We start from the raw sequence: 72,089 nt of genomic DNA on the forward strand, positions 1-72,089 counted from the left end.
CTTAATCTTTGATAATTTCACATTCCAAGTCAAAATAAGACTCTTGAGACTAATTTATAGGAGTATATGAAAATAAATGACATAAATTCAGCCTCACACCTTACTGCCTTAGCACATACCTTATAAATGTGTAAGTATTAATATGAGTGTAAATACTCATACAAATGAGTACTGTATAGCATTATTAAAATATATAAACTCATAAACCTGATTAATGTGGAAGCAATGTGAGTTCACTTTAGCAACTTGACAAACCTTTGCCCCATGCATTTTTTTGTACTGTGCTGTTCTAAGAAACATGGTTTTCAAAAAATAATTGCCCTAAGAAGTGTGAATTGCTACCCTGAAAATAATCACAGAGACCCTCAGTAGATCCTTGGTGCCTTCATTTTCATTAGGAACTTTCACATTTATCTCTTTGTTTTATGCCTGTTACAAAGAATTATAGTCCCCCTGGAGACATTGGATTAGGGATTATAAAATCAATGTGGTGTAAAACTGTTGTTCCAGCACTTTCAAGCCATCCCCACAGAATGGGAAAAGGCCAGCTGGACCCTGACCCACTGGGTGGGACAACATTGCCCAGCTGAATGATCTCTTCAGAAACAGCTATCTTGACAGCCTGTGTAAAGCTAGATAAGCAGAGATATTAGTGTTCACTGAGATATAAATAATTATTCAGCTCACCAAGCAAGGTAGTACTGCACCCTGCAGGACCTAAATCAGATGTGAGCCTAAATCAGTATGAGCCAAAATGCACTGGATTCACTGCCAGCTTATTCAGCTTAATTAACACTCCAGACTTGGTCAAGATAGTTGACTTTCCTTAAAACAAATAATTATAACTGGCAGCATCTGGAAGGATTTCATTCTTACGAGGTCTTATATTCATATATACGCAAATATACTGTTTTTCTGTGATGTAACCATTAATTTTAAATCTAGTGACTACCTCTGTATGTATGGTGTTTAGGAGATGACTTGAAAGACTGGTTCAAAACATACTTCTCACTTACAAAATAAAGTGTCAGATAAAATCTTTATTAGGGCAAAAAATAGCATTGCTTTAAATTAACCAGATTATACAGCATAGTGCACCTTTTCTATTCAGCTCTAAAAAGGGACAAACATGGTAAACTACCCCATGGAAAACCACACTTTTATAGTCTTTGTCTTAGTGTTCATAACAAAGATGTTCAGTTAATTTGGATGTTTAAATTAACATATGTTTATCCAAACCAATAAAAACTTCCAGTTTCTCTGAAAACCCTTCAATATGTCTGTGAATCTTTACTGACCTTTACTTAAATACAAAAAAATGTTGATTCCAGTAACATGGATTAATTCTATTACTAATGACTAAAATCAACATAAACCCAGGAGCAAAATGAAAATTGTTTTTCAAAACATTCAGCAGTTTCCTGACTTCATCAGCCTCTGCCTTACACACGGCATGGGAAGAAAGCAGTGCAGTGCATGCATTCATGTTGTCACCACTGCATGTTGTATTAAATGTGAAAGACAAAAAGTGAAGAATATGCTGTTTCAATGTCGAGATAATTTTCTTGTGAAGATGGTTTGCTATTGTTTACATAGTGAATTTGTTTTAATTACAAATTTGTTTTAATTACAAATATTTAATTACGTAGATGTCAATTTACTAACCAGTAGAGTTCTCAAAAAAACAGACATGGATGTTATTGTTTAAGGTAACATTACATTTGAGAGGTGATGCAGTAAGAGTCTAAACATTGCATGTGTTTCTTGATGAAAATTCTTCAGTAAGAATAACAAGAAAGTAGCACTGACATGATACCTCTCCTACAATTAACAGCTCATTTTTCATTCTTTCCAGTCTAGTTTATACCAAAAGGGAACTCCTGCAAAAATAACATATTTTTCTATTATTTTATGTTGGCAAATTTTCCTTCAAAATGTTGTAGGTTCAGAACAGACATGAAAAGGAACATTCTGACTTTAAACTTAGACTGCAAAAGGGGAACCCAAGCAGGACAGAAGACTGTCAATGCTCCTGTTGTTAGTGACCAGCCAAAGCCTGGCCACAGCTTGTGATGGCTTTCTCATATAAATGTTTTCACTTCAAAAATGATTGTATTTAAAACAAAGTGATTAGGTAGCTGGCATGAGAAATGACTCATCTAATTCTGTCACTCCTGTCCTCTGCCTAAATCGCAGGCACATGCTTCCATCACACTCATTAGAGGGGGGAAAGTGACCTGGTCCCTTGCCTGTCCTGGAGGCAGCTGCTAATCTCTGGGGAAGGACTTGAAAGTCACAAGTGACAGTGAAGTACCGAGCTTCTAACTGAGCCTTTGAAAATACCCTGAACATTTTTCTTTCACAAAGCAGTGATGCACATGTTTTCTGCTTCCCACAGCCTGCTTTTCTTCACAGTGATTTATAAGTCCAGTGAAGCATATTTCTTTTACACAATGTATCTTAAAATTAATGAATCCAAATATGTTCTCTTTATGAAGAAAATATAATTTTTCTCTACTAGCCTAAAATAGGCCTGGATTTCCCTAAGAACTTTATGCCTGACTGTAATAAATTAGAGTATATCAGCTGGTTATTACCATAAAATAATTGAGGTGTCCTTTGTGTTGAATTCAAATTTCATACTCTAAATTCAGACTTCCATCTTCAAATCTCTAACTCTGTTAACACTTTATTGTGACCCTGGAGTAGATCTGTAGTGTACATTAGGAGATAGCCTGAGCAGAATGAAAGCCTTGGATGAGGTACCATGTGTGCAGATTGCAGAAGTATAGGATAGTTGTACAAAGGTCATCATAAGGTTTAGACCTGAAACTACCTAATTCTGTTAAGAAACCTCATTTCTGAGCAAGGCAGATAGTGTGGCGTTAAGGGCTTGGGTTTATGTTTCAGAAGTATCATTGGTATCCTTTACTTTCCCCAGAGAGTTTCTTCAGGTACCAAACATACAGCATGTCCCCAGCTGGTGAGGAAAGTTGAACTCACATGTCCTACTTTCCAGGAGGAAATCTTAAGCATTAAGGATAATTAGGGCCTAAGGTATTTTACAGTGAAGCATCACCTTCTCTTCTGGAATGATTCAGCTCCAGAGGAACACAAAACTGAAAAAGTGTGCTGACCAATATAATCTCTCTTTTAGCACATTAACACAGAGAATGTGTCATCTCTGCATGGCTTTACAATTTCCAGCCTGAGTCCTTACCCGTTCCAGCAGCTTGGAGTAAGGACAAGAGCTCAATCCAGTCTTAACCTTCCATATGAACATACCCCATCTTTCACAAAACCCACTTATTTTAGTGATTGTAATGCTTAGATTCTTAGTTTGAAAAACAACACCTCTATATTGCACCTTTTTTACAATAAGATCTGAAGGCTAGGTGGGTAAGAACCTGTATTTAAGGAAGGACACAGAAGAGAAGCTATTAGTTCTGCTAAACTTGAATCTCGCCCGTGAACATGCTGGGTGTTGAAATCCCTTGTACAACTCTTTAATATTTTAGGTAAAGGAAAATATTTCTAAAGGAGTTTTGGTTAAAGAACATAATGGGTTTTGAATGGAGACCTTGTCCAATACTTACTGTAGGGACGGAGTCTCATAGAGAACTTGTTTTCCACATACACATACACAGCATGCAGCTTGCATTTCTCTCTATTTTCATTTTTCTTTTATTTTTTATTCTCTTGGGATTTTTTAACTTGAAACTAACAATCTTTAAAGGGAAGAGATAAAGAAATATTTGGGATGAGACATCAAGAAAGAAGAAAAAGAAGCCACTAAAATAAAAATGTCCCAGAAGTTAACTCTAAACTAGACTCTTTTCTGTCCTGCAATTCTCTTTTTTCTAGCCTATAGTGTTAAGTTACCAATGTTCGATTAAAAAAATATGTGCATCCTCTAATAATGAGCTTATGTAAAGTTCATATACTGTACCAACATGTCCCATGGCTGACACTGTAAGCCAATGTCCATGTGCAATGGAAAATTTGGATGTCTGATTTGTTAGTGTATTTTTAAATAAGGGAAAAAATAATGTTGGGGACTCCTATTATTAGCTATTAGCTCCTATATTATTATTAGCTCCTATAAAGCTATTATTTATAGCTTTACTAATATTAGCTATACAGTGTGTTGAAAAAGAATATGAAGAGTGGCTCACAGTGAAAAATTTTCTTATCCAAATCCCTCAGTTCTGAGGTTCTACAAAAAACAAATATTGGGTAACACATTGAGTTTGTGATGCAGTCTACCCTTTGAAAGGGAAGACAAACAGCTGCTGAGAAAGAAAAAAAAAAAAGTTAATTGATAAACAGAAGGACACCAATATAAAATGCAGCTAACAAAAACTGGTCTTGATTTCTGAAAGTCACACACAGACTACATAATTGTCAATATGTACCTAATTTAAGACCTTCACCAGACAGTTATCATAATGCTAAGCATTGCTAAATTGTATAGAAAATACCACCTTGAATGTCAGAAATTCAGTCTGCAAAATAGAAAAATTGTTGATGAAGGGTGTACGGGGCTGCAGTCCCTGAAACTTCTTTTGATTGCCAGGCAGAAATGAATGACAAGAATATACCTCAAGTGCAAAGAGCTAACAAGTGAAATTTTAGAGGAAAAAGAGGAATATAAACTAATTCATGAAGTGTAGCATAGCTTAATCAAAAGAACCATTTTAAATTAAATAGCCAGACATAACCAAAAAAGCCATTACATCTTTTAGCAAAAACCCCCCATCTATTAACAACCTTGCTGTTCATAAGAGGACTGCATTGGTGTGCAGTTGCTAAGAGCAGCATAGGCACTGAAATAACCTTGCTTGCCTTTGGCTAGGGAGTTACAGCATCCTGAAGATGGGCAAGATCAGGAATGGGCATGAGTTGTGGTCAAGCCAGAAGACCTGTTATATTTGTCAGACCCCAGGCCACAGCAGCCAGGCTGCCCTCCTGCCCCTGACCTTTGATTTCCACTGACCACATGGTCGTGGGGAAGGAAAGCCTGGTGACAGGAGGGGAATGTAAGTGTTCATCTCTCATTTTTGCAATAGTACAGGGAGTTGCAGAGAGGATTCCTTTCCATTTGACATCTTCTGAAAAAATAAAATGGTTGTGAAGCTCTGTGAGGTTTGTATGGGGCACCAGCAGGCAGTCACTAACACTGTATAAGAAGATTTTCCCTGGGGCAACCCGTATTAATGTCATACATGCTGGTGGGCACATGGCAGCCCATCCCATGGAAAGGTCAAGCTACGCCATTCCCCTGCTGTGGCAGCCTCTGTGGCAGCTGTAGTGCCTTCAGCTGCATCCTACATACAGCAATACCACCTGATGGAATGCAATCCTCAAAAAATGGAAACGTTTACATTCTTGGCATGGTGGTGATCAAGGAAAACCTCACCTTTGTCTGAAAGTGAAAGCCAAAGAAGGCCTTACCAGCCTACGTTTTTGAATGGAAGGATGAGTACACAACTTCACTTCTACCAGTAATATGATTATTCCCAGCAGGGGACAGTATGTGCTAAAATACAGCAGCATGTGCCTAATTATACAATTACACCCACACATCCCTGTCACCCACTCTTTGCAATTTTCATCTGAGAAGACAAGCAGAGTTTAAATACAGCATTTTTTGGTTCTGGGTGTAAAACCTCTCGAACAGTCCATATCCTTAGGAACCAAGTTTGTACATGTGCAAATGCAGCCCAAAACCTCAGCTGAACCCTAATATACACTAAATATTGAATGCATACTTCTCTTAATGCATCAATAGGGCATGCAGTGATCACGTGAATCCTTGAAGTTGGACATTGCTGCCAGAGATGAAATATCACCGACAAAAGAAGTTTTGTTAGTGAAGGATACACCCTTCATAAGTGGATCAAAAAAAGAGCTGTGGAAATTGCCTGAAAGAAGTTGGTGTTAGGATGTAACTGTAAAACATCAGGCAGGAAAAAAAAAAAGCAAAGGAAAAAAAAAATGTATGACTAATACAAAATGTAAATATGTATAAGTGGTGAGATAAAATTATATTTTCTTTTTATTCACTGTTCCACTATGGAAGCATATCTTACTAATTTGAGAAGAACTAATATTTATTAAAATGGGAAGACTATTTATATATACTTACATTGCTTCAGTCATACCACTATACCGGCTTCTTAGCTTGTACCTGTGTTCTAGGTCATATTGTAGACTTTAATATAATCTGCCTGTTCTGGACAGTCAGATGTCATATTCTACAGGGTCTCTTTGGATCATGCCTGTTTCTGAATTAATGTGAACCACAACTTCACTGAATATGTTGAAAATATTTAGCCATGCAAAGCTACACAGGGAAGTTACACGCTGGTAAACCTATTAGGTTTGGACCAAACTGGATCCAAGCCCATATCAATTGTGAAAACACGAAAATATAATTTACTGACTATGTAAAACTAATGTTGTAAGTGTCACAGAAGATGTATTTAGTGAAGTAGCTATGAGATAGATTTTGCATTTCCTTATGAGGCAGATTGTAAGTGCTGTTGGTGCTGCTTCTGGACAAGTAAATCTTCTACACCTCTTTCTTTTCAGGTCCAAGACTGTTGGACTGTGAAGGGCAGTCAGATTACTCTTGGTTTTCTCCTGCTGATAATTTAAACCTGATACCTGTAACCCTCTCTTCAAAGGTGAGTGTATATGCTAGGGAATGTTAAGAATATTTGGTTTATCTATGCTTCTGAACCCAGATTGCTATGCATGAAAAAGGTTAGAGCCTACCAAAATTACTATTTCAAGGACATTGAACACAGGTTGTCTACTTCACAAGTAAGGCAGCAAAAGCATTTTGACATTAGGTTCAAATGCCAGCAACAGCAAGCTTCAGATTTCAAATTTCTTTGCATGATTTATAAGGAGCAACAGAGAGGATAAAATAGAATCCTCGCCAATGAAAACTAAAAATGAAAACACTTCCATATCCCAGCCCACAGGCTGAATCTCTCTCTCTCTCTCTCTAATCCAAAGTATGCTACTTATTTCTTCATAGCTGGACACAATAAGGGTAATGGGGTCCTTGCATCCACCAGAACAAAAGATCCAAGATCAGGATCCTGCTGTACACATCTGGACATAAAAAGAAAGATGAAAATGGTCCCATATATTTCCATAGCTGCTAAATGCGATATTCTCTCTTGAAATGCGGTAGCTTATTTGAAATGTGGTGGCTGACTGCATATGTGTGTTCCAAGAGGTCTACAAAGCAAAACTAATTTCCTTGAAACATATTTTTAAGCCTCCATGAAAGAGTTATTCTGAGGAAAAAGTGCTTTTCTCACCAGGGAAACTTAGCAGGCCTGTGCCGAGGGCCTCAGCTGCTTGGCTATTTGGGTCTCATTTCATTTTGGAGATGTACCTTGTAGATATTCTAGGCCTAGATATGGGCCAGAGGCCAAGGAAAAGAACAATCCTATATGGCTGACCTAAGCAAAAGGAGCTAAAAAGCATTCAAGCAAGCACATGGATTCAAACTCAAAAGTCGAATAAATGCTTGGTGGGGCAGCTCTGGAAAACAAGCCAGCCTGTTAATTTCTAAAGGTTAATCACCACAGAAATTTTGTGACTGTTTTTTTTTTGGAAAATATTTCATTATTTCTTTTCAAAGAAATTCAGGATATTCTTCTTACTTAATATATTCAGAAAATCCTAGTTGAATACATGCAGATCATGTATTTTCAGTTGAATATAGTAATTTTTTTTTAATCTTGGTTTTCTAGAAAAATCATTTTGTAGACCTGTAATCTAAGCACACTTTTCCCGAACACCATACATTTGTCATAAATATTCTGATTCTGTACAGTTGAAATCAGTGGGAACTTCTGCACAAACTCAGGCAAGTAGTGGGTAATCCTACTGCCAACAAGACCTAGAGTCACCTTTTCATTTCGTATCTGAAAGGTAATAACCAAAATGAGCACTTCAGGAATATCAGTTTGACACATCAAAATTGTGTTAGTCACTATTTTTTTGAGACTGAAGTAATGCAAAAGAGCAAAGTAAGTACAACCTTCTTTTCTTGCTACACCCTCACCACATGCACACAGTTGCTTGGGTATGAAACTCCGGCAAATAATCTGACAACACAAACATGAACTCTTTGAATGTTCAAAATATCCTGATTACAACAGTATTAAATGTATCTCTTTACTTGGGAACTCTGGTCTTGACAGCAACTAAAATTACTTTAAACCTCATCTCTTTTTCAGGCAGAATTTCCTAGCTCCTGCTGGGTGGCATCTACCACTAATCTGACATGCCAGAACAGTGGCAGAACAAAGAGGAAACCATTGTAAATGTATTTACTTTTTAAATCTGCATAAAATGACTATTTCAGGGATGCACTATTCAACCTCTGACTGCAAAGTTTAGTCACCCCTAATCAGTCTTCAGTGTAGAATTTTATCAGCAAATGCAGAAAGAATTGGTATAATTTTGTAACTGCATCAGGAGGCAATAAAGTGTGGGTCTGTCTGTATGGGGAAGTTACAACAAAATATGTCAAGGCATGATTTTCAAGCACAATAACTGCTATGCTCTAAGTCTCTCTGTAGATGCTCTGCAACACTAAGACTTCGGGGGTTTATTCCAGTTTAGCTTAATCCATTTTCACAGTGGACTCCTACAGAGGAATTAGTGTCCACAGGGAGAACTACTTCTTAAAGGTATTCTGAGATATTTTCCAACTAGACAAGCACTAATTGTTAATATATTTTAAAATATATATTTCCCTATAGTAATAAAATAACAAACCTGAGTACTTTTTCAGAGGAAATTAGAGATCCTCAGAGACTAAATCACCCCCATCTGCTGTTTTGCAACCCATGTTGTATGGCAGCCTCTCCTACTTACACATGCTAAAACAGTGCACGAACAAAGAGAAACTCTGGCACATGCATACATTTTCCAAATTTGCATAAAATTAGAATTTCCAGAATGCATAATGTGCCAGCCATCTCGAAGTATTGTTAGTCTGACTTGTCTTTGAACTGGGTTGGTACAGTATTGATTACATATGAAATAGGGTGTTACTTTCCCTGTAGTACAGGCTGTGTTGCAGCAAATGCCACTGAAATATAAAAAAAAATGTGCCAGACTGCTCATATAAAGTGGCATGCAGAAAGCATGCATATTCTTTTTTTTCTTTTTTTTTTCTTTTCTTTTTTTTTTTTTTTACTTAGTAATTCATTTCTTCATCAAGGTTTTGGCTTTCCATGCCTGAAAATAGTAAAATGTAAGCAACCAGACACATTTCCTGAAACTGAGTTACCTGTTTCACTGATCAGAAAGTCTTATGTGTTGTCCATCAAGATGGGCATTAGCCAGTGAATCACATCACTTCTAGCTGGGACCTTTCTGATACAAATATTATGATGCTAATGTGAGTGTTACTTAGTGTCAGAATTTTAGATTGATTTTCAATATCTAGAAATTTAATCCACAGTCTGAATTGCTTCAGGTCTGCCCTAATGAATGTTACTGGCACATCACATCTTTATTGATGTTATTTTTGAGACAGATATGTGAGAAGAGGGACTACACAGAGACAGCATTTCCCTCCATTAAGAGTGCAGCAAGCCAGCCCAAACAATATCCTGTCTGCTGAGGGTATGATGTGAGATTTATTATGAAAGTTTTCTCTACCTTTCAAGCTTAAACATTATCAAACTACCATAGTGGGTTTTTTTTTAGGACCCACTCTGAGGGAAAACAACGTATTAATGCAGTGAAATTTTTTTGAAAATATTAATTTTACTGATATTATTAGTAAAAGGAAAAATTAGTTGTGGAAAAATTGCTCCACCATGTATTAAAAGGGTACCCAAATATTTTTTAGAATGCTTAGAACAATGAAATATGGCACATCAGCAGTATTTAAAACTGTGTTTCCCAAAATAATCTCACTGTTTGTTGAATATTTTCTTGCTCAAATTTGTGCCAAAAATTCTAATTCATCTCTTGATATTCCACTTTATTCTATTTAAAAAGTATGAATATGAGTAATAGTTGCTTCATGTAACAGTTTTCAGGGTACAAAACTGCCATGGCATAGGAATGAATAGAAAAAAAAAATCAAGATTTCCTGAGGTTTATTTAAATATTCCCACTACACTTATTGGGAGAGAATAAATTTCAGATGCTAGGTTTTAATCAGATGAGAGTAAGTAACGGAGGGTTTCACAGCATCTCCTTATTTATGAACTGAACATTTGTGTTACTGATATTTAGCAGCCCCTACTAAGCAGAGTTTGAGGATGGTTGAGAGGGGTTTCAACAGCCTCCAACTCTTTTAAGGAACTTCTTTGCCTTTATCTTGTTCTTCAGTTCCATAGTAATAGTAAAACTAACCATTTGTTGGGTTTTACTGATTGCAAAGTGGTTCTTAGATACTGTTCCTAGATAAAGTAGATGTTTAATTCAGTTTTGTCCACATAATGATACTGTAGTTTCACACCCTGGTCATACTGCCATAAATGCCTGTCTTTGAAAAGAAAAGACTGGAAAAACTTGCAGACACTATGCAGACATGTTGCTTTTGTCCTTACCAAGTGATTTCTAAAATCAGCATACTCTCACTATATTTATCTTTCAAACATGAAAAGAGTTTGAGGTTTAAGGAATTTTTCGCTTTTGATTGGTTTTCTTACTTTTGCATTGACACACTTTCATTTTAGTGAAAAGCACTCATGCAATCAAACCAGCTTAAGTGAAAATACACATTTTTCTCAGATGCTCTATGAATAAACAGCATATGTAATGAGCAGCCATTAGACAGGATTTCCTCCATCATGCAGAAACCTCCATATCTCACTAAGGAAATAACTACTTGTGAGTCTTTCCTTGAAATTGGGTTTGTCATATTTTGTGGCAATTTTCATGTCCCCTCTCTTCATGTATATTACTGTTTCACCTGTACCTACTGCATTTACATTTTGTGGTACAGTTTCTATTTTGCATATTCTGAAGGCCTTCTGGACATAGAAAATATGCCAAGGTAAAGCTCCTAATAGCTTAATTAAGACAATCATCTAATGTGAAGAAGCCTATCAAAAAGGAAAAAAAAAAACAAAACCAGCACCATACATCTACTTTTATTTGCCTTTTCTAAAATACCCTGGAGACATAATACAAACTCCAGCTTGGTTGACGGTATCTAAAATGTGTCGTGGCAACTACTTAAATGCTGATGGAACAATACACTGTGTAGTTGTAAACTGGTTTTAGACAAGTAGTTTTCTATAACATAAAATTCTATTTTATTTTTGGTACACCATTCTTCATTAAGTTCTAGCTACGGTGATCCAGATATTTGATAAGGAATAATTTCAGTATTTTTATTCAATCTAAAGCAGCACAATTTTCATCCAAACCTGCTGGAATAATGTAACATTTTGGCATGAGCTTCAGATGGTGTTTCCACACATAAAATAGCAACCATAAAGGATCTGTGAGTTACCTGCTTCAAGAAATTTTTTCTGTCTTTTAACCCACTGCTGTTTCAAAGGCAGAAAATAGGTCTGAGTACAAATATTGCACTTGAAACTGTATTTCTCCTTATCTTGGGAACAGTGATGTACTTTCCCACCATATCTGAATTTGTTTTACACAGTACTATATTAAATTTTCCTTACAGAGAGCAACACAGTGCTAAACTAAACATCTGACTTGATAAAAGCTGGAATTACCTTCGAAGTCACACCCCATGAGCTGTATTTCCCATTTAAAGATCATGTTTTAAGTGCCTTGATGCCTGGGTGCAATGTTCCTGAAATGGGTGAAATCTGTGTTAGAGAATCCAAGGCTACTTGAACACACCATGAGCACAGTACTACAGACCTGTCTTTAGAGTCTTGCAAACTCTGAGGTTGCTGCCTGAGTGGCCACAACAAGGAGCACTTACTGCAGCAACCAAAGACGAGCTTTCTGAAAGGTCACAGCAAGTCACATTCCTGAAGAAGAGGCACCTCTATTTACACAGGGAAAATTCTAAAGAGATATGAAATTGTGCTCTCTGTCACACACACAGCACCTAAAACTAAAAAACACAAGATTGAGACAGACAGACCATGCAACCATACCTGAAGTACTTTGGACTTATCAGGATACAAAAGATAAGGGAGAACTTAATAAATTATTATTATTATTATTATTTTAATTGTTTTGAGGTTTTTTTATCCATGATGATAAATTTTGGCTGTGGATTGTCTGTGCCCCAGATGTGGGTGACAGTTTTGGTCCAGCAGACATGAGACAGCATCCCTTTCCAGTGCTGGCATGTGGCTTTGGGAAGGTTTTGATTACTCTCCATATGGCTTGGAGATGGAATAAAAAAGTCTAGTTGGCTCCATGGAGAATAAGCTCATGCAAACCTGCAGGGCAATTTCAGAGCTGGAAATACTCACATTACAACAACACTCAGCTGATCCCCCTGGAATCAAGCTGGCTCCTAACAAAATGACTTGCTCTGGACATGTAGGATTGGAACAGGTTCCATGTTGCTCCCCTAATTTTCTTATACTCCACAGTACTTTCTAATTGCCCTGCAACGACACTTTTAATTTGCGCCCAGTACTATTAGGTCACACAAACCATCTCAGGCCCAAAAGATTGCCCAGTCTGGCAGGTTTTGGCAGATGTAGAGAGCTCCTTCCTAGCTCTGTGGGAGCCAGAGAAAATCCAGAAACATGAAGAAAACCAGTAAACCCAGCTGGACTCATCTGTCTTGGACAGATAACACAATGCCTGTAGTCTCTTCAGCTATTTTATCTAAGTTTTCATACAACCTCAAGCGCTGGTTGCCCATTATTTCAGAGATGGGAAATCATTACTTCTCCAGTATGCTTTTGTGTGGAATTAATGATACTGTGGTTTTAAAAGACTGGCAAATGGCTAAACTGCCCTGTAATGCCTTCAAGGAGAGAAGGATTCAAGTGCAGAAACAGATTATTAGTTTGCTTAGGTGAATGGAGTGAATTGGTGCCAGAAGTATTAGACTGGAAGATGAAAATTTCAGAGGTTCCACAAAATCAAAAGGCTGGTTGAAGCCTGAGGGGTGAAGAAATGAAGCACTGCAGTTGTGACAAAGCTTTCATGTATTTGTTGTTTCTAAAATGGGTGCTGGGCTGTCTGAGTAAGAGCTGAAATACAGAATTGGACATCAGACATGTCCTCAGCCAGCAGCCACCATCTGCCTGCAGCAGTGCTGTGTCATCATGCTGTGATAGCTCGTGACTGCAAAATTAGTGGGTCTGCAAAGAGTTTAACGTATAAATAGAACCCATGCCAAAGAACAGTAGTCCCAGAATAACTCTCAGGATGTCAAAACCATCAAGGTACCTGAGATCTGTGAGATCCTCTCCTCCCAACCACCACAACTGACCCTGTTCCATGCTATTTCAAAATGCTGACTGTGTAGCACTTCCTAGTTCTCCAACCTGATTGCAATTTTTTTTTTTTTTTTTTTTTTTTTTTTTTTTTTTTTTTTTTTTTTGTCTCAACTGGAACAAGAGCTGCAATCTCTCTTGGTCTCTTGTACGGATAAGGAATATGGGTACCTCCTAGGGCATTAATAGGTCACATCCCACATGGAGACAGGGTAGGGAGGCCCCAGACATGCTATTCAGAGTTGATTTTCAGGCATGTATATAACCATTCTTTCAACACACACTGGATTAGACCAGCTCATTGTATTACCATATATAAACATTTTTTACTCTTACTCTACAATAAATGTAGGGTTGGTTGTAATATCGACTTGAAATAAGGAATTATCATCTTTAAAAGACTGAGGAAGACTGACCTAGAACACAAAGAGTTTATTAATGCTTTTGAAAATATACCACCTGGGCTTGAGTCAATAGGTAGTGAGGCAATTAATAAAGAGTGAGACTAACAATATATTTGTATTCTCTTTGTGCACAAAATGTAACTGAATAGACATAAAATCCATCCTGTTATTGTCTCTCTCTTCTTGTGGTTGTGATGGAAAGGAGATGAATGTATTTAAGAGTGGCTTCCTATACACTGTAGTCTTGTACAGTATCCCATTAACATTACAGAATAGGATTGGCACTGCAATGAATTATTGAGACAAGAAGCTCTATACATACTTCTCTATCACTCGGTAGGGTATGTGACTTGACTTTCATACAAATTCAGCAACTTTCCACAGAAATAAAACGCAAATTATGACAACTCTGGCAAATTCTCTAGGAAAGCTGGAATCCTAAATGTTTTTAAAATACCAATTTCAGGGAAATTAAAATACTTTTTCATTAAGACCTTCTATGCATTTATTTTTAAATGCTTAGTTTATAATGTTACATTGCACTAAACCTTTCACTTTATATGAGATTGTAAAGTGCATGCCGACAGCTGGTTTTAGAGTGAATTGCTGCTGGAAAGGCAGGTTGCCTTTTCCCCACAGTCTCAGCTTCATGTTGCTCTCCTCTCTTCATAATGGAGTATCTTTCTGTGCAGTTGGTTGAGTTCAGTTAGCAAATTACTTATTCTTCTGGCATTCCTGGTATGAGTGACAATTGATTTTGCATCTGAGTAGATGGGTGCAAACCAAATCAAATTTGTAAAATCAATTTGTCTTCCAAGGTAGGTTATAAGCTCAGGCACATTTAGTTACCCTGTTCCAAGCCAGAGCTGTATTCCAGCCCGGCTCTGTATATGTTTGTACATACCTTGAATGGTCTACTCCCAAGCAAGTTTTAAAGTTGTTTTAGAGTACCAAACATTCACTCTAGAGATTTTTGCCAAAATAAACACTAAATCAAACAGAAGCAGACCTTCCTGATAGCCAGTCTGTGCAGTACTGTTCAAACAGCTATAATATCTACTGCTGTGAGTCCCAATACTGAAAGCCTGGGTGGGAAATCATAAATGAATTGCAATGTGTTTCACAAGGTTATAAGTGATGAAAGTTGCCACAGTTGCTCAGTGCTTTGATGCTTAGAGGATCTTAGTGCTCTGAAAGGGTTTATTGAATTTGGTCTGATGCACTGAGCAGTCCTTTGTCTATAATCAAAGTTTATTATTTCAAAAATGTTGTTAAATGCTATATACATTCAAGTATGCACTTTTTTTTGTTGTTTATTTGTTTGTCCCTGAGCAAAAAAAATTTCCAAGCTACAAGTGCTACAAGTGACCCAACCACAGATTATATAAAGACTTGCTCAATGAGCTCTCAATTTTCTGCATATAAATGCTCACCTAATCTTCCATCAACCTCTTTTTGGTATAATTCCCACTTTCCATAAACCACATTTTGCATGCTTATAGGTGATGACAAAGAAAAGAAAATAATATTTTAGACTCTCTGTGAGGCAGGATTAATGAGTGGGTTAAACTCAGTCCCTTTGAATGGGAATTTATTGATTCGCAGTGTAATGTAAAGAAGAGAATGATGGATAATTCACTTACTTTGTCTAACTCTCTTTGGTGTGGTGAACTAAAAAGAACTGGAGGTAATGGTTGTGAGATTGTGAAAGGAATATATTAGACCTCAGAAACTTGCATCATTTACCATTCCACCAATTCTTAGTTTCCTCTTGCATTCTTACTTTTATTGTTGGCAGCTTTAGGTGCACATATGCTATTTTAAATTCAGAATTTGAATAAATTCACAAAAGAAAATTATGTGCTCACTTTACAAAAACAATTCAAAAACATTTTTTTTTTCACTGACAACTCAGTCTTACTGTATTGGACATTTAAAATTCAATTTGTGTTATTTCTGCCAAATCTAGTACATAAGCATTAGGAATAATGATTTGGAAGCCACATTTAGCTGGTTTAGCTGTTATTCCTAATGTGACCATAACTATAGCATCTAAGTGGAGTACTGATAGCCTTGTTAAAGATTCATGCAGTGCCTGGGACACAGCTCTATTCTATAGCTACATCAGTGCTGCTGGACTGACAAATATAGCATTGTTTTTCTCACTGTAGTGTGACTCACAAAAACCTCTCACCATAACAAGATAATACTTTTATAAAATGGAAAATGCAGTTTTATGAGCACAGCAGCACGGGACAGTAATTTGTGGAATAAAAATAACAATAAATGAAAAATTAGCATTTAAAAACCTATCTGTAAATCTCATTCTCATTTAGCTTCTTTTGGACTTAGCAAATGTGATATCTAATATCAAACCGCTTTTAAAACAGTGATGCAAACTTCAATTTATGCTGTCATGTCAGTGCAAACTGTAATAACTCACGAATTTTGCAATTACTATTCACTACATGAACTTAATTGTTTCTAATTTTATACAAGTCAACATCTTAAATCTTGGAAAAGCTATTGATATACATAGGTGTGAGAATAGCACATCTGTGGATCCTTCTGTGTAGACACTGTAGGTGCAAATTCTGTGCCACGTCATGACCCACGGTGCCCTGTTGGCTATGACATGACTTCAGCACATATGAGACATTGCAGCTACTATTTCTAAAAGCAGCTCCTGTGTCCATCAAAGATATCTGGCCCATATTCTGCTTCAGATGAGCACCCCAAATCACAAGGCACATTCACAAATGTGCCAAATGTTATGCGTCTTTCCTGACATTTCACTTGTGAGCTGCCCTATCACTGCTTCCCACTGGGCAGCTTAAAGTCACATCTTGACAGCTTGCTGGAAGACCTTGTGCTTCAGCAGACCAAAGCTGCCACAGAAGTTTAAGCAACTAAGGAAATAGTTCTAAACAAGTAAATTTTGGCTTCCTGTTCTGCTTTTTTTTTTTCTCTGCTACTTCTTGTACAACAGTAAGGAAAGAGGTGAGCAGTACGAATTACATTTAGTCCAAACTACATGTCCTATATATCCAAAACTCTTTTTAACCCTGAGAGGCAGATTCTGCTACATTCAAATCTCTGCTGTCTTGTCAGATGCTTCAAGCTCTCGTTGCTAATAATGCATGTGAAAACCAGAGGAAATACACAGTGAGATATGCTAGGAAATACACTTGAGGACGTAAGGCTGGCCTTTGGTGAGAGAAGTCATAATAATAAAGACATCAAACAGCATACCAAACTTCATCATCTCCCCAGCTGCAGCTGTAGAAGGCGGAGCCTGAGGTCACAGTGCTGTCCTTTCATGCCATGCCACTGCCACCAGATGTGCATCCCATCACATGGGCCTGTGCTACTCCAGCTGTGTGCAGGCTCTAGTCTGTACCACCACCGCCATCACAGCCACCCCTGGCTGATCTTCATGCCTCCTTCTGGGCCTTCAGCACCAGCCTGTTCTGCTGCTGCCTTTCCCCTGGAGCTGGTGCCAGGGGCTGTGTGTGGTGTGCACCAGCTGGCAGCAGCGGCACTGCCAAGAACTCGCAGAGCACACTCCCACACGGCCAAAGAAGTGCTGTAAGATCATGAATGAGGGGAAAGGGCTTCATGGGCCCTGGAGAGGTGGATCAGGCACATACTCTGTATCTACTGTAGCAACAGCACGTGGGTCTCAATCGTTATAACTTAATTTTTCATTTTTATTCTTTGACAAGTGAGACTCTGAAACTAGCTTCATATTTGGGGTTGGTTCAGAATGGTTTATCTCACACAGTGCAGTCCCATTTGGATTGAAAAAAACATAGCCTCATAGCAGTTAAGCTGGTAATAAACTACTACCTTAAAGTATTTTTCCCAATTAAAAATAATATCTATATTTTTTATACAAATAAAAATGTCTTACAACTTTACATCCTAATTATAGTTTAAAAGTGACAAATTCTTTGAAAAATCATTACAAGCCAGCTAAAGGGAGAGTGGAAAACAGTTTTATCATAATTATACAATTGTGAAGTTTTGCAATAAAGAAGATTTTTAGAATTTCTGTTTGTCTGAAGTGCCTTGTAGATTTCTTTACAGTGTTTTAATTGCACAATCAAAAGAAAACACCTGTTTGAAATTAGCATACATCCAAATAAAGAACAAAGACATGCATTTTTGACAATGAGAATAATTAACCACTGGAAGAGACTATCAAAGGATACAAAGCATTCTCATTCACTCTCCTTAAATCAAGAGTAAGTCTGTTTTTAAAAGACACTGTCTCTTATTCTGGGATCATTTATTTGAAGTTCCATGGTCCATGCTATGCAAGAGATTGTAATAATGATCATAATTTTTTGCTAGAAATGTCAGAGAATATTTTGGCTCCTGGGACAGTCACATAGCACATCTCTGAGCTCTGGCTCCTGTCAGCTGCCATCAGCCTGCAGATGAAACAGTCAGCAAGTTCTAGAGATACTTATCCCTGTTTGGTATGTAGCTTTCACACTGCCTCTAGTACAACCTTCTACCTTGAAACCTCTTTACTTATAGAATTATATAGCAGTTGCTCTAAAAGTATTTTGCAAAAGGAAAAAAAAGATGCATATATTTAATTGAACTCTAAGAGCCCAATTCAGAGGTGTTTTAAGCATCTTTCATTGATTTCACTATCCCTACCTTTAAAATGGGTGAGCAACTGGCTCATGAGTCAGGCACAAAGGGTTGCAGTGAATGCATGACATCAGACTGGGGACCTGTCACTAGTGGGGTTCCACAGGGCTCCATCCTTGGCCCTGTGCCCTTCAACATCCTCATGAATGACTTGGACATTGTACAGAAGGGGATACTGAGCAAGTTCACAGACCATACAAAACTGGGAGGAACTGCTGACTCTTTTGAGGACAGGGAGGCCCTGCAGAGAGACCCTGACAAAATAGAGAATGGGGCAATCACCAAACGTATGAAGTTCAGCATTGGAAACTGCTAAATTCTGCACCTGGGATGGGGCAGCTCTGGATGTATGGACATGTTGCTGTTGAGGCAGGGACAGGAATGAAATGACTCCATGTTCAGAAGGCAAAGAATGAACCGTTTATTCAAAGTACATCTCTCTTTTATAGAGAACATCGTGAAGACTAATTTCATTGGTCTTAGAGTAAAAACATTTCACCTGATTGGTACACTGACTTAGGTTAGTGTGGCAGAACATATCTATAAACAATATCAACAGAAAACAAGATAACAGATGGTTTACATTCCTCCCAGACTTCTTCCCAGGCGTAGCCTGGTAGAAATCTTTCTTTTTCTCTCTGACTGAACTCAGAATATCCATATGGACAGACTGGGGAATGGGATACTGGAAAGCTGTTTCACAGAAAGAGACCTAGGGCTCCTGGTCCATGGCCAGTTGAACATGAGTCAGCAGTACCCTGGCAGCCAGGAAGATCACCCATGTCCTGAGGTGCATCAGGCACAGCATCTCCAGCCAGGCAAGGGAGGGGATTGTCCCCTCTGCTTTGCACTGGGGCAGCCTCCCCTCAAGTGCTGGGGGCAGCGTTGGGTGTCACAATATAAGAAAGATAGAAAGCTATGAGAGAATGTCCAAAGGAGGGCAACCGAGATGGTGAAGGGCCTTGAGGGGAAGCCTCCTTTTGAGGAGTGGCTGAGGTCACTTGGTTTATTCAGCCTGGAGAAGAGGAGACTGAGGGGAGATTTCATTGCGCTCTGCAACTTCCTCATGAGGGGAAGAGGAAGGGCAGGTAGTGATCTCTTCCCTGTGATGACCAGTGACAGGACCTAAGGGAATGGCCTGAAGTTCTGTCAGGGAGGTTTAGGTTGGGTATTAGAAAAGGGTGTTTGGGCAACAGATTCCCCAGGGAAGTGGTCACAGCACCAAACCTGTCAGAGTGCTAGATACATTTGTACAGCACTCTCAGGCATGTGGTGTGACTCTTGGGCAGAGCTGAGAGTTGGACTCAATGATCCTCAGGGGTCTCTCCAAACTTAGTTTATTCTGTGATTCTGTGAAATCATAGCTCAGTGGGGGTTTCTGCTGCACCTAGGCAGCAGGCAGGCACCTCAGAAAATATTCTTGTTGTATCTGTCATTTTATTCAGTGTTTTTAATTTCCACTCATTTACAAGAGATTATTACATAGTTGCAGCCATAAGAATTTTGATAATGGGAAAATATTCAGCCCAAAACATACAGTCTTCATAATATAGAGCACAAGAAATAATAGCAAGGAGAGGCTGTTAGTAAGGTAGAACAAAATGGTTTATCACTGTAGCATATAACAAAAACTGTAGCCAAACTTACCAAAAGCCTCCTACAGTGCAATTTGTTAGACCTTCCATTCACTCTCAGGTAACATAAACCAACTCCACAGGTTGTGTCCTAGGCATGTGGTTTTTAAATAAGATTTTTTTTTTATCACTTCTGTCCAATCCCCAAATTTTTACTGAAAGAATTTATCACTATGAATTTGAGTGAATCAATTGTAAGCATCGCTATGAAATTTTCATCAATTTCTTGAAACTGCATTTGTGATATTGCAAAATGACACAATGAAATTTAAATCATGTACATTTTTTAAAATTTATATGAAATCATTAAGGTTTTATGAACAAATCTATGTGAAGAATTTGTCTAAAGTTTATGTATTTCAGACTCAGATTTGTGGAATAATTTGGCTGGCTTGACTTTATCCATCCACCTTCAGCACTTCAGCACCTTCACCATTGGCCAGTTTATGTATGTTTTATGTCTTTGTTTCCTCCAAGCAGATGTGGGCTCATTGTGCCATCCTTTGTGCAAACCAAAGACTGCTTTCCCATCTCAGTAGTTCATCCCAGAGAGGGATTAACTACTCTGTTCTCCTGATCAAACTTGGCAGTGTGGTCAGCCACCTCTGCTCATAAGGAGAGCAGCCTCCTGTAGACCCAGATTATGAGCAGACCAAGCCTCCACTTGCCTGCAAAGCACTGATTAGACACACCTGCATCTCTGCATAGATGCAGGAGATTTTATGTCAGGAGGGTCAATTACAGAGTGATTAATAAACAGCTTTGTCTGTGATGCTGGGCATGAGGAAAAGTACTGTGAACACAGTAAGGTAGGTTTTTGAAGGGGAGTTAAATGTTGTAGTTAGAGAGGCTTTCCCTGAAAACTTCAGCAACTGTAGGACTGTATCTTTAGAAGACAAACCATTCTGTAGGTGTTCCAGGGTCAGGAGTTTGAATTCTCTGCCTTTGTACTCCTGTCTAGACTCACCATAGCAGAGCTCTATCTGCCTGACTGCCAACACCAGTTTATTTTGCAGCTCTCCACTTTCAACCATGATTTGCTTACCACTAATGTAATGGTAATTTGTACTATGGTATGGTTTTATTTGTATATAAGTAAATGATCTGCCATATATTTGCATAAATATGTCTTTGTATTAAGTTGAAGTAAAAAAACCCAAATGCAGTCTTCATAACGTCAAATTGAATGGGAGTGCTTTTGGAATATGAACATAGGCACATAGGTATTAAAGAATGGGTAACATGCAAAAAGGGGAGATTTTCCTGGACCCTTTGTTTGGGGAGGTTTACTTGAACCTTAGTATTCATCTGTCAAGAAGGGCAAGACCTTTGTGTCCGACGAGGTTGTCAGCATTCTGACTGAGCAGTCCTGCTGGATCAGAGGGTGGTTTGACTGACTTAGTCAGGGAAACACAACAACAGCATAAGGGAGACCCTGCAGCAGGTCTTTCCACTTTATGACCCCTCAGTGGATCTTCCTCTTTATTTGAGTATAACCCACTGCCAGCAGCTCCCAGTGCTCATGAAGGACTCACACTACCAGAGTAACACTCTTTATTAATATAAAATTGTGACAGCTTAAGGTTGAAGGATTGTCAATGATAGTATCTGACTGCAAAAATGCATTCAAAGAAATACACAGACAAGCTCCAATAAAATTATTTAGCACAGACAGGGATGCCAATAGGCATCCCGACAGGGAAGAAGACAGGCCCATTGACTGACCTCAGCAGTTGCAATGGAGTCTTCCCTAATTTTCCCCCTATTCTCAACTTTTATACTATTTCTTTGTGTTTACATGGCGCTTGAGTGACTTTATTAATAAATTTTTGTTTACTGATGGGTGTAAAATTCTCTCACTTCACTTTTAAAGATATAGTCAAAAATAATATAGAGTGCATGCCCAGTAAGGGGTGGTCATACCTTGGAGATGGGTAATTTTGGGATGCAGTGTGTGTTAAGATTAAAATTAGGGTATAATCTGAGGAGAGTGATTTTGCCATAATTGTTGGGCCAACAGCAAGACATCTCCTATCTCCCCTGGTTGACAGGTGTTATGCAGCTTCTCAGCTGCAAAGCACCTCCCTGCAAGGATTCCAACAGAGCCTGGCCACAGTCTCTCCATTCTGCTCCATCCTCTATTTCATCCCCCTTATCAGGTGCTACAGTTGCAGATTGTGGTGGGGAATCATCATGGAACAGGTTTTGAGTGTGCCAACTTCATTCCATCCAGGGACCAGCAACTGTATTTTATAATTTCTATACCATTATAATTTACATTAGGATGTGAATAAAACTTATTGGTTTCCTCTAATTGTATCCCCAGCCACCTTTCACCAACTGGACATCTGAAAAGGAAGTTGTTTTAATTATAGCTGTAATGCCAGACAGGAGGCAAATAAGGTCAAGAACGAGACAAGATAGGTATTGAAAGGAGATGAAAGTTTTTGTTACTAATTTAATTTAGACTACCATTATTTTTTCTTTCAAAATACTTACTCCTCATGAACTTAGGCCAAATAGTGTTTATTTAAATATAATTAAGACCTCAAATGCTTAAAACAAGAACCAAGTGGGTCTGAGTAATGTAAAGCCAAGGTCATAATCCAGTGAATCATGTAAGGCAGAGTCCACAGAGTGCCCCAGGTTATGGTCTTCTGGTCACTCTAATTAGGAGACCTGGCATATACTGATGTCATTTTCTCTTAATGACCCTAGAGAAGGAAATGCAGATGTGCAGAGGAGTGATGGGACAGTGCAGTCATCCCCAGCCTGGAGTTTGGGGCAGGAAGCTCTCTAGGGCTAAGACTCCCCAGAGTATTGACACATCAACCCCACTGTGTACACTGGACTGCAGCTTCTACCTAATTCTTAATTTATTTAAATTCACTGAGTACCTTTCTGTTCAAAAGTGGGATGAGTCTACATCCAGTGGGTTTCTGAGTCATTTTCAATTGCATTGGATAGTGAACACAGAAACATTGTTCAGGGCTCTGGGTTGCATTTACAGCTGATGGGCACCTGAGCTGTCCATTGCATCAAGCCTTGTGGACTATGAATAAAACTTGCCCACAACAATATGGCTGGTTTAAATATCTCACGGAACAAACAAATGTGAAAATTGTCATGCCTAGTGCATAGCAGAAAATGTAGCTTTGTATCCACGCAATTGAACATAGTTTAGCATTGGTTTATTAAAAATATAATTAATGAGATTACAGTTGTCATTAATCTAATTTATAATCAATTTTTATTGAATGTATAAATTCTTGACTTTTGCAGAATTAAAAGGAAAGCACATGGCAAGTCATGCTATTGCCTTATGCAATATCAGACAACACACTATAAAAAACACCATGTTTGCTTCTCACTTGATACTTCTACATTAAAGGATGATGTACAGCTACAGGTGTAAGTCTGTTCAGATTAGTTAGTCTAAAAGGTCACAACTGCAGTTGATAGAGTTGAGTTTCTTACACTGTATGTCTTCCAATGCTTGATAATTTCAAGTTAATAACAGTTTATTTAAACATTTCTTTATACCAAATTATATAGCATGTAATGAATAACACGACGAATTGCTGTACATGCAGTTTACCATGCACACCAGAATAAGACTGAAGGCAAGGACACAGGTAGCTGTGTCCACATGAGTGGGTGTACATGAGACACAGAGCCGAGCCCCAGCAAAGCAGACTGTGAGCACGTCCCGGACACACCATCCAGACACTGCATTTACAGCAGCCTGCCCACCTCACCTGCAAGGTTAACAGAGGCATTGCCTCTGCCCCCAGGAACAAAGCCTTTATTAAATGGCTTTCTAATACTGACGATTTTTTTGTTACTAACATACAAGGAGGGAAATGTTTGTACCCTTTTCTGGAGTGCAGCATGGCTTAAAGAACTGTGATGTGGTGATCACAAGTTCAATCTGAACTTAGAAAAAGATAATTTTCCCATTTATAAATCTCTTGTCTACTATGGAACGGTGCAGGCACATGCTTGCTTGCTTGCTTTCTTACTTTCTCCCTCTCTTTTCCAGCTATTTTTATCTTCCATTCTTTCCTCTATTCTATAAGTTCTATTGGTAATTCTGCCATAATTCTACAAAAACGCTGCATTATATAGAGGGATTATACACTAAAATTATATCACAAAATTGAATAAAAGTGCTAGATAAACCAGTAGTTTATCAAGCAGTATTTGTCTTTCATACCTAATCTTATAAAAGCCTGATTTCTGTCTCCCAAAACATGAAATTAAATGGGTACAAGCCAAGACCCTTTGTGACTGCTGAGACATTTCCTATAGGCATTGCTAAGTGTGCCTAACTGCCTCAAGCCATTCAACAGCCTAGACCATTCAAGGAGGTATGAAACCTGCACAAGAGGCCTTCTACTCTTGTCCTTTATCAGTCATGGATCTTGGCTCATTCATGGCAGAGAGGGACAGACACGCATGTAGCTTGTATGAATAAATGAGGAGTTTCTGAGGAGCTTAATCAGGACTTTCCCCCAAGCCAGTCATTGTTTTATGTCTTTAAAGAGTTTAGGCCACTCCTAATTGTCCATGTTTGCCCTAAAAGCAGATAGGATTCCTTCCTAATAAAGGGGACTTAATAAGGTAGCTTTTGTCTTTTCCTCAGCAGTTCTCATTTCCCCTTCAGAGACCATGGAAAATTTGCAGTATGGAGCTGCCTTCTGTCCTCCACTGGAGAAGGTAGTGCCAGGAGCACAAGCAGCTGGCAGCCCCAGAAAGATCACTGGTCTTCTGAGAGGATCAGAAATTTCCACATAGATTCAACTTGTACAGTGGCTTAAATGAGCCTGTATGCTCTATGATCTCCCAATCATCACATATACACAAGACGTGCTCATGCCCTGTGGTCCTTAGGAATCTAAATGTCCTCCTGCAGCCATGTATACTACTAGAAAATCAAAGAACTCTACCAGACACCACAGGGATTGTGGGAGCTTAACTATTTACTGACAGTTTTATATTTCTACACTAATAAACACAGGCTGACACATACTCTTGTTTTCTCCTGACACACATAGCTTCATGTCATTGGGGACTGACCTGCATAAACACCCATGAGGCAGGTTTGTGGCTCCAGCCTGTGGCTGTCCCCCCCTAGAGGATTATAACATCCTGAGAAGGAGTCTGTCTTTCTAGTCCTCAGAGCAATGCTCTAATCTTGAATCATTGAATATTAAGGTCAAGGGCAAGATATTCTTCACTATAATTCCATTAAGTGGTAGTTGATAAGTTGCAAAAAGAAGTTAGTGTGTAATTCAATTTTTATACTTTATATAGCTCATAATGTATTTGTGCTATCTGTCCAACCTACTCAGAACTTATTAAACTTTCACGTCTCTAGAGAAAGCTGTTCAGAAACTTTCCAATTAGACGTTCTGTTTACTATTTCTTTTCCATTCTCCTATGGAATCTAGTTGTCACCTTTCCATTCCCTTTTCCTAGAGCCACCCATAACACACATGAACACACATGTATCATATGTACCACCAAATCACATATATCACGCTTGTTGGATATATCAGCTCACCTAGTTCATGCCTACTCTGAATGCAGAAATTATCTGTTCCCTTCAATCTCCCCATGTTTTTGACAAATACTGTCCTCACTTAGGCATGTGTAGTTTTGGTCAAAAAATCTCCCGTGACATCTACCTGAATTCTGAATCCTCAGCAGCATCAAGACCTCCTAGATCAGAAAAACATCCTGAGTCCTGTCATTATCCATATAGCTCTAAGGTTTCCTTTGCAGACAGTGTTCTCAGAAGAGCTGTGAGTCTTAGAAAGCTCAGCTGGGAGTCACAAAAGGGCACGATTGCATGAAGTGGAACTGTGCTGCGATTTAAGCACCTTTGTAGGTCTAAGAGAGAAATTAGCAGTTCATGGCTAGAACAATTCTCCAGTCCTGGTTCATGAAGCATTGATGTAGGCCTGGAAAAGTAAATTTATAGTCTAAGGAAGAAGTAAACCTCACTGAAGATATGTAAAGGTCTTGGTATTGGTTTTGTACTTTATCTAAATAAAATTTCACATAAAATGCTTGAATTATTCTTGGAACAAAGTTTATATCCAAATATCCCTCCAATCTATGGCTTAAGGAGTTAAACTTTCTCCAGTCCCAGAACTCTGGGTTTGTTTTCTGCAAAGTTCCCTGTTTCTGAAGGCAGCTGTTTAGGTACCTAAACCTAAAGCTGTTTAGGTGCACGAGAGAGCTGCAGAATATGGAACCTGACCTGAAAAAAGCATGTCCTGCCATCCAGCAACTAAATCCCACTGGCACAGCAAGGGAGTAAGACCTAACTCTGCCATCAGGGGTTTTTATTAGAAAGTTTTGGTGGTTCCATATTTAACACATTGTCTGTTTTGATTCTCATTCATATGTTCAATGACTAGAGAGTTTAGGTGTTTTATTCAGGGATGTAGATACCACTGGGCATATAAAATTTAGTAGAGCGCCTCAGAACATTTTCATATTAACCTTCCTTTATGGATCTAGTTCATACTCTGTCCTCTTTATTTTTTCATTTCCAATATTAACTAGGCCTTTAAAGGCTGTAGCTTGTTTCAGAGCCTATCCTCTATTGAGCCAAAAGTCTGATTGATAGGAACCAGCAAGCAATTAGTAACAACAAGTGCTTAGGTCATTAATGATGTAGCTTGTTCTGACTACCTCCTAGCAAGATATCTGAATGTAGAAATTCTTCTCTCTCCTTTCTCTTCTGCCCTGAGTTTATATTTAACCCAATTCAAAGATTAGACAGGCTGCAATATGGAAATTAATTTATTTGTTACATGTGCAGTTTAGATAATAGCCATGGGACATACCTCCCATGATATGGAATGTAGATACACCTCATATACCTTGCAATAATGCAAGGAAGTCTTTTGCAATTATACTATTTTTGTTCACTATATTGTACCAGAATCGAACCCTTTGTGAGCACGGGATTACCCTACCATATAAGATCACACCTATCTATTGCATAGCTTGAAGAAATAACTAGAATCTACTAGAAATTAAAGTATTAACTGGAAATATGTTACTGCTGCCTTGTAGGCAAGCTAATTATGAATCATTGCAAGAGCACAACACACCACTTATTCCCTGAAGTAAGTAAAACCCAATATTTTGCCAATGTTATAAAGGTGTTTCTTCCATACTAGAAACAAAAGTAAGAGGATTTTTAAAAGATAGCTTATCAAATGATAAATAAAAGAAGATAAAATTACTTGCTTTGTTGTTTTAAGCACACACATACTTTAAAGTTTGGGCACCTGTGCTCACAGATCAGTCTAGAGTCCTGTTTTGCAATCATAAGGTATGATATGCTGATAAAATATTTTAAATATAGAACGTAAAATCCCAATCCAAATCTGAGAAATGCTAACAGTATTCCACTTGTGTGTAGATGAAATATGCTTACTCTAACACTCAAATATTTACCCTAAATTCCAGCTCTGAATAAGTGTACGTGTTAAAATGGCAAACCCTAATGTTTAACCTGTTGCATACAGCAATACAACTGTTTAAAGCACACTTTCTGTAGATATTGAAGTAATTTAGCCAAATGTTAGCTGATATTTAGGAATTGTTTAAAATATATTGTGACACATATTAAAAGCCCACTAATTTTTAATTAATGTCTGTATTAATAGATCCTCTCTATTTATCCCTTGCAATTTTTTTCAGGTCATATTGTCTCTCCTGAGCTCTCTGTAACATTTTTCTGCCACTGTCCAGAGACTGATTCAATTCATTGACTTTCCCCGACCCATGCTTCTGGGCCCATCAATCATCCATAACCCCTTTCCTTGCTCTCCAATCAGGTGAACTGAGCCTTTGACAATGAACCTAATATTTTGGGTTGAAATGCATGAGAAACAAAATTTTCACCTTGCAGATTACATAAAGAAAACTACCACACAAATGTGTATGGTTCTACTATGGTTCAAGGATATCTATGCTTCCATGTGAAGGAGCAAAAGGATCCTTAAAATTCACACTTCTTAGAATCCCCAAGATTCAATAAAAAAACACAACCAGGCTTTTCTACCTCCATGCTGACTGAATTGTTCAGATCTGTTTAAAATAAGGCATGTGTCCAAGGCATTTAAAGTTCTTTAGCTATGTCAGTGCTTAGGGATTTAGACTGTGTCAGATTAAGACCTCTCTAAAAAATGGACATTACAAGTTCTGGGAAAAGAAAACTCCTCTGTGATGGATGAGTCTCTAGCCTCAAATGGAAAAAAAAAAAAATCTATTGTTCTGTTCAGTTTAAGTCAGTTGAGAAAGTAGGAACCTATCTATGCACAGTGGTACCAAACCCTGGTGACAACAGTCCTCCTCACAATAATACTCCTCCAATGGCTAAACTAAATTCTGCTTGATGAAAAGCCCAGGTTTGGTAAAACTGAAGATATTCAAACATGAGTTTGAATTCTGTGACTTTGTGTGTAGAGCTTTTACGTAACTGGTCAGGAACCTGGACTTTGGTCCTTGCTCTGAAGTTTATGAATTTTGCTTTAAAGAGCTATGTGGTAAATTAGATTGTAGGGGCTTTTAACAGCTAACTGAATCTAAAGATTCTCATTTCTGCCATGGTTTTTTTAACTGTAAGATTGAAATGTGTCCACTGTCTTTGATTTCTCTTACTTGAGGAATCTGGTACTTCTCTGCATTGTGACACTTTCAGCAGGACAGGTGCAAGATGCTTTCTTTACTTTTTATCTCTCTATCTGAGGACCTTGATTCTGTCAGAATATATTAGATGTAATTTCAGAGCTTCCACCATACTGGGAAGTAAAGCAATACCTGATGTCTCTATCCCAGTGAACCTGAAAATCCAATCCACTTAGACCAGGGACTTGTCACACTGCAGGAGGTGAACTACAAGAAGTAAGGCAATGTTGTGCCTTTTGAAAAAGTATGTATCAACATCATGAAAAGGATAGGTTCTTTCAGCATTTGCTGTCTCCAGATAAAGGAAGGTCTGCAATCATTACTTTGGACTTGTACTAATTTAACTTCAATCCTGCTTTAAGTCTAAGCCTAAGCTTTTTATTGGATTCATCTCCTAATGCCTATTGAATTAATTTCTTTATCTCAATGAATATTTTCCTCATATATATCTTTGAACATCTGGACACAGCCATCCATGTCGCTCCTTAATGCCTCTAGCCCATTGCTACAACTCGTTCATAGATTGCTGTCAAAAGTTGCCAAGGTATCCAGCCATCAAAACACATATTAGCAATAGTGCACACACATATTTGCTCACCCCACTGAATGCACTACTAAATGAAAATGTTTTGAAGTTTTACCCCCCAGCAGAACAGGAATGCCAACTCTGCAGCAGAGTGTCCTATAATCCTGAAACATGTGAATAAGTTTTACATGGACTTTAAAACATTTATTTAAGAGCTAAGCTAACAACTAAATAATTTTGCTATTACTTTGTTTGAGCCATATATTGCAACCAAGACTTTCACTGTTATGGTATTTCACAGGGAAAGTAAGGAAAGTGAAACAAACAGAGCTTTAAAACAACTCTTTTTTTCTTCTTCATTTCTATAGCTTCAGCAATATAATGCAGTCTTGGTGCTTCTGTTAATATTCTACCTGTGACAGCATCTGTGGCCATCCTCTGGGAAATGGCTGAAGAGCATCATAACCAGTCCATTCTTTTCCTTCTGGACAAAATTTGGGCTTGATTTTGTGTGGGATGCCCACAGCATTGGAGCAATTGCCCATGTGTCTGCCCCACAGGACTGCTGCACAGGATCAATTTGGGCTCTCCTTAGGGCAGATACTAGTCTTTTCTGCCTCGCCCAAACCAGACAAAGCAGCCTCACTGAACAGCAGGGTCATGCCCAGTGTTTTCTCTTGGTGTTTGATTAACTCTAGGTCGCAAACCATAGGAAAAAAAAGCAGTAAATCTAATTCAGACATGCTCCACACATTTACAGCATTCCTTTGTAAAATTTATTTAATGCTTTGTAGATATGCTCAAGCAATTCTGATGAAAAATGTTACTAAAAGGCTTTGCCCAGAATTTTCAGTGAAATTCTCAGCTATGTTACTCAGTCCTTATTTGCAAAACCCAAAAACTTTTGTGCATGTGAGTGATCAGTAAGAGGCCTGTGGCTGTGACCTTCAATCATTACAGGGTGGAAAGAGCACATCTATTCTGCTATGCAGTTACATCTTGGAAGTTATATAATGTTACTGAAGTCAAAGCCTTACATTTTTCAAACAGGGGTACCGCTGAAACTCTAATTTGAAATAATTAAATAAAAATTTGGAAAAATGTATTAAGCTATCAACAGATGCATTGCTTAGAGCATTGGCTAATACACTAGCAGATTATCAACTGCAATGTCAGCATCAAAGTACTGACTTAGGTCTTATATTGTTTCTTGTATTGTTATGTACCATACAGAATCTTGGGAAAAAAATTCCCCGAAAAATATGAAGCTTTAACGCAAGAGAAATTAAAGCAAGTAAATGGTGGGTTTAAGTACTACAGAGACATGAAGCATTGCTTTTTCATATCCTGCTAAGAAGCAACAGCTGTACTTCATTTTAACTTGACGTGCTTCAGAACTCATACTCATATAGGTATTTAATGATCCAAACATAATGGTCCTGCACAGTTTAATTACTTATATGAAGGCTCAACTTCATATGTAATCTCATAATAAAAGATGCTGCTGTGAAAATCTTGCTTTGGTTCTAACAAAGAATAATCTCTTTAACAGTGAAAATGCTTTGGTGGAATTGAAGATTATTGACCATGGATCTTGAGCACAGCTGACAGTCAATGTTATTCCTTCTTAATAGACTTCTTGTTTCTTCTTCCTTCGTGGTATAGCCAATACAGGGAGAACAGGTAGAGTGCAAGGCAGACCATCAAATCGTAATGGTAGAGTGTTGCAGCAAATAGAAGAAACAAGAAGAAATAAAATATTTTGAAAGCAATATGTTTTAAACCTGGAGACTCACTAGGTAACTTAAGTGCTTCACTCTTCTGGTTAGAAATATCAGCAGAATCAGAAACGTGTTGGATTTCTTTCTGTGAGTCATCAAGCCAGTTTAGTGTTTTCCCCTCTGTTATTAAATGGTCAGTTTGAGAGTCTGTTCCTCCATTTTCTTTGGTAGACTGACTAATTAAAACTTCTGGCCTCCATGACCTTTCTTGTTGGAGCTCTGCTTGATGGAAAAATTGACCTGTATTCCTTCCTCTTCCTTCTCCAGAAATTGCTGAGTCTGAAGCGGAAGGTACTTCGCCTTTTTCAACTTCAGGAGAGAAGCATTTGTTAAGACATGTTATTTCATTTGTTAGATTTAAATTGTACCTTGACTCAGCAGCAACCTTGTCAATGACTTTGGATTCAAAGTGTCTACACAGGTGCTCCATGCCTTCTTCCACAGTGGGCCCTTCTGAAGATGGCACTGAAGAGCTTTTATAATGATAACTAGGCACAGTATTTGTACCAGAAGGTGGCATTTTTGTTTCAGCTTTAGAACATAAACAGGAAAGTGTATCACCATGGCTTTCTTCCCTGTAGAGATCTTCTGCTTTCTCATGGTATAGATGCTTCTGAGTGCTCAGGGGACCTTTAGGTATTTCTGAACATAAACCCTCCTGCAAATCTTTCTTTCCCGTAGCAGAAGCCTTTACTGCTTCTCCTACAGGTAGAATATTGTCTGCTTGTGCTTTGGCACATTTTTCCCTGCTATTGCAGACAGACTTCATTTCTCCTTGCAGTGTTTCATGTACGCATGCATTATAAATACCTAAAACTGATTCCTTTTCAAATTTAGTGTCATATAATACACCCACTGTGTTGAGTTGACAAAGAGCATAATGTGAACCATCATTTCTCCCTTCATGTGTATCAAACGCTGTTTCCTTTTCCTCTGTGGGCCTGTCACTTAGTGCAGTCTCTCGAGGTAGCTTAGCAATTACTGCTTTTTCACTGCCAGGCATTTTTTCTGGAGCACTTTCTGATATGGTTTTAATTATATAAGCTGTACCTGCCTCTGCTTTCTCTGTAATACCCTGCTCAGAGACAGAAGACTTTTCACACCTCTCTGCCTCCTGGCAGGTAAACAACTCCTTTGTGGAAGTCACGGTCTGAGGTTCCATGCTCCCCCTCACTCTCCACCGAACCTCACTCCCCGTTTCTTGCCACCTCTGCTCTGCAAAGTTTGCTTCACTTTCCCTTTCGATTGGTCTCCCTTTATTCGTGTCGTCTGTCTCTCTGTCTTTTAACCTCCTGAATCCTCTGTGTTCCTGGGTGTCCTCAGGTTGCCTTTCATCCACCCTGGTGGCCCTGGGTGCCTGCTTGTTCTCAGCTGGCAGAGGCGTTGGGTTCAGGGCTTTGGCATTGTGTTTCCTGTGTGCCTTGAAAGGCTTGGAAGCTTCCTCCTCACCAATTGATGCCAAGTCTGCTACTTCAATGACTTCCTTCTGCTTCTCTAAATCAGTGTTCCTTTGTGACATTTCACCAACTCCATTTTTTTGCGTAGACTCTGTTGAGACACCAGCATGTGCAAAAGTGCTGGCATACAAATCTCCTCTTAAGTGTACCTGAACTTTGCTTTCAATCATCTTGTTTTTTCCTTCATTTTTGTCAGCATCTGATGACAATGAATCCAAAGTTTGGTGAGACATTTGTGGTACCTGGTGCTCCAGAGCTGGATTAGCATTGCCATCCAGTGTCCTTGCTATGCATGCATTTAATTGCATGGATTCATCATGCTCTGGTAAAATGGCTTCTGGTCTTGTTTCACAGGCCTCTTTTGAGGTACCAACAGCATCCTCACTGAAGAATAGCCTCTCCATCATCTTACTTCCCGAGGAACTGTCTATTTCACCTTCTGAAATATCTGTGTGCCTCTCTCCTTGCCGGCTTGAGCCAGTAGCCATAATATTGATAGCCTCATTCTGCTTTGTCAGAGGAAAATGTTTTGCCGATAAAAGGCTTTCACTGGTACCAGTATGTTCCAAAGACTGCTCATAGCTGTTTACTGAGCCAGCAGTGACTTCCTTCCCTGGTAGCTGATTATTATAATCTCTTACACAATACTTAGCTTTATCTTTTAATTCTTCTCCTATCACATGTGAAGTGTTTTCAGATGAGGAACCGATAGGCACAGGGTGCAAGTCACTGCTTCTTTCTATACAGGTTAGCTTTTCCACCAATCTTTCAGTTTCACTTGGAAAATTAATTGGTTCTGTTGTATATAAATTCCTTTCATCTCTGGAAGAGGTACCTCTAGCTCCTGTGAAGTGCTGATTTAACTGAAACAATAGAATAGAAAAAGAATGATGAAAAAGTGCTTTGCAAAAATATGCCAAATGAAGGAGGCAGGATTTCATTATGGAAAGTTTTGTTTTCAGTAACAAAGCTTTTATGGAAACATGTTCCAAACCATTTGCAAAATTTGCATTGCATGTATTTTTTAACATAGGTAATGAGTTTTATGGTGGTGCTGAAAGGAGCAGGAAATAAAATAGTGCTCAGAACCCTCTCTCTTTATTCATGAGTTCAGTAAGCTGCTAGTGGATTTTATACAAATTAAATCTGAAGAGAATATTTCCTTAAAGGCAGGCTAATTTGTTCACTATGCATTTGATTCTAGATTTGGAGAGAGGAAGCCGTGGGGTGAGGGGGGAGGATTGGAGCTTAAACAAGGGCATTGATACAGTACATCAGTGCCCGGTAATGTACAGTGTTGTCCAGTAAAACAAAGACACATTTCACACTGACAAATACTGTAAGGATTATCTGTGCTTCATTTCTCTCAGGGACCATTTTACAGGCTTCAAACCAGACTGTTTTTAGACAATCTGGTAAGACATGAGTTGGAAATGAGATTAGCAAAGTAAAAGGCCAGAAACTAATCATTCTCCCTCCCAGCTCCCAAATATCATATTGTATTATTCAGCTATGCCTGCTTGTCACTGCACTCTCTTCTCACTTTAGCAGTCACACTGATAGCACTAGCTGATCAATTAGAGGCTAGCTTCTTGGGCACCCCTTTATACATTTGCACTTGCTGTAGATACCCCCATTACAGTTTCTCTTATTAATATGTTTTCTGCAAAGCCTCTGCAAACTATTAATAGTAAAACGTCACTCAAAGAAAAGTGAGGGAGCTAATGTCTCTGCAAATTCTGTTTTAATGACCCTCTGCCAACTAGTGCTCAAGTGTATTTGAGTTCTTCGGTGATGCCAACTGTCAGGATTTAACAGTGAGATGCCTGTGTTTTTTTCTCCTCCTCATAACTGACATTTGCATGATCTCAATAATTATATGCAAATCTTACGATTTCCCCTTCTTCTCACATAAGGCTCATGTTACTTGTCAACTGCACAGCTGTCTTGTGAGCCAATGCCTGTGTGTTTCAAAGATTTGGTTGTATTTCCATGTATTATAAGCCTTCATTGTTTAATTCATTAAAGAGCGCACAGTGCAAATTAACATCTAAATTACAGCTCCCCCTTCATTTATTGTACGGACAAGTCTGGCAATTGATAAACAAATGGTTATATTTGATCCTCTTTTTTGTAAAAGGGTGGACTGAGAACAACAAGGGATTTTAGAGGTCTTCCTTTGCACATTTCACCATAAAGAAAAAAGAAACAAAACGTCGACTTTCGGGCAGTGAAAGATCCCACAATAGGCAACAAATGTAAACTTTTTAAAGTAAAAGACAAGAAAAATTTATATTCAAATGAGAGGAATTTTTTCTCTCTATCAACAAGAAAAAAAAGAATGGTTCCCATCTTCCTCTCTTATCTGATTCAGCATTCACATTTTCACAGGTGATAGCTATTATAATCTATGATTATGAATCTGTGCATCCAAATGATATGAGCTGAGAACAGACACTGGGAATAATAGACTGCTGTATGTGTCTCATTTATTGCCATTTTTTCTTTCATACTGAAAAATGCAAGGCAAACCACACACACACATGCATGCACACAAATCCAAATAGATTGAATGTTCACCGAGTGTGAAATTCATTGTAAAAAATATGTGAAATACTGATACAAAAGAATCTGCTAATATAAATATATATATACTTGCTATGCTCATGTAGTTATAATTTCAAAAATCTCATAAGTAAACAGCAATACAAATATAATTTTTTTACAAATAGAAAGCATATATTTAAAAATATTTCCATCCTAGAGACTAGGAAGGGAGATTTTTTAAATGTTACTCTTCTAATTCCTTAGAACTGTCTTTTAGAGCCTCTGGTAAAGAAGTAAAATGGAGATGTCATTAATTTAAGACCAGAAAAAGTTGATGCACTATACCAAAATCAAAGCACCTTCTATTGTTGAATCAGTTAGAGATTCAGTGTAAGTACAGACCAAGGCTTTACATTTGTAAATTAGTACATCAGTCAGCTCTGTTAAAAGGGGGCATTTCACCAGCTTTGAAGTGTAAATGGATTCAAATCATTTAATACTGTAGATATAATTGTATAACACTTACCAGCAACTCTAATTCTTTTTCATCATCTTTGTGATCACCCTGGTTGTATTCTGCATTTTTGTCTTTTATATTTTCTTTAGCTAGTTTCGTGTCTTTGTCTTCTGCTTGTGAATAAACAATTTCTGGGACGTTTGTGTCTGAAGAGTTAAAAAAACAGTTGAATAATTTCCATTATGTTGGTTGTTACACTATTTTTAATTAACATGTGCAGTAAGGAAGAACTAATTAAACCGGGTGCTGTACCTGAAGTCCTTGAGTTATTCCATGTGCCATCATCAGACGTTGCCAATATTTCTTCTTTTCTGTTAAACAAAAAGAAACTTCTTGTGTTATTCTGCAAAAATTATTGTTCTAATTCCCCTTAGACTCAAATACAAAGACTACAAGTTAATTATACAACATTTTTAATGCTATTTGAAATTCTGAAAATAACAGCTACATAAAATGTAGTGCTTTTTGAGTGACCTGATATTAAGGCTTGGTCATAAGAAAGAATTGGCTGAGAAAATGAGAATGTGCTGACCTTCAGATAACATTGCAAATCTGATGGGTTTTCCCAGGCCTTTTCTGAGAAAGCAGCACAAAGGTGATTAGATGGGTCAGTGACAGGAGAGCATAATTTTGGGGTCAGGTAAGGGTCTGGAAGGATATATGTGTTCAAGAGGCCAGGGCTCTCTCTTGCTTGTGTTTTTCAAATAATTATATATTTACAGAGATGGCAGAAAAAGGTGTCTCTGTTACCTGAAATAAATCAAAAGGTTCTCCCTGCATGTGTATAAATCCTGTTGCTAAACTATGCCTGGCCAGCAGGAACAAATTCTGCTTCCCTCAGCCAGTGCAGTTTTTTCTGTTGCTTTGCTGGCTGTGAAAAAAAAAAAGGCCAGGTTCAACACAAAAAACACCTACAGAGAGATGCTGAGTGCCTGCAGACCTCATCAATATCAATTGATATCAATCGAACTGCTAGCAGTTTGAATTGTGTGCTTATAGGGGTCTAACCTTTAGTGGAAAAGGAAAAAATGTTAAGAGAATGTCACTTATGTAAAATGTAAACTCTGTATGACTCCTAAAGACACCTCTATGAGGAGAATTTCTTTTCTGTAGGTCTTAATTTATATGATTTTCAACCAGCCGTCCACCTCTGTTACTGAAAATTACTTTCTAATTTTCAAATATTAATCTTTTCCCCTTCTATTTTCTCCTAGTGTCTTTCATTTGAATTGATATAACATTAACTCTGCCACCTAAATGCTTAATACAGAAGGAGGATGCTAAATTTATACTCTGTTAAAAGAATGTAGACATCTACTGTCACCAACTTTTTAAAAACTTGTCTTTATAGGGTTTGCCAGCCTAAGTAGACAGAAGCTCTTGCTAGTCTTGCATCTGATCTCTGACACTGGCCACTATCAGATACTTCAGGGGAAGATGTAGAATTGTTGGAAAATACTTGGAGTAATTTGCACTGCCCTCTTAAATTTCCTCTTGGCCATTTTTTGTTAGAAGCTGTCCTTGAAGCACAAGATTTAATGCTCTCTCGGCAATTCTTTTTCACCATTAATTGCAATAATTCTAAATATTCTTGCAATTTCTGTGAATGTCATGTCACTCTTGAATTCTGGTATGTGCATAACCTTAATGTGGTTTTCACTCTTCCACTCTCACTGAGTTGTACTTTCCCCTGCCTGCAGTTGCTATAATCTGCATTTCTTTCTGATAAATGTAGCAGATCCACCTTTTTGAGTTGATCTGTGGAGTTCTTAAGCTAAACCATTGGTGCTTATTATTTATACATAGGGGTTTGGAGAGGGTGGTTTGGGCTTTTTTTACTGTTCAAAGGCTTGGCTTAGTGATGTAGCTCACAATTTTCTTCTGCCCTTTTGCATCTTTTTCACTCTTCTGCTTCCATAAATCTGCACACTCTGTAGGCTGGGGTTTAACCATGATACAGATGCATCAAAACACTTAGGTGCTATTAGGGTGTCTGCAAAAGCCCCAGATCAGGAGCCAAGACATGTATAACACATGAACTGAATTGTCACCCCAAAACAATGATTCCAAAACAACATGGGCCCAGCAGGAAACCTTCCACTGCTTTCTAGTGGAAAAAAAGAGAATCCTAGTTGTCTGCATTTCTTTGAATGTAGCTGACTACCTACAGTGTTCAGCCATATGAATGCCACAACTGTTGGAAAGCAGGGATGGCACCATTTGCTGCTAGAAGGGACTTTTGTCTACTTCTTAAAGAAACAAGAGTTTGACAATTTTTTCATTCAAGAAGCATTCCCAGAAGAAGGGGAGCTGTTAATGTCTATATCCAGTTTAATATTCTACTGCTAACTAGAGTTCACAGACTACTGTGACATTTAAATAGCAGAGCCACTTTCAGCTTCTATCACACCCTCATGTGATAAAAAACCCCACTGCATATCATTCATGCAAAAAATACCCAATTTACCAGAATACAGAACATCTGGGGAAAAACCGGAGAGCAGATCAGCCTACTCCTAATGGAGTTGGATGTACAAGTAGGATCCTTACTCTTTAGCTTAATTTTCATACCTTGGAGAAAGGAGAAACTGAATTCTGCCCTGTTTCCTCTGTTACCTATGCAGTGAATATTTTTTGTTTTGATTAAAAAAAATTTAGGGTAAAAATATAGGCACCGTGTTTGAATAAGGATGTTAAGGATGAGTACCTATTTTATAAACCTTTAAATGTACAGGTATAAAGATGCTTCAAAATGGATAATTACGGGTAAGTGCCAGTATAGTGTTACCTTATCTACCCTTATTGTTCTAAGCATTTGTGTTCAGGCAGTCCTGTATATTATCCCTATTATCAGAGATGAGAGATTGTCACTTCCAAAAGGAGATTCATTCCCTCTAACATGGGAATCATGAGTAAGATGGAGTGACATATCCTACAAAGGTGCTTCTTTCCCTCTGAAAGGGATTGACCATAAAGGGAACCTACATCTTGGGCCATTATCTAATGCCGCATGACTCTCACCTTGTAATCCTAAATTCAAACTGGAATGTAGTTATGGAGTTTTAGTGGCTGGGACTGTAATACTCAATGTATGTGTGATCTGAGCCCCTCAGTTTTACTTTTGCTGTGATTGGATCAGAAATTTTCCTTAACTTTTGTTCTAGTAGCATCTGGAGCCCTGGTCAACAAGTTTCTTTTCACCACTGCAACACAGGTAAAGTATGGCAATGATAACACAGCCTCACAGCTACACTGCAGGGCTTGTAGCATAATTTCTTTCCTATTGCACTTAATTTTATAAAGATTTCTAGTTTATAGCCCATTATTTGTGCACACCTGCCCTGCAAATGGCTGAATACAGGGAATGTCAATGTAACAGTTATTTTACTTAATTTAATTTTAGATCAGAAATATCTGACCTCATATAATTATTCTCAGGGGAAATATAAAATTGGCTTAAATTGAGAATATTGATACTGCAGTGTTTGAGGATCACAAGGAGCATAAAACAAAAGTGATTTAAATCACTACTTCAATTTAAGAAATGATACTTTGAGGCTATGGGTGCATATAACTACAGGACAATCTCAAACCTATTTGTATATCCTAAGGACTGAAATACTTACAAAAAGCCAATAAAAATTAGCCCCTTCATCAAACAGGGGCAATTAGAAGGTGTTTGTCTAGTTCGTAAGTTTTTTTCTCCATATTTCTCTGAAAAGGTCCTAGCATAGTATCAGAATTCCATGAGCAGATTTTAAAATTAGAATATTAATTAAGTTTTTGTTTCAGGAATTAATTATTTCACCTTGTTGTGAAGTATGGTCTAAATTTGCCTACATGATGAGAGACACAATATTTGTATTCTGTTAAAAAGTGTTTGCTTTTATTTTTGAGTGATCCAGATATTCTTACAACAATGCAACCTAGAAAAAAAATCCATTATGTCAGATTATGCAATTCCATTCCAGCATAAGTAGTCATAAACCTGCAGAAGCTCTGTTGCTTTTTCTCATTCAGCTGAATGGGGCACATCTTCATAAAGTTCACCAGGAACTTCTGAATTTCTACCAGCTTAAAACTCCAAAACCTATGCTCATATGATTCATTCTTGATGAAATTATCATTCACTTGTATTGAGTTATAAAAATAAGTCAGGACTGAAAACAGGTTATCATTGTAATTTTGCATTAGAAAGAACAAATATGAAGTTCAGGGACTAGTTAGTAGGACTGAGAGGACTGAAAATGTGATTTACATTATGTGAAGGAGTTCAGAAGTCCCGAATGTGGAATTGGCATCCCAGAGAGGAAATGTTAAACCTGAACCCTAAAGATGTGAAGAGTAGACAGAAAATGTCTAAGTGACAAGAAAAGAAAATAGCGGTCAAACAATATTTCTTTGACTTCATGAAGGGTTGGAATAAACTCAGACATATCAAGACTTTTGAACTATCCCTTTTAAGTTAAATGAAAATTTTTTAGAAGTTAGGTTTCATCAAAATTTCAGGTAATCTATATATGACCCCACAAACTAAAGACTTCTCATAAATTCTTCTACCATAGTGCTAGTAGTGGGGCAGATTCTTATAAGAAGAGAAATCTTGCAGCGCATAACTGATAGGAGCAGCAATTTAGAAAATTATATTATTTCATGCAGTCTGGGAGCAGACCTTGTTTAAATATGTTCCAATTAAGAGAAACAGATAATCTCCAACCCAACTATGAGAGACTCAACAGAGGAAAACACATGTTCGTTTAAAACCTTTGCTATTCAGATCTATTCAAAGTGGTCCTATACTGTAACAATATCAGAAGAGTTGAAGAATAGAAGCTATATTTAGGAAATAGTGTCAAGGCGACTACAGGCCCAGGTGTCTTTGAAAAGTTTTCACAATAGACTTAAAACAAAAATGAGAACAGAAATATAGATAAATGGAAAATGGCATAAAAGTGCCAGACACCTGATAATATCTGTCTTTGATAAGATCACTATATTTCCCTTGTCTAAAAATCAGTTATCTGGACTTCATTAAAGCATTTGTTGTGCAGCCACATGGGAAATTTATTAATTAAACAGGAGAAGAGGGAGATGAGCATAAGAGCTGGGCGGTGGGAGAGGGGCTCGGTGCCAAGCAGGGTCCCTGGAGCTGGGCTGTGGAGCTAGCAGGCGTCGCTGGGGAATCGGAGAGGACAAGTCATGTAATCAGACTTACTCAGTCATGTTATTACAGACCAAAGCACAAGAAGTCACAGTTAAATTAAATCCGTGGCAGAGAGGAAGTTGGGAGACATCAACACAGAGGAGGATTGAAAGAAAACGGTGGCCTGGAGGATCAGAATAATAGATAAGGGATGAAATTCAAAATTATAAAGTGTCAGGTTATACATTTAGGGACTAGAAAGATTTTCTGCCACAAAAATAGGGTTTAGAACTTGGAAGGAACAGGTGAACGAGAAAAATCAGAGGGTTTTTTTGCCAGAAACCATTTCCAAGCCGCTAGTGTGAGATGACAAAGACACTATGATATAAAGGCAAACCAAGTTCAGCAGCAATGTCTCAGGGAAGATAGTCCTGGTTAGGAAAGATTTCCAAGAAATGTTCATATTGTGGCATGAGGCACCAATAAGAACTACTCTAGAAAATTTGACTAAAATGTCCAAGAAAGATTGATTCAAACTAAAACATGTTCAGAAGAGGACTACAGGAAGACTGGCAGGATGAAAAATCTATTTTAACGAAGGAGACAGACTGAGTAGTTCTATTTTCAGCATAACAAAATAAAGTCTGAGAGGAGGAATAAATGCCCTCTATTGATACAGCAAAAGGGTAAATACCCAAAAGACAAAAAAAGCAGCAAGACTGTTAGTGCATTAATATAAAGAGTTCAGAGAAACATTTGTTGTGAAAATTTAAAAGAATATCTGTAAGCATTAGAAAAGTATATCCTGTAGTTTATCAGTATAAGTATCAGACATAAGAAACTGAGAAGGTCTCAGTATGGAAACATGAATATATTTTTGTGAAAGAGATTATGCAACACATTTCCCAAAGGAATAAGACTTCTTGATCCCATAGTCACAATCCAGCCCTATTTCAAATGTTCCTGTGCAGCTATATGCCCTGAGATTTGTGCTTCCAGGATTTTTAACTATGGAGCAGGAGGTGTTTTTGTCTAGCCTGAAATAGGTTTGAAACTATGGCCAGGAGTAACACACTACTTCATAATGCGTGGGGTTTATCATAGCTTGTCATGATTTTAATTCATGCACCAATATTTGGCTAAAGTTGTGTCTGTGTGTTTGTATAACTCACGGTACCATTCACTTTCTTCTGAGCTATATCTACTTATGCTAGATCTTACTATCTAAATAATACGATATTTATTTTTAAAAATGTGAAAAAATGGCTAAGATTGTTGGATTATGGAGTATGGAGCGATGAAAATGTACCTGAAAAACTCTGAAATTAATGCAACCTGATCAATTTTATACTATCCCATATTTAAAAGAAAACGTGGGACAATATTATTTAGTCTGAAATTCAGAGAGGTATGAGGTTGCTAAAGTATTCAAAGAATGTATTTCTCAAATATTTAGTTAAAATATGTAAAAGGGAAAAAAGTTTTTAAACTTATTTTATTTTAAAATAGTCTTAGGTTTTGTGGATTCTTTCATGCTTCTGATTTCACTGTAGATTCAAAATCAAACCAAATCAAAATTCTACCCTGAAGGTAGAATTGAATGTATTGAAGTTGAGGTGAAGTTAAAACGTCCTCATGAAAAGAGTTGGCAAGACTGAAGTTGCTAACCAAACCATAGCTATATTTTAATTTCAGGACAGATTTCTAAGCCTAAGAGTAGCCTCATACAGCAGCAACCTTCAATACAACTAGTGCTTTTGGATCTAGTGCCAAAAATAGCCAGCCTCACTGAAGAATAATGCCACTGTGATGTAAACGATGTGTGAGATCCCTGAAATGAAGTAGTTACATGTGTCAGCAGTGCTTTACTGAGAAGCAGAAGAGCAAAAAGTAAATTAGGGCAGTTAAGTACTCATGTTTGAGCTGTCACTGGAGCCAAACAGGCAATCCTGCACAGAACTGTAAGCCCACGGACCTGGGAAAGGGAATATGGGGAGGGAAGGGCAGGCAGCTTAGTTTGGTTATTTTTGTATCATTAGCAGCAGTAATTTCAGAAAGAAGTAGAGAAGGAAGTATCTGCATTTAAACAAGCAACAACAAAAAGTATTTTTAAATGTTTATGTACACATCAAAAGCAGAAAGCCTGCAAAATGTCTTGAAGACCTGTGTGAGAAACTAGAGAAAGGGTTTTCCACATGTAATTAAAAAATTCAGTAGTATTGTATGCAATATCATTCAAAATCCACAAATATGCTAAAAGAATTAATTTCTCAGGAAAAAGGAATTTTGGAAAGAATTAAGAAAGATTTTGTATGTGTAAAGTTCTAAGCAGAGCTTTAAAGCTCTATTCAATTGTTTGTAAGGCTCAGAAGAATAAGAATTCAAGGTATGTTTTTACTAACATAACCCTCATAACAGTTGGCCTGATTTAAAATATTGCTCTATTTGTATTGGTCCTAAAATACCAGTTGGACAAGGGAGAAAATATTTCCAAAACCAATTCACACTGAGAGTAAAATGCAAGAAGGGAAAAAAAAACTGTGTACTATTAAAAAAAAACCTGAAAATATAAGCTTCATTCTGGTTTGGGAGCCACCACAGATCCTGATGTGGACCTTCAAAGTGTAGACTTTGACTTCTTTTGTGATGGTGTCTCCATAGTTAATTTTATTCTAACTCACTGACTGAATATATGAACTAAATATTTAATGAGTAAAGACAAACTCATTCCTTGCCTCCATATAGCTCAATTCAAAACTCACTACAGGGACAAATCTCCCTAGCCATCTAAATTGATATCTGTTTTCTCAGAATTTGAAGTTATAGTTTGAGAATTCAACCACTCCACAATTTATAATCACATGCAGTTCTTAGTCTCAGGCCCTGGTGCTGCCAGGGAATTCACAGCTGAGCTCAGGAAGAGGCCCTACGGCCCTGGCTTGAAGCCACCTTTGTGCCTCCTGGGGCCTTGCCTGGCTGTGCCACAGCACTACCCAGGATCTCTAATGTGGGATGGAGATGACAAAGAGGCTGAGAATTACCTGTCTGTGTGCTGGCTTAAGAGGGCAAATATATTATTTGTCCTTTGGATAATTTCTAACATGGAAGACTGCCTGCTGGGGGTGTGTCCAGTGGCCTCACCACTGATCAGTGCTTGAGCTCCTATTTCTGACTCTTGAAAACGGAGAGCCCATAAAACGTCTGCAGCAGAGACGCGTGCAGTGAGACACGTTTATGTGCCACCACCTGTGTGCTATGGAGAGAATCCAAAAAGTGCATGTTCATCTTCCTAGGAGCAGACCAGAACTATGCACAGAGGCTCCAGTGCCCAGTGCTGCCTGGCAGTGCTGGCTTCACTGGAGCCAACCAGCTGGTGGGCAGTAGGGTCTGGCCTTCTCCAGAGTTTTACCTCTAAGTTGTATCTGTAACGGCTTTGAGCTCCCTGTGTCTACAGAAAAGAAAGAACCTTTATAAAGCTCAGGAGCAAAATCATTGGTACTGCCAGACCTGATGCTTCTTATCTGTTTACCTGCATATCTCATCTAAATGAAGGCAGCATATTATTTTTATGAACTGTATGCTCTCATTTGGAATTGACACTAATGAATGCAAGGCCCTTTCCCCCTCTTGTTTGTACCATCAAATTAATTAGCTCTATTGTGACACCAGTATTTTTCTCAAGTAGTTCAAGGCTTGAGCGTTTTCCTTTCTTTTTCTAAAGGGCATCTTCAGTGCCCTTTATCTACCATAAGAATCATGCATCACTTGTATTTTTCACAACTAATGCTGTTTATTATAAAAACTGATTGTGATGTGAAGATTGTTATACTGTGTGGCAAATTGCCCAAACAATTACTGTAAATGCATGAGCCATAAACTGTACTGCCAAGGACACTGGTAGGTTAGCTCCTATAAAAGAAACAATTAGAGTCTGAGGTGAAAATAATAGAGATGAGATGACAGTTATTGAAAAGGCAGAACATCCAGTTTAATGTTGTAAATATAGGTTTGTAGATTACACTGATGGTTTTAAAGTGTTCATGACTTATTGAATGGAATAGAATATTCCATACTTTAGAATGGGGCCATAATTATTATTTCCTTTTAATTGTCATGTCTGATGCATTTGTGAGCAGTTGTTGAGAACATCTACACATTATACTGATTCTATTTCTAAATTATCATCCTGCTTCAAGGGTTGGAGGTTTTTTTTATTTTACTTTCTTCGCATTTTGTTGTTCAGGGTCTGTTCTGAACAAAGTATTTTCTCTTGAGGAACGTGGAGTGCTTAGAGGGTTACAGCAATAATTATTTCAGTTTCAGCCTACACACTTCACTGCTTTAAATCATCATTAGAAGTTTCATCCCTCAGCAACTCCTGCTGAGACAGTCTTAAACTCCAAGAAACAATTAGATAAGAATAGCTAATCTTTATAGCAACTTGTATATAAAGGTATTGATAAGAATTTGCCAGAAAGTAAGGGAATATATTTTTTTTCTTAGAAATCATCTAAATATAGAGAAAGGTTATTGCTATGATTGCTAGAGAATTTCAATAATTCAGACCAGACTTGGAGTGTATGAAGATTAGGATGCATAAAAAAAAAAAATATGTGCACTGTACAAGAAGAAAGAAGATGTGTTGCAATAACCTGTGGTATATGCAAGAAAATGCAAGAAAATTGACATTACTGCCTGAGAATATTAAGCAGTCCTCTGGATTTTTTTTTTTTTTTTTTTTTTTTAAGACAAGACGTAGGGATAAAAGAAAATGAAATAACATCCTAATATTTGACCCTAGGGAGAGCACTAAACAACTGGACACAGAATTGCAGCCGTCCAAGAAGGCAGAGGTACTGGGCATATAAAATCAGAACAGGGAAGAGCCTTCCCAGGCTTTAGAGGAGAGGATAAAGTGGGCAGCAGTGCAAAAGTAGCAACCAGCAAAGGGAAGTCGGTGTGAGCAGCCTGTGTGAGCTCTAAACTACCAAACCCATTAGTCAGGGGGAGCTGGAAAAAGCTCTAAAGTGGCTCTGAAAGCAAGTTGCAAGGAACTAAGTACTCATCTAAAACACTTTTCAGAGAAATGCTCTAGGTCGTTTTCAGGCTTTTACAAACTGTTAAAGAAGGATGATCTTAATATGAGGTAGGGGCTTAAGAGCTGTGTTGGAATTTGATGGAGCTGCACTGAAGTTCAGGGAGGTGTTGGGAGGGAGAGCTGGGAAGGTGGCAGAGCTGTGGGCCTGGGCAGTGGCTGCATCCTCAGGCTGAAATAACTGCCTGTTTCCAAAACTCAACGCAGAGTCCTGGAACTAGACCTTAAGTGTAGCAGAAGCCAACAGCCACACTAATTAGAGACAGAGCAAGCCTGCACAGAGCAGTGTGAGCATGACGTGGAGAATTGCAGTCCATGCTGACAACAAAACAGAGGACAACTGAAGCTCAGCCAGCCATTCCTTGCTTCTGGGCTCCTAATGCACATTCCTGAATTCTGACTTCTCAGGTGGCTTTACCTAAAATATGGCCAATTCCCACCTAAAAGCATTTTGGCTTCAAATAATCCCTCCTTGTGGAGATGCCATGCTATACATGCCTGAACCATAACACTGTTATTATATGTCATGTGTGGCAGTATCATGGCCTTCTGGTTATGTGATTATTTTCTTTCAGGAGGTACTTAAAAAATAGAAGCACAACAGAAAATGAATTTAATGTAAACAATGCAGAAAAAATAAATTTAAATTATGTTAGATTCAAAACTGATTGAGACCACAAAGGAAAATATTCAGAAGCAAAAACTGCAGGTAAAATCAACATCTATAAATGAAGAGATGTGTGAACACTAAGCAGAAATAACTGAATAATATTTTAAAACATTGCCATTACAACCAATCCTATTAAAATTAAGCTTTATGTAAAATAGGAGCCCCGATTGTGTATCTAGGCAAGATTGATTTTCTTATATGACCTTCAACTACCAGCAGTGTTAAAGAAGGCTTAACCTAGTTCTTTGTAAATAGGTGTCACCCAACAAATGGGACTGACACTAATTAGCTTCCTTGTTGATAGTCAGGAAGCAGAGGACAGAGGCAGGAGATGGCGTGGTGCACTCGTTGTTAGAGCAGGAGGTGAGGGCATTTGCTGGCTGGCATGGCAAAGGAGGTTGGCACTGTGGCTGCTGTTTGGAAACTACCCTGGGAATGGAAGGCTTCACTTCCAGGAGAGTCAGGCAAGCAAACTTCACAAGCATTTTGAATGAAAACAGAGCCACAAAGAACCTCTACTGAAATGTTTGAATTTTGAGGAGGACAATATTAACCTGTCATATTTCTCCACCTTGAGGAAATACCCCTTAGTTTTGTCTTCTCACCTAAGAAAAGGGGCTGTTACCAGAAGAGGAGAAAAGGTGAGCCTGAAAAAGGACAATAAAGGACTGTCAGTAACTTCTACACAAGGAGATATTAGAACAGAAGTTTGGAAAGTGAAGTTGAAAAAGATGCTCAGAATAAGCAATATATGGTATTATGATTAATAGTATCAAGGGGGACAATTGATCAAGAGAGCAGCTGTAAGGGAATTTAAGCATTTTTTCTGCAAAGATAATCCCCAGTAGAATTCAGACAATGTTTGTAATAAATCTATTTTTATTAAGATTATTGGATTGGTGTTATCCAGGGGATTATATTTTCCAATTACTAATATTTTCATTTTTCGGTCTTAGTTTATGATTGAAGCAGGGACATGGGTGGCACAGAACAAAATGCATTGGCCTGACTTGGGATGAGAATAATCATTGCCTCAAAGCAAACAAAGTCCCAAGAAATTAGTCTTTATTTTCTAGCTCATTAAAAAAGACCTTGAGTTTTAATAGCAAAACAGTAACACAATTTTTTTTTAATATAGATGTATATCTGTCCATTTGAAGATTTTAGTGCCATCCCGTCTGAACCAGGAGTCCAACACCAGTTTGGTGCCAGGCTCAAGCCTTTAATATAGCACTGTCTATCCCCAAATCTCATGACTGTAGATATGAAGATTGCAGAAGAGCCTATCACATAAGAAGTCAGTTATACCTCAAATTAAGCTATAGCAAGTATAAACAGGAACTCTGCCACTTTATTCAGATCCTTTCATAGCTCTGTCATGACTGTTGTACTTCATTGTGATATCCCTGTAGCAATGTTGAAGCAGTACCTGTTCAGGAGTGTTACACAGCTGTTTTATATGTGGATTGGTCAGAAAGTTCATTGAGTCCTTTGACAGAATGGGCTATGTATTTCATAAACAGAGAACCTCTTTCAAAAAGATTCTCCAGGGCAGTGTTAGAAAGTCTACTGAGAGATCCACTGTGAATTAGTAATGCAGGACTTTTCTATTTGGATATCTATCTCCAGGGCCAAGCTGTTAAAAAAGAGGAAAAGGTGAGTGAGCAGTCAAGGGCTAGACTTGGCCTAATGTGAGAGGATATGCTCCATAGGTCACCATTTTGTCTAGAAGAGGTATGATCAAATATCAAAGTGGTTTTGTAGAAAGGAGTTGTGGGTAGTGCTCTTCTCTTGCTTCTTTTTACCACTGCTTTAAAATATTGGAGGAAAGAAACTTTCAAGTTTTGGATAAATCTGAGAGGAGAAAAATATTAACCTATGTTGCCTCTGATCTTTTTCTGAATCTCACATGGGAAAAATAGGGAAGGAGCAGTCTCTTCCTGGCCTGTCAGAAGAGAATATTTTCCAAGAGGCTGCCTGCAGTGTGCTGAGGCACGTATACAAGAAGGTGGGAAGTGCCTTAGATAGACTGTAGAGAGATAGATGGCAGTCAGGTGACACTAAGACACGATACCACTCCTGGCCAGGAGAACAGAAAGGGTGACCACAAAAAAAAAAAAAAAAAAAAACACAAACCTTAGACAGTTGTTCTTAAGAGAGGGCAACTATAATCTAAATCATGGAAAGCAATTGTAAATTCAGTAAGTATCTCAATATGATGAAAATCCCACGTGTCATCATGACAAGAGACCTTTATAATCTTTTTTTCATTTTTCACATGTTTACTACCACAAAGCAAGAAGGCAGCTGTTTTATAGGTATCAATATTTCTGTCAAGAAGACATGGCAAAAACCTAGGAGACACTGGTTCAGATTCACTAGGGTAGCTGCAAAGACTGACAAACTCCCCAGCCCTCTAACATAACATAAAGTTTTTCAGCCTAGAAAATCTTATATTTATCACCCAGTATCTATAAATGTTATTGCAGGGACAACAATTCTGCATCAAAACAAAGTATAATGCCAATCCACTTGATGCACCTAAGTGCAAGGTAAGAAAAACCTGCCAGCTTTGATTAGTTCCCACTCAATCGTGTAACCCAGTGCCCTTCAGGACTACAGTTAGTAACCAGCAGTAATAAATCTTCAGGTTTAGTGTTAGAGTATCAGCTGGTTTCATGAATCAGGAGGAGAGTGGAAAGGCATTCAGAAAACCAAGCCCTCTATTATGCTTTGGCATGTCAACTAATACTTCTTGTGTGTGTCACTGAAGGTCTAGGGATCAAATAGCCACTTCTAACCTTCTCCCACAGTGTTTAAAAGGTCTTACCCTCTCCTTTGCCCTAAGGCGGGGACTTAATTTAACTTTCAAAGTATTTTTTGGACCATTTTTCCCACCTTTTGCTGATGAGAAGATAATCCATATTTTATATTGAAAATACCATGGGCAATTGGTTCTCTGGACCTACACTGCAGCTGAATCTGTTGCTTCAATGTCAGAGCTGTAGTGCTGGGACTGGATCAGAGCTTAAAGTTCATAATCAGAATAAACAGCTCAGATGACACTGGTACTCATTGCAATGATTAAATATGACTCCAGTGCTCTCAGCTAATGTTGCACTAACTTTAAACATCTTTTCAAGACTAACATTTAGCAAAGTCAAGTTGAATGTAATGGAGCAATTTTTTTTTCCAACTGAACATTTATGAACTGTAGTACCTGAATGGTGGACAGGAGAGAGTATTGAAATGGTCATTTACAGCCTGGTTCAATTTGCAAAATAGATATCTTCGTAAACAAAAGAATCATTGAACATACAGGAGTTCACTTAGCAATGTACTTCTATTTTTCCAAAGGTCCTTAACCAGCAATCTAAAAGAGCATCTGGTCCTGTAAATATTAAAATTCAAGGATGGTTTTACACATGAAGAACTCTACAAAGTTCAGTGAGACTCCTGATGTTTATTAAATTATTTATTATGCCTATTGCAGGATCAAGCCAGTTGATGAATTAAAAAGTTCTAAGAGTCAGCCATAGTAGTGTCACATTATTGGTGTATTTAAATAAGCTGATGAAATTGTAGTAACTGAAAAAAAAAAAATGACAGCCAGATTACAGAGCACTGGCTTTACATGATTTCATGCAAACAACTGAAAAAGCTTTATAGCAACCAATATTTCCCACACAATAGAACACAAATTTCTGTTCTGTAGCATTGGTGAGAGCAGTTTCTAATGTAGATCATGGAAATGAATGAGAAACCACTGATAGTAATAAATTCCAATGTAAATACTATGCTAAGATTGCCAGTACAACATATTATTTTCATGTGTTATTCCTTTAAATTTTAAATGCTTCTTTAAATATTTCTAGTGCAATAAATGGATGGCAGATGGGTGGCGCAGTTTGCAACCACCAAAAGCAAAAATGTGACAGGTTTTCAGCTTTCAGGTACACTCCAATTAGGAGACCCCAAGTACAGGAAGAATGTGTCTATTTGTCTGTGCATGCCATTCTAATCCACATCTTCCACCTCTTTTTTTAACACTTCTGTGATAGCATTCAGAGACTTAAGCCATTAACCTAAATATCTATCTTCAGGGTATTTAATAAGTTTCATATTTGAAATAGTATACATGCCCAGATTTTGAAATAATATGATTAAACAGAGAGAAAAAAAAACATTGAGCATAATTTCTGGCCAAGTAGGATTGTTTTCTATAGAATATTTTTCAAGTGGTTTATCTTAGCTTATTTTAAATTACTTTGGAGAGTAAGGCTGCAGCAATTTCCTCAAAAGATAACCCTTGAGTTGCTGTTAAGAAGCATTCCTGATGCTGAGTCAAACTCAGTTCCACAACTTGCTTTTATCCCACTTGTCTGAATAATATATTTTAGAGCACCTTAAATAATTATCCTGTGTCCCTGATAGTCATGTTCTTCAAGTAGGTGGAAAAGTCCTATTTTGGTTCCAGTCCTACCTAATTCTACAACTGAGAAAGACTGGCAATAGAGGCAAGGAGGCAAGAGAAGGTCTGGGAATACTAGTCACACTAAACACAGAGAGAGGAGTGCTCCTCTTAGCTGGCTCCCTGTGAATGGATAGCTTCTCTAGCAGCTGCTCTCCGGTAAAAACAGTGACTGCAGTCACTTCCTATTAATAGCAATAAACTTTAGTCAAATCCCATATCTGTATGCTGATCAAGATGTTACTCATAACTTAAAATGCCAGAAACAACTTTGAGATTAAACAGAGGTACACAAAGATGTGTGTTTTAACACCTTTCTTGCTCTTCTTTTCCCTTCCTGATTATGGTGACACACAATCAAAAGAACAAGGATTAAAATGGAATGTAATTTAAATGCCATATTTTAAATGAACCAGATGGGAATGATGCAGTTGTTCTTCATAGCAAAGTGCATGAGAGATTATTTCCAAATATCTTTGTAAGAAGCCTTTGATTTTTTTTTAAAATCACATTATGAGCTTGTGGGAAAGGCTAAGAGGAGCTGCAGCAAAACTGCATTTCTCAGCACAACCTAGGCACTGGTCTGCCATCTGCCTGGGAAGACAGAGCACAGTGAGCAAAGTGCAGTCTTGCCAAGCTGCGTCTTCAGCAACTTTAACTTCCTTTGCCTCCCATCAGAAAGGAGATGATCAGCATCTGAAGAAGGAAAGGCACTCATGCATAGAAGAAATTTTCTCACTGACAATTTCTTAGAGACCATTCAGTCTACATGTTTTCAAAGTTGGCATCGGTAGCCCACAGACATGGGTTTTAATCTCTTCTTTCTCATCGTCTGTTGTACATAAAGAAGCTCTTGTAAGAGTCATTGCCCTATTCTGTGTTGTGTTTTAAAGTGGCATCATGGAGGAAAGGGAATTGATACATTATTACTCAAAAAAAAGTACAGTTCAGCAATTACAAAAAAAAGGCATAGGATCAATATCAGCTGGATCACAGTGATACACTTGTGGATCATTTCAGAGTGATATATTTTTTGGCTCAGAGAGCTAAGGGAGGATAACTCTAACAGTTGTGACAAAAATACTAGCCTTCCCCTTCCTTGTCAGAGGAGAAGAGTCCAAACACAATACCCTTCTGTAAAACAATTCTTGTGCTTATCAGCCACTTTCCTGGTGCTGTCACTTTTGCTCTTGACAGATGGCAAACCAGGGCCAAGCACAGAAATGGGATGTAGCATCCCCAGTGACAGGGGACATGGCTTCCATAACTCTATCTCTGCACCTTTCAGCATGATCTGCAGGAGTCTGCCTCATGCAGCAGCCAACCAGTTCCTGTTTGATCAGACCAATGCAGGAGCCTGGTGTCCACAATACAGTCATGTCATCTAAATCTGAGGACTGGGAAGAATTCACATTCAGAATCATTATCCATATCCCAAAAGTATGAGAATCAAAAAAAGAGAAAAGAGTGGAGGTGATGCAATTAATTTACATTTTTCTGACTTATATCTACATCTATATCTATATCTATATCTATATCTATCTATATCTATATCTATATCTATATCTATATCTATATCTATATCTAGTATAGTGCCTTATATATATAGGCCTATATATATATAGGCCTTATATAGACATATATATATAAGGCATATATAAGCCTATATATAGGCCATATATATATATGCCTATAGTGACTTATATATATATAAGTCAGAAAAATGTAAATTAATTGCCTCACCTCCACTCTTTTCTCTTTTTTTGACTCTCTCTCTCTCTATATATAATATATTTATAAATATATATAATATATATTTTATATAATATGTATAAATATATATTCTGACTCTCTATATATATAATTTATATATTTTTTAATTTTTATATATTATATACAATTTTATGTGTATATATTTATGTGTATATATTTTATTTATGTTTATAAATAGGATGGAAATTAGGCCTGTTTATTGGTAAAAGCCTTTTCTCTTCCTGTGAGTCTTACAATTTTAGGAGTCAATTTTTCTCCTGAAGTATATCTATTACTATGTACAAGTTAAGCAAACACCTTTATACCTAGATATGAAAGCAAAAGCAAATGAAACAGTGAAATGAAGTGAAGAGGCAGACTTTTAAGTGATGTGGTTCCAAATATCCAAATATAGACAGTTTTCAGCATTAATTATTTGATTCACTTTTGCTTTTTACTATAAATTTTTTTTCAGGTGCAACTTTTGAGGGTTAAGTTAATTTTTAAAATTTATTTCTTAATAATGGTGTCAGAAATCAGCCTATTAGCTTCATTCACTCATCTTAGTCCTGGATCATGTTCTTAAGGGTAACTTGAAATAGTCATATTATTGTGTTTCCCCAGTAACTTCCTCTGAAAGTGCATATTATTGCTTTCACTTAACTAACACAACTAATCCTTGCTAATGACATTTAATGAGCCACACAAATATGCCCTAGAGTGGATCAGACTCTCTGATTAAAAATCATGATCCTTTCATGTCTTATTTTTTAACTGCAGAGGTAAATTGCACATTTTAAGAGCAAGTGTAAATATCTCAGAGCCAAGAGTTAAAAAAAATAAAAATGTTATTACAAGTTTCTAAATTTGAAACTGAGTCCCAAATGAGTGTCCTTTAAAATTATCCTTCTATTCAGATTGCTATAAAGAAATCTTTAATTTATGTCCAACTCATGGGTATGGATAGCAATATTCCCTACCTGTCACTTTATTGTGAGAATCATAGATGAAATTGCTTTTACTTCTATCTATTTGCAATGCTGCAACTATAAGGACAAGCTGGTTATGTTTGAGGACTCTCCTACTTTGCTAAATGTTCTGTAACCACCCAGCACAGCACATATAAATGCTGCAGAGTTTATCATCCAAACTAAAAGTAAGAGGAGAGAGAGAGATTGGCTGGTGGAGGAGAGCTGGTAAAAGGGCAGTACTGCTTAACGCGAGATGAAGGAGCAACAGCACATCAGCAGCCTTACTTTACCAATTTTGGGGGGTTTGTTTTTCTTGTGCTTTTTTTTGAGGTATCAAAGCAAAGGAGTTTTAATGAGGGTCTGAAGGAGAATAATGAGGTACTTTTGCAGATGTCTGCAGGGTGTTCCTCCTCACTCAAAGGGGCAACATGTACAAAGACACTTCGAAAAACAAGTGAGCAATGGAAGTTGGCATCTTAGTTCTTTTGAAACAAAAGACCCTGATGCTGACCTCATTTACACTGGCAAAAGCTGTGACTCTTGTGAATTCAAAGAAGTCCCTGTAGCATAAAACTAGTCCTGTTTTACATACTGCCAGAACTGTCTTTCAGAAGTCTTGGTGACCACTGAAACAATATTCCAAACATACTTGCAGCTCATTTTTGCATTTACTGTAAGGTCTCCGTACATTTTTCTGCCATTCAAGAGAGTCTTAAAAGTGCGTGGTTGTTAATTGTTTGACAGAAATGTGTAGTAGATCCTAATGTAAACAAGAATCTGACCACTTTGGTTTAAATATTTTAAGCATACATGTGTATATCTGTCTATATGAACAAATATACACATAAATGTAGACAAGCACACATACATATATATGTATGTATAAATACATGCACACATATGCATTCCTCTTCAGTCTGACATAGAGGGAGACAACTTTATAATCTGATTAAAAACAAAGTAATTTTATATGGAGAGGACACGTTATCTCCTTTCCCACTTTTTAAAACAGCTCTCTGTCTGACTTACACATAAATCATTTAGTATATCCATGTAAAAGAATATCCCCCAGAAGGAAGGCTTCTACAGATTTTGCTAGCACTATGCATATCATGAGAAACTTTAGGGAATTAAACACATAGGAGTCATTTGACCTTAGATGTCAATGGTACCTAAATTTTCAGGTTATTCCTGCAACCATCTGGAAGCCCAGGGCTCACTAAATTGAGACTCAGCTCTCCATGTTCATCATCTGTTCCTTGTGGGCTACCTCACCTTGGGCTGGAGTCATACTGCCTGCACATGCCTATGGTGTTCAATATCACAGCTCTTCTGCAGGGTATCTCAGGCTATCCTACTTATCCAGAATGGGTCATGTGACACTCCTTAAAACACAGAAATTATGTATAAAACCAGACACAAATGTCAGGAATTGACAGGACATGTCAGGACATGTAAAAGCATTGTTCCCTCTGCTCTAACATACTGGGATGTTCCTTTGTGGAAGTATCATCATGAGAGCTCCAGAGTTGGCCCAAAGGACACTCTTCAGGAGAGTTTTGTGAACTGGCTGTAAACCAGACCTTGGCTAGCCTTGGGGTGGCTTCTACCCTGTGGTGTTGATAAAAGCACTAAGCCATATTGTGCACCTCTCCTCACAGGGCTAATGTGTGTTTAGGGCTGGCAGAAGTTCCCAGCATAGAAAGTCTGGTTTTGGGAATGAAGGTTCTGCACAGAGGATGCCCTGGCTGTCTCCCTTTTCCTTAAGCTCCCACCACTACTGCAGCTCTGTTCCCCCTTCCCTACCACTTCAGTCCAGTGGAAGGGCACCAACGAAATCAAACAGCACTGTCTTATTTGGAAAGAGTATAGGAACTAAAACCCCAACATAAATTCAAGCCCACAATATTAACTTAGTTCTGGCATCCAAGTATTGTAAGAGGCATTACAGGTAAAATACAGATTTAATTTTGTAAGAATTTAAGAAGTCCAAATGATGATGGGGAGGAAAATAATTGAGAATTAGATTTTTGCATGCAACACTGTTTTGCTAACAGAAAGAACATTGTTCAAAACAGTAGGAAAATAGAAGTGACTATTCCTAAGTGTCCCTCTTTATATGCGATTAAAGTATAAGTTAACAACTGCCACTTTATAATTAACATATTTATTGTCTATATTTAATCAGAACAGTATATAGAGGATAAATTCTATACATTTTTTCTTTCATATATTACCGATTCTGCCTTATAAAACATACTTCATTTCACCATTTGTGAAACAGAAGCATGAACCAGTAGCAGGGAAAAGGAATTATAGCCCTAATATACAACTTGCAGAATAGCCCAACCACTTGCAGAAAAGTTTGTACCAGCTATTTTAATTGCTGGATTCTTCCCTAAGTTATCCACTTCTTCATGAACTACCGGTCCCATTTCTGATCTAATAATTGCATGTAGAAAAAGAACCATGCCATAAATTGTGTGAAAACCTTGCTTTTGTTTTGCTTTTAAATTTTTGTTGACTTACAAAGGAAGTGGACACAAATTATTTTAACTGTACATCTACCTTATTCTGGAACCGAGATCCTATTGATGTCAGCTCAGTTTATATCCTACAGAGATCAGAATTGGTACACAGTGCATAGAGGGTTTATAGAGCCTCACACTACCTTTCAAACGAGTGCCATGCATGAAATTATGATCCCAACTCATCTGTCTGCAGAAAATCACTGGCTAATATATACAAACACTTTACTGAAAACAAGTCTCAGTCTAATTTTTCATTTACAAAAAAAAGTAAAATAGAAGAAAATAACATGGGCAGTCTTGACTCAAGTAAGCATACATAGAAAGTCAGAATTAGCCAGCTATATTCTAAATTATCAAAAATTAAGGTGTAACCTCACCTGCTTTGTGTTGTCTTTAAGCAGCCTTTAAGACTCCTATCTGTAACCTCTTTCTGGGCTTTATTATCCACCTTGGGCACAGTTTCTTTCTTGTGACAAATCAGTGTGTAATTTTTGTCATCATTGTTTGCCCAGAAAGTACCAACTGATGTCTCGTAGCGTATACAGAATTCCACCTTAATTCCATCTTTCTGGAAAGGAGGCACCAAGGAAATCTTAAAGCAAAACTGATCTGTTTCACTACCACAAGAATTAGGCATGAACTCTGCAAGGATGTCATAGTAACTGAGCCAGTTATTCAATGTCATGCGAACATACACCTGTTTTTCAAAGGATACATTGAGGACTCGTATAATGCCGTTCATACAGGTAATCCCAGGCAGGAGCAGGACTGACTCCAATACTACTTTCTGCTTTCGCACTTTTTGTAAAAGTTCTTCTTGTGAAGCAGGTAATGTAAACTGCTGGGAGAAAAAATATTCATCCTGAGGGAAAACTTCATCTTCTATATAATCTTCTTGTCCTGTATTAGGAAATTCCCAGATATCAAACTCTTTAACAGACACAAGATCAAACCCAAATGCATCAGCAAATGAAACTTTTCTTGAGATGTTGGTGGGAGTCTCTGCCTCCTCTTCCTCTGAAGCTGAAGAATTCCGTCTTCGGGGACATGGGGAGAAACGAAGTTTAATGTCAATATTAACATCTTCGTCGTCTGAAATGCAATCATTTCCCGTGGGGACTCGTAGTAAGTTAGCCTTGTTAACCTGACTAGGTCCTTCAAAAGACTCCATTGGGCTCTCTGATATAAACTGAAAGAGAGCTGTACAACGAGTAGCAACTGCTATTTCAGATACTATGATTTAAAACAAGGATTAATGTTACAGTTGACATTGCAAAAGGGAGTCGGGTCTATTAATAGATGTTATGGTGTGCAAGCTATGTTGGCCTTTCTCCATCTGACAGTATTAGATGTTACAATTTTGGTGATACATTTGAAATATTGTATTCCCTGTTTTTATGTGGCTCTATGTGCCAAGAAGAAGAACAGCATTTAAAAACTGTCTTCTTTGCATAGTTAAATTGCACTGAACTATTTTAAGATGATCAACTTATGTTGCACAAAAAAAAATCATCATATTGATATAAGGAGTTATTCTTCTCTGATTAGGATGTATACTTCATAATGTAAAAAGTTTATATACTGATAAAATATTTCTATATATATATTCAGGGCCATTTTTGCAATATTTTCAGATATAAAATGCAATGTCACATTCTGCCCCAACTTTATACCATGCTAACCCAGTGAGCCAGATACTAGGACTATGCCAGCTTCTTCTAGCTAAGAAGTGGCCATCACCCCATCAATGAACCAGGAATGCAATAAAACATTGAGGTGAGTACACTGGAAATGAACTTGTAATGTCCCATTGTAAATATGGCTGAGCTCACCATTAATTAGATTATGACATTATCTTGTGCTAAACTGCATTTAGCATGATCCAGGCAAATGGAGAGAAAAGCAACTGAAATAATTAATTTTAGCAGCCAGCTCTGAAACACACACCTTTTTCACACAGCTACAAACAGGAGAAAGAAAGAACTAAACTTCTTAAAGGGTATTCAATCTTTGTGCAGGACATCTTCCCATGATATGAAACAGTGACTTCTTAACCAACTTATTCAGATAGCATTTGACTTTCACGTTCATGGCACTCCATGCATAGAAAGATTCAGTCTTCACAGAACAAAGATCTTGATCTCAAAATGTCATCTTTTTCCATTACATAATTTAATGTTTCCTATTTCCCTTGCCTATATCAAATGGTAAACCAACACCATAATCTAATAGTACAGTACAAGTTAAGATATATAGTGATCTTATCTTCAAATTAACCATGCCAGAGACTGACAGCATTAGTAGCATCATCACAGATTTCAGTACAGTTTAGAAACCTAATTCTTCATTTAGGACACTTTGAATCCTTCCCTCTGTTATAGTTTCACTGGTAACTTTAAAGCTCATCTAGTTATGTCTATTTCCAGACAATAAGGTAAATAGCATCTTACCACAAATCATCTTTTCTGATGAAGTATCCCCCCCGCCACCCCACGAGAGCATCTCCATGTCTTACCAATGCTCCATCAAAACCCTTCAATAGCCATCCCACCTGGTATTGCAAAAACATTCCTAATTCCCTAATCATACTTTGAGACAAAGGAATATCAGAAGAGATTTTAAAAATAGCTTTGTACCATAACTCCTACACTCCAAGAATGTTAGCGACTGTGAGCTAGTGCTTTACAATGCTGTATTTTTTAACAAAAAGAAAACTTGTGGAAACTTTGTCTCTAGACTGCATAAAAAATAGGTTAAAAACTGGTTAAAGAGAGTTTTGATTTATTGATTGATGTTGTAGCAATTTTTCTATTCTTAATGATTGCTGAAACCAAACAGTGATTTGTTTTGGCCCAGTCCAGCACTAATTCAGTTAGGGAGAACCTTTCCATAGGCTTCAGCAGCTATTAGACTAGATGTTATGCCCAAGCCAATAAACAAATCACTGCATTCCATCACTGCATTGCATGCTGTGACAAGGACTGCTTAGGAAGGAAGGTTAGGTTGCAGAATGTTCTGAAAACAAAGACATATTAAAAGACGTATTTGTGTTTAAATCAATTACTTAATGTCAGTGACATTAATTAATGGATATTATTCTGTACCTCTCTATCCATCTTGCCATTCATTCAGTTCAAATCTTTTACTTCTGTCCTGGGTGTAAATAAATATGGGAGATGGGAAGAAAAGGTGAGAAAAGGTATAGTTATTAGTTCAGTCTAAGTGCTAGCACTGATCGACAAAGTCTCCAGTCTCGTGCCATTATCTAGTTAGAGAAAGAGCATGTACTTAGTAAGGGCAGTTAAAACAGGAAACAGAAAAATGGTGTATAAGAAATAATATGAAAGAGGGAAAAGATTCTGCCTTTGTACAATAAAGAAATACCAATGGTCATAAGGAGGAAGACCAACAAGCACAACTGGGAACAGAGGGAGTCCGCACTCTAATTGAAAATAATGTCCTATCTACAAGTTTCATCTTCTTCAGTGCAGAATGGAAGAGGTTTATGTCTGTTCTCTATTTAATTTAGTTCTTGTCTCAACAGTTTGCACAGATTTAAAATTTTCATAGAAGTTTACATATTTTCATCAAAAATATACAGAGAGAATTACACCTAATCAAGCACACATATACATATACATACACTGTGAAAACAATATAATGAAAAATAATAATTTCTTCTCTGCATCTTTTAAAATGATGTCCTAAAATACCTAAATCAGACAACAGTGTAGCTATTTCCTTTCAAAGTATAACAGCAGCAGGTCATTTTAGAACATTTTAATGGGACAACCTCTTTAATGACTTCTTTACTGAAGCCTCATTCCTCTGAACACATCAAAACCAAATGTTGAATCAAGACAAACAGTTTCCAGGTGTCCTTAAACACTGTTTAAGTAACAGCGGAAACAACAGATAGAATTAAAAATGTGTAGAAAATAAGAGCTCTATATGGGTTAACTGCTCTATTAAACAGCATAGTAAACATTAGAGGGAAAAACATTACAGAATTAGCAGGCTTTGGACCTAATTAAACACACAACGGAGCAACAAAAGCTACAGTCAAATGTTTTTGTCATATCTCTTATTAGCACTGACCATTTGTTCTTTCTTTGCCTTAACTGGAAGAAAAAAGGCTATACCTTTGCAACAAGCAGAAAACAATTATGTCTTAAGCATGGACTAAAGATGAGCAGTATAAAATCTGGTTCCACTTGGCTTCCTAACAGTGTATTCCCCAGTGCCCTAGAAAACTGCACTTCTTTAGCAAATAGTATGTGATATATTACCTTCTGCACTGCTATTAAATAAATCTATTAGGATAAGCCATAAATACGTTTTCTTCTTACAGAGAACACTGTTCTAGCTGACTGTTGAATGGTCAAAAGAGCTGAACCAGAGGTAGAAGAAATATTTTAAAGGTTATATACTTTAGAAAGAAACATTGATGGCATATTTTGAGAGGTATTTTGAAACAACAATTAATTCTTTAATTCTACATTAAAGTATGTAGATCTAAGAAAGAAAAGACAGTATTACACATAGGCAATATTTTCTTTCTAAATTCTATATGACTGTAGTTACATTTTAGTAATAAAGGCTGAGTGAGGACAAAGGCTGCACTCAGTTGTTTTTTGCTCTTCGTTACAGATTGTAAGCACTGTCAGACTTTTTAACAAAACTTTGTCCTATGATTGCAACTGGTCTACTCTGTGACCCAAAGCAGAAACTAGACCACTTCCTAAAACACGTGCTTGTTTTCAGAGTACAAAGCAGAAAAAGTACAAGCTTTGTAAATATATGTATAGAAAAAGAAATCAGAATTACTGTAAGGGGATAGTCTGGAGTCATACAATAAATACTAAGACATTGAAAAACCTCTCTTTAACCTAAATTAAGGGCAGAGGAAAAAAAAACAGTGAAAATTCAGAACAGATTACATTACTGGAACAGAATTTCCAAATTCTCTTATATCCTCATTCATCTTTTCAAGAATACATCATTTATTGACAAATTTACAGGATAAACTGTTTAACTAGTCTGGCTGATAAAGCCAGCCTCTTCTTTTTATAGTGCTTTGTGGGAAATCTCAGATTTCTAACCATGCAGTGTTTTAGCAGCTTTGAAGAGAATGTGGCAACAAAAATGATGTTTTAATAAGGTGTGTACAGACATTTGAAGAGGAATCTTCTTCCCTGGGTTGGAAAAAGACTGCATAGCAAGAATACACTATGCTTTCCCTATCTCTTATTCTTCTTTTCAGCTAAAACTAGACATTGAGCCAGTGAAGGTTGTTCCTCTAATGTAAGAGCTCTGCAAACATTTCAAACAGTGGCAAGAAGGTTCCCACAAAGAATAAGGATAAAATAGGGAACTTGTCTTATTTTTTTAGATGGGATCTTGTTTTGGGCAAAGGGAGGAATTTTCATCTTTAATGATAAGAGTCAGAGGAAAATAAAAGCTAACTTCAGAAATAATGTGCAGAAAGAAGAAACAAGCAAGATACCCAGGAGTTTGGGATTATTATTTTCCTTGGTGGCATATTGGAAAACCAAAAACTGTGATCTTGGAGATGCAGCCCTTCCAAATGTAGGGTTTTTTTGCTCACCCCTTTGTCTTTCATTCCCTGTAGGATCTTCCTTCACATATTGAATGAACTGTTCATCTCTTCAGATATGGAACCCTTTCAACACAATTTTTCTTCTTGTATAGAACTTGAGTTCAAGTATCATGTATTTGACTTTTGGGCATTTACTGCATTTAAATTTCTAATTCTTCGGACTGGCTCCTTTTAATAATTTCAATTTCCTCAGTCTCTGAAAGCGTCTCCATAAAATTGAAAACTCTAATAAAGATTGTTTTCTTTATTATTAATTTAATTTAGATATTTGTAGGCACTCAAAATCTGGGTTCTGTGCCTTGTCCTTCTTTAAAGTCCTTCAATTTACAAAGTCTCTACTAAAACAGCAGAACATGTGATTGATTCTGTGTTTCTTTCTTGGAGCTATGGGGAAGGGAACACACAGTCCTTGTCACAGTGAGCAGCATGCATTCTCCAGTCTACAACTGCAGTGTTTCATAAGAACACAAATTTCAGTAGAAATAACCTAATATAGAGAATCTGGTATTCTGAATTAAAATCAAGTTTTTATATTATTATTGTAGGAACCCCTTTAGATATAACCTGCTTGAAGTTGAAACAGCAGAAATGGCATGATTGTAATAAATAGTCTAACGTGCCAGATCACACATTGCAGAGATAATCTCAATAATTTCTGCTGTGACTTGGCAACCATTCAGCTGCAAATAAGAGAGAAGGAGAAAAAAACTGGATAAATTAGTCATCAAAAGGTTATGAAAAACTACCAGTAACAGAAAGATGATGGCAACTTTAGGATGTTCCAGGGAGACAATTTCTAGTAGGCATAGAGCAGGTCAAATGAATGTCTTCAAAAAGAAATGATTACTGAGACTGAAGACCAAGAAAAAAACCTGTTAAATAGCTCATCATGTCATCATTAGGATTCTTGAACAGCCAAGGCTGTTAAAATACCAGGTACATCCCATTCACAATGATTACTGGAAAACTGTTCTATTAAATCTTGCAAGCAAGCAGGTGGCAATTCTACTCTGGCACAGAAATATTAGATAACCCATGTGACCTGTAGTGTTGCATTATGAGTCTTGTTTTCTAATCTAAAAACATCAGGCTGCCAACTAAAACATGGGTTGGTCAATTTGAAACCCTGGGACAAAGCTTACGAGGGCCCTATCAAGATGATCAGTCAAGATGATCACTTCAAGATCAGGAGGAAAGGGATCATTTTAATAGATACCCTAATGCTCCTCTCTTTTTGAAAGAACTAGCATCTGAAAGGAGAAACCAAGGGTTATTTTCAGAACCCAAAAGAGCCTGAACAACAGCATTAATTTCAGCCTTATAAAGTTAAATCTTTAATGCCATTGTTGATACCTCAAAACACAGACCTCTGTTAATACATATTTTGGAAATTAAAAGTGACCCAAAAGAAGATACATCCTCTTTCAAAGCTTCCACCACATTGTTTCATTCTGCTTCAGAACATATTTCAACATATTTAATAACCTTCCTGGACTAATCATAGAATCATTGAATCATGGAAAGGTTTGGGGTTCCAACCCCACTGTCATGGGCAGGGACACCTTCCACTAGACAAGGGTGCTCAGAATCCAGGCCAACCTGGCCTTGAAAATTTAAGGGGAGGGAGTATCCACAACTTCTTAGGGCAACCTTTACCAAGATGAGATGATTGTCTTTTCCTTAACAGTGTTAGACCTCAGGAGGCTGAGGGCCGTGTCAAAGTTCAAGTGACAGTTTGTGCTTTGGGGGTGACAGAGCACAGAACTCTGACTCTGAGTGGTAACTGCTCCCTTAAGCAATTTCTTGGGTTGACAGAACTGGTCACTTGCATACTCAGCATGAAAGCTAGTTGCTGTCAGAGAGTTAATAAGAAAAAAAGGAGAGCAACTTGTGTTTGGGTTTTTTTTTTTTTTCCTTTGGTTTAATTTCACCAAGAATAGCTACACTGCAGCTATAAAATTTGATAGGTAGTTTCCTTTCACACAGTACTTTCTATTAGCAGGTAAAACAAATGTTTATTGTACTAAATACAACATGTTTGACTAAGTGTAGAACACAGGAACCAACACGTTGGTTTCAGTTTGTTCTGCATATCACTGGAAAGTCTGACCCTTTCGCAACTCTGTCCAGGCACCATAAATTTCTCATTAATCATTATGTTTCAATGGGGAACACTGAAGGGTGTTTTCTCAGATTATAATGAAGTGAGAGGCTAACGTCATGGTCTGTTTATCTTCGTACTTAACATAGTATAATTATTTTGGTTTTTTTTTTTTTTTCTTTCATTCAGCTAGGACTTGCACCTTGACTTTTGTAAACATAGTCAGTTCAGTTTTCGTTGTTAAGGATGTTGACTTAACAGAGTATAAAATAGAAATCTGGGTATGTGAGAGCAGCACATTTGAAGTCCAACTTTCTTCTCTCCTGCTGGTTATATTCAGTGGACCAATTATTCAACTGGCTACTTGCAGTAAAATATCAGAACACCTAAAATAATAGGTGGGTTTCAGGCCGCTATAATGAGTGAAGACTCTTCTGAAAACAATGCAGGAAGCCTAAACATCTGTACAGTAGGAGAAGAAAAAGGAAAATTGGCTCAAGGAACTCCACCCCGAATTCCCAGCTCTCACGCACATGCCAAAAAGGGTCTTCCTGTGACTGTGGATGAAGGAAGATTTCTGGATAAACCACCTCTGTCATACATAGCTTTGATTGCAAAGGCGATACTTTCTTCCCCCACAAATAAACTGAATTTAGCCGCTATCTACAGATATATTGAAGATAATTTTCCTTTTTACAGGAACAAAGGTCGAGGTTGGAGGAACAGTGTAAGGCACAACCTTTCACTAAATGATTGTTTCATCAAGGTGGGAAGATGTGAGGACGGCAAAGGAAACTACTGGAGTATTCACCCATCAAATTTAAATGACTTTGTTAATGGGGACTTCAGGCAACATCGAAGGTCACGAAAGCGAGGCCACCAAAAGGAAGTAGAGCACTGTCTTGCTGTGAATTATTTCACACCATGGGGACACTATCCTTCCTGCCCAGCACCAAATTTGCTTTACCAAACACATTTTTTTCTGGATCCGCTGTGGAAACTTCTGTATGCTGACAGACTGCAGTTTGTGCATGAATACCAAAAGTGGAATGTAAACAGTCATGGGGAAATCATGGGGAAGTTTTCACCTCAATTACAGACTGATAAACCCCATGGCATTTCTGGGGACTGGTTTTATGGCTCTCCTGCCACTTCAGTCATGCAGCAGAATATCTTCTTAAATATTCAGCCAGATTTCCCTAACTCCCTTTTATTCTTTTCTCAAAAACAGCACCAAAGTGAAGCATTCAGACACATCTGTAAGTACTAGAAAGTATTTGAAGTGCTTGAATAACTTCACAGGCAGCTTGAGACTCTGTCAAGATATATGTTGCACAATTTTTAACTTTTGTGTATGTTTAAAGACAGCAGAAAAGCTTGCTTACTTATATAGGCCACTGATTATCCATGATTACTACCTAAGTGCATTTGCTTTGAAACCATAACAATGAATTTTTAATAATTCTTCTAGTCAATGGCCATGCATAGATTACTTCAGTATAAAAGCAAATCCATTCAAACTGACTGTCCAATGAAATGATTTTCAAATTGTTCTGTATTAATCATATTACTGTATACTACTGCTTTATTGGATTCAATTTAATACACATGTATGTGTATTTATAACGATATATTCAAATATGTAAAAGCATATATTAACTTTTACATTGTATTGAATAGGAAGGATTAATAAATTTTTCCTTTGTCATTTGAGAATGTCTTTGAAATGATACTTGTCACCTCCCATGCTGCTGGCAACACTGAATTATTCTTCTACTCATTTAATATTATACATTGGTTAGTACTCAGTCAACACTATTAATTCTGATGCATTGTATTGATAAAAAAAATCTCTGTACATTTATATATCTTTGTTAAGTTGTATGCTTGTTCCTGTTTGAATAATTGTGCAGATTAATAAATATTCCAAGTGAAATAGGATTGCAATATTTTCTAAAATACGTTTTTAAGTTCAAATCTGCTTTTTAAATGCATGGCCACATATTAATTAACCTACTTAAATGATTACTTAAAGGCAACATGTTTCATCACGAGTTTACCCATTAGCTGGGTATAGTCCATTCAAGACATTTTCATTTTTCAGATATTTTCACCTATTGCTTAGGATTATACATATATTTTTAGTTTTCATAGTCACACTTATGTACATAGTTACAGAGTATACGATGTTATAAAGTGCTCACTTAAATACATTTTTAAAATGTATGTATCTATCCAGAAACCTCATGGTAGCAGAAACTTACGAAGTTTCACACAGGGAAGTGTAACAAGCCTTATTGTGAAAAAACCCAGCTATGCTAAATTATAAAACTAGAAGAACTTCCTTTGACACACTTGCTTAAAGAAAATGCAGATGAAGGCACTGCAGTGCCTCAATCATTAAATGCTCTTGCATGAGGACAAAACCTGAGAACTGGACAAAAGTGTGGAAGGTGGGATGAAGGTGGGTTGGGGAGACTGGCTAGAGGAAACAGAGATAACTGGAGTTGGGAAAAAGAGCTCAGACATGTTGATCAAGGAGCAGTGAGAAGCCCAAGGAACACATATTGTGAATGCCTGGCAATTATAACCAGATGAGAATGAAAGCTAGGGATTAGAATCAGGATAGGTTTGACGAGTGGGAAAAGTCTCTGCCTGCTACAGTTTATGTATTGGATAAGTAGTTGTTTAGCTGTCAGCAAATTACTTTAAAATTACGCTAAAGAACTAGTTACTCCTGTTTGTTCTTACGGGGCTTACTTGGCAAAAGCTTGTGAAGTACACCTGAGGATATTCCCAGAATGACATAATGTCATTTAACTTCATCTTCCCTGCTAAGTAAGAGTTGGAAAAGGGTATTATACTGTACAACATGACACACTGCTTGAGTTATTGTGACCTATCACTTACCAGGTTTTCCTTTATTCTTGAAGTAACCATTTTAGTTTACTTGAGAAAAAGAATTGTATTTTACCAGATTAGTGGTGATGGTGGAAATGTGGCATGTACCAGTCCTTACGTGCACTTCCAGATCTTTGTTCCAGTTTCCTGTGGGAATGCAATAATAGTAAGTCATATGGAGGAGACATTCTTTTGCTCAGATGCTCAGATTTTATTTGAAGACCACTTTGAAATAGTTTTCATACCACTAGTGATACATATACCATAGATTGAGAACTCCCATCTTAGATATTTCCACTATGATTATGTAGCTGTCCATATACTTTCTCATGTTTTTTGTTTTATTCAATGTGTTTTAACTTTTTGTTTGTTTGTACGACAACTGCATGCCACATTGGAGGAGGATTCTTTTCAAGTAATAAGCAACTATTCATTTTGTCCTAATCATTCAGTGGGTATCCATTGCTTTCTAACTGTGCATAGTTCAAACACTGCTCTGAAGACAAAATTACCCAATCACTATTATATTATTATCCTTTGAAGCCATAATATAATTTATTTACAAAATAACCTGAGAGATGAGGAACACCTTGAAGCACAGACCTAAAAGTCTGAGGTAACTGTACACATTCACTTTGGACGTCAGGTTTGTGACATCACTGTGTAGCACTTTTTGTTCTCAAAGCCCAGCAGCTGAGCTCCCATTGCCCTGGCTTTCCACTTTCAGCATTCAGAATCCTCCCAAGACACAAAGCAACATGGAAACAAGTGAGCATCTTGATAAGTTTGATTTCAACAACTTGTCCTGCAACAGATGAAAGAAGCAAATCCATATCTCCAAGGCAAGCTGCAACTGCCATAAAATAGAAAACACTATTTACTCCTGTAAACCCCAATAGAATTTGAAATTATTTGACAAAGAATATCCATAATTCCCTCATTGCATTTTTTTAATTAATATAGAAAAAAGGTCCACTTTGGATATGAAATATGGCAAAACACCAGATTTTTTCATACAACTACAGGCAATATTTTAATGCCTTCAACTGAGGTAAGGGCCAAGTTATGAATACATTATTTAGAAAAGATGCCATTTTTCCCATGCCCTAGTGTCTGAAAGCTTGACATTACAATCTTAATAATTTTTTTTTTCAGATGAAGGAGTAGGGTTAGTATGTCATTTTGTGATGAAAACGTCAAAGTACTAATTTGAAAACAACTTGAGGTAAAAATTTCAAATAAATAAGAAAAAGAAATCAAGTTGTGTATTGTACCTGAATTCTACCCCCCCCAATACACTTAGCATAGAAAAATAAATAATTTTCTGATCTTGAAATATAATCCTCCAATTAGAGAGGACATTGGATTTCTGATACACGAAATTACCATTTAATGAGAAGACAGAAATGTTCTTGAAAATTAAACAGATTAATTACATGCTTGTACAGGAATTTATGAGGCAGTACTTATGGTGTAAGAGACTCCCTAAGAAGCAAAACCAACAGTTACAGATGCCGAATTACAGAAAATCCAACAAGAACACAGTATCTAAAAACTGCATGTTGACAACTTCAGCATTTTCCAGCTGAAATGTATTAGTGGGGTTGATAAAAAATGTCAGGAAGACAGAATTTTAGCATTTTGACTATAATCCTCTGCTATACCCATAAATAAGACAGAGGTCATCTTTTTACGGCAGATCTACTTTAGGAGTCCACAGATGCAATGCCAGTGTATGACATAAATAGCTGGGATGGAGGTCAAATATGTTCTCACAAACAAAAACTGTCAATTGCTTTCATCTTCTTTTTGCACTAAATAAAATTTTGAACATTGGCTAACACTTTCAATAAATTATGTCTTAATGAGGAGCACTAAGAGAACTGGGCCTGAACATGAGAACCTTTACTTCAGGTAACAATGTAGAGGTAACAATTTTAAGCCAGATAATCACACTAACTTTGCAGTTGACCTTCACCAGATTATACAAATATTTATTCTAAAACTTAAGTTTTAAGATAGCTCTGCCTGATAAGCACAGCATATTAGTATACAGTTAAATTTCTGATACATTTGCTGCCCAGCAAGACTTCTGACTCTGAGACTTTTCTTCTTTCATATTGAAAATAGCCACTGTCCAGGGGCACAAATGAAAGCTTTGTAGAAAGGCAGACCTACAAGCCCTCTAAGCACTCACTTATGCACACTGACTTATGATCATCCATCAGTTATCCATGTCTTGTACCCACAGAACAGGCTATAGAAGATGCCATTTGGAAGCAGCAGAACAGAAATGCCTCATCCAGCGTGCTGAGGCTCATGTACATGGATACATAAAGAATTTGTCAGGTTTGGCCTGTAGTGACACCGTGAGGGAAAAAAAGAAAAAAAGGGAAGCACTCAAAGTTTCTTTGAGAGATGGTGTAATTGGAAATGAGATTATGAAAATGAAAATGTCCCAGTCACACTGAAACTATTTGGGATCAATAAAGGACATATATGTGGTTGATTGATTTAAGCGTGCCCTCCTGAAGCAAATTCTCTTAATTTCTTGGAAGTGTAATTTTAATTAGGATCTTCCTAGGCTGGTATAATCTGATATGCGTATATTAATAATATGAAAAAAAAAGTAAAAAATGTTCCTGATTTATATTACACACAACATAGCAATAATCACTTACAAATTTAATTCTTTCTGTGTAAGGGGTAGTGTCATGTCAAATGGGTCATGCAGACACAAGTCAAACTACACAATTTTTGTACCATAGACCAAGTTTTGAACCTTTTTGCCCATACTGACTCCTGACCAGGTGCATCCCATCATGTGAGAAATGTCCTGGGAGAGGCTACTGAAATGGTTGAAAGCCACCAGAGAAGCAACAGACCACCTTGCCCCTGTGATATGTTGGCATAGATGATGTGACTAAAAAAAGTTGGAGGTCAGACTCTCCTGAGACCTTTAAAACTCTTTTAGTCTGTATTTACACAGACTAAAATGTCCTAAATGTTTAATAGGACATTAGATATGATGTCCCTGAACGACTTCTCTGTGTCTTATCCGTTCCCAGTAGAACCAAGGATCTGGTCATCAGCATTAATTATGTCAGCCTTTCATTCTCCTTATGCTCCTTCAGCATTTACTCTATCTTTCTGTTTCTGTGTTCCTTTGTTGTCTTTTATTCCAATCTGAATTTCTCACTTCAAGTTTTCCTGTGGCTCTACTGTGTTACCTTCTTATGTATTGCTCAGCTAACAGTCAGAGAAGAACCCTGGATCCCAGTATTCCCAGTTCATCACAGACAAAATGATGCTTATGTCAGCATACTGGAATAAGACTTTAACTCCTGAAATAAAAATATAGAAAGAAGCTATAGCTACTGATACTGATTCTATCCAAAGCCATGAATAAAAGAACTAATTTCATTGGAAGCAACAGACCATAAAGTAAGTAAAACTGAGGCTTGCAGACTTTACTTCTATCATAAGACCATACCACACTAATTTTCCCGTGTGCCTAATAGATTTCTTAGCTGAACCTACAGTAAATTTGACTCAGTAATAGTTTCTAAAAAAAGGTCATTGAGAGTGTTTTTACAGAAAACATATGTCCACTGAATTTGGTAATACAGAAGAGTTTACAGTGTTAACTAAGCAATGTTGCGCATGAACTGAACTAAGTATAATTCAGTACAAGAAACATTTTAAGCAGCTCAATAGTAGCCTGTTGAGATTGTTTATCTAATACAGAAATGTTTTCAGACATTTGAAGTATGTTTGGGTGTGCACACAAGCACTTGTGCATATTTATGAGCGCTCAAAATCTCATCTTTAAGTTATGGTATAACTTTACAGCAACTTGAAAAATCTATATAGGAAGTACAGTGGGTGCAAAAATCACATCAAATGATGCTCCAGTATTAATAGCGGGTGTGTTGGCTGCCTTCACTGCTCCTCATATTCACGACAGAAAAGCTACATATGTACAGATGATTATCCCATCATCTTAATAGTACTAACTCAAAGATGAGATTAAAAACTGTAATTCTGTTTAATCTGCGTAGCCTGTGACACAATCAAAGAAAAAAGGTAATGAGAATACAACTCATGAAGCAGAAGTAGAAATAATGTCATAAAGGATACTCCATCTGTTAAAACCTCTAGATGTACATCTGATTGCTGCAGATGAAGAAATCATTGTTTAAAACATCAAGCACTAGGTTCACAGACAATTCTGAAATGCAAAGCAACAAATTAAAGAGCACACAGTAAGAGTCAGAATCAATCAGGACAAAATTTATGTCATGCTTGAAAGCCTTACTAGAATTCATACAGCAATGCTTCAGTTAGTAGATCTTTTGTTAATTGAGATACAACAATACATACCAAAATTTAGTGAGAAATGGCAGATGTGCTACTAGCTGATAATTACTTTGCAAATCTGAATCAAATAATAGCTTTCTAACAATTAGAGTAATCATAGTAATTTTAAGGGTGGAGAGAACAAGGATGATATCAAGTTTGCGATATAAAAAACTGGAATTAATACTTGAATAATCTCCATCATTAATCAAGGAATAAATCCATCTTGCAAGTGGATTTCTTGAGAGCAGTTAATAACTGCCATCACACTTTCTTGAGCCTGCAATCCAAATATAGATAGAAGAATGACTGATATTAGTTGTCTGAAAGTGACAATTCCCTTCTGAATATCACCAGAGCACGTGACCCATATAATATGAAGTTTTGGAGTTAAATGATCTTATAAGGAAATAATTCAGCAGCTGGCTTGATGACTACTGTGCATCACAAGCATAGGGACATTAAGACTTTGGTAAACCTGTTGTACCTTAAGCTAAGATGAAAAATTAGTGCTATTCTTTGGTGTGTATATATTTAAACTAAAAATCAAAATCTGTTTTCCAACAATTTCAAAGCATTTAACTGTATTTCTATTATATCCAAAAGATTTAAACCTCAGTTTAAGGAATATGCACCAACCAACAGGTCATGGGATTTTTCCCAGGCACGCTGATCTTCCTGCAAAAGCTGTTCCCTCTGCAAAGCTTTGGAACTCACAGTCAGTGAAAGCTAAATTGGATGTTTTATGTTCCCACAGTCCAGTAGCTCAGGGCAGCTTCCTGCAAGGAGG

At 37.4% G+C, this 72,089-nt stretch overlaps 1 protein-coding gene across 1 annotated transcript; it reads right to left on the minus strand.

Annotated features, from left to right (window-relative positions):
- Positions 1-30,158: 30,158 nt before the first annotated feature.
- PPP1R3A (protein phosphatase 1 regulatory subunit 3A) lies at positions 30,159-57,489 on the minus strand. Its single transcript, XM_053943408.1, has 4 exons — positions 56,696-57,489; positions 35,938-35,996; positions 35,695-35,831; positions 30,159-33,484 (listed from the first exon to the last, which is right to left on the minus strand). The coding sequence occupies exons 1-4, from the start codon at positions 57,487-57,489 to the stop codon at positions 31,001-31,003; spliced, it is 3,474 nt and encodes a 1,157-aa protein (XP_053799383.1). The 3' UTR covers positions 30,159-31,000.
- Positions 57,490-72,089: the final 14,600 nt, after the last annotated feature.

This window comes from Vidua chalybeata, chromosome 5, assembly GCF_026979565.1.
Source record: "Vidua chalybeata isolate OUT-0048 chromosome 5, bVidCha1 merged haplotype, whole genome shotgun sequence".
In the NCBI taxonomy this organism is placed as follows: domain Eukaryota; kingdom Metazoa; phylum Chordata; class Aves; order Passeriformes; family Viduidae; genus Vidua; species Vidua chalybeata.

Excerpts from the sequence above, each read along its gene's own strand:
- PPP1R3A (XM_053943408.1), bottom strand. The coding sequence starts at position 57,489 with ATGGAGTCTTTTGAAGGACCTAGTCAGGTTAACAAGGCTAACTTACTA. Across the intron at positions 35,997-56,695 it reads TTAAAGACAACACAAAGCAG|AAAAGAAGAAATATTGGCAA; the intron begins GTGAGGTTACAC and ends TTTGTTTAACAG. Across the intron at positions 33,485-35,694 it reads AAAAAGAATTAGAGTTGCTG|TTAAATCAGCACTTCACAGG; the intron begins GTAAGTGTTATA and ends CTATTGTTTCAG.